The 72,089-nt window shown below is 43.5% G+C and overlaps 1 protein-coding gene across 2 annotated transcripts; it reads right to left on the bottom strand.

Annotated features, from left to right (window-relative positions):
• Window positions 1-34,664: 34,664 nt before the first annotated feature.
• Window positions 34,665-56,537, bottom strand: RNF152 (ring finger protein 152). Of its 2 annotated transcripts, none has more exons than XM_040432778.1 (2): window positions 56,358-56,537; window positions 34,665-37,392 (listed from the first exon to the last, which is right to left on the bottom strand). In XM_040432778.1, exon 2 carries the CDS (start codon window positions 37,296-37,298, stop codon window positions 36,687-36,689), a length of 612 nt encoding a protein of 203 aa, XP_040288712.1. In that variant the 5' UTR covers window positions 37,299-37,392; window positions 56,358-56,537; the 3' UTR covers window positions 34,665-36,686. The 2 variants fall into 2 exon arrangements, with proteins under 2 accessions (XP_040288712.1, XP_040288713.1); XM_040432779.1 differs by lacking the exon at window positions 56,358-56,537 and adding an exon at window positions 55,836-55,955.
• Between the last annotated feature and the right edge of the window lie 15,552 nt (window positions 56,538-72,089).

Raw genomic sequence — 72,089 nt, 5'->3', positions numbered from 1 at the left:
AAAAACCCTCATAATACTGACCCTTCTACTACATATACTGTATTGGTATCTCATTGCTATCCATATGAATCAGATTATTGTTATATGTATTTATGTTTAGTGGGACTTTATTTTAGTAATATCTGATTAAAAGTTATGTTTTAAGTAGGTTCATTACAGTGAATCTTTACAAAGAAAAAATTTAAATGTTTGCTTTATATAGCCAACTATATCCACACATTTGGCTCCCCTTTGTAGGATGTTTCTGTGGTACATGTGGTCCATTGCGGGCATCCTCCATTGTATGCATTATTGCTGGGGATTGCTGTTAGCAACGGATCACATGTGCAGGATTTGCTCCCCCGATTATATATGAGCAACAGCATTTGGGGGTTTTGAGCATCTTTGTGCCTTTTATGGCCACGTTATTGTGTTATTTTTGTCATTACAGTGAATCCCCAAATAATCTACCTACAATAGTAATTGATCAGTTTTCAGTGATTTCTCAACTTTGTACCATGCCCTTTTCATTTACTGGTTTGTGTGGGAATTTATGATCCCACTTTCTTATATAGCAAATCATGCTATTGTTGAGTGCACATCCACATAAGCTTTAAAGGATATGGACACCTTTGTAAAAAAAATAAAAAAATTTTTTACACTAATTAATTTATTTTGTGAAGAAAATCATTTCTCCAATTGGTTCTATTTATCTATCTTCTTTCGTTTTTGTTCTACAGCCTGCTGTGCTTCCTATGCACAGTAGGCTGCTCTGAGTGAGTCATCCGACTGATTCTCTGTAACTCCTCCTGTGTGCACACCGGAGCGCGCACTCTCCCTCTTCCCCCCAGGATGCCAGAGCAGTGCAGACTGTCAGCCAGAGGTCGCAATAACGCCTGTACAAGCGTCATAGACGCCTGTTCAGGCCATTTTACTCCCTGGAAAAAGACTGAGCGTATTTTTAAGCATGGTCTTTTTCTAGTCAGGAGCGCTGTATCAGAAGCTGCCAGGTCCAGCACACATGAAGCCCCACCCCTCTCCCAAGAAGCACCGCCCCTCATGAACATCTCTCTCACCAGGAACAGCTCCAGAGTCTGGACTAAACACTACATTGTGGTTACAGGACCTGTGGTGATGTCTCAGTCATGTGATCAGCTATGTGTGTGGGAGAAGTTAGGGGAACACAAGCTCCCTGTAGGACTCTGCTGGTGGAGAATGCAGAGGTACTTTATGTATGGAAGGTGTGTATAAAGCAGGGCTATGTCAGTCTAACCAGTCTATTGTACAGTTTTCTGTGTGTAATGTGCACACAGTAGTTCTATCTGTGTAATGGACATGTAGCAGAGCTGTGTGTGCAATGTGTATATAGCAAACTATCTGTGTAATGGGCATGTGGTAGAGCTGTGTATGTAATATGTATATAGTAGCGTCAGGTGGGCACTCTGTATGGTAGCGTCAGGTGGGCCCTGTGTATGGCAGTGTCAGGTGGGCCCTGTGTGTGGCAGCGTCAGGTGGGCGCAGCGTGTGGCAGCATTAGGTGGGCGCAGCGTGCGGCAGAGTCAGGTGGGTGCAGTGTGCGTCAGCGTCAGGTGGGCGCCGTGCGTGGCAGCGTCAGGTGGGCGCCGTGCGTGGCAGCGTCAGGTAGATGCTGTGTGTGGCAGGAGTGGTCTTATGTTTAGTGTATGATGTTGAATAAATATAAAATTGTCTACATTTATTTCTGCATGGGAGACTAGCAATGGTTTCCCTGCAGAAATATCAGCCTCATAACGTTATGTGGGCCTATGCATTATATACAGTCAAGTCCATAAATATTGGGACACAATTTTAACATTTTTGGCTCTATACACCACCACAATGGATTTGAAATGAAACAAACAAGATGTGCTTTAACTGCACACTGTCAGCTTTAATTTGAGGTTATTTACATCCAAATCAGGTGAACGGTGTAGGAATTACAACAGTTTGCATATGTGCTTCCCACTTGTTAAGGAACCAAAAGTAATAGGACAGAATAATAATCATAAATCAAACTTTCACTTTTTAATACTTGGTTACAAATCCTTTGCAGTCAATTACAGCCTGAAGTCTGGAACGCATATACATCACCAGACGCTGGGTTTCATCCCTGGTGATGCTCTGCCAGGCCTCTACTGCAACTGTCTTCAGTTCCTGTTTGTTCTTGGGGCATTTTCCCTTCAGTTTTGTCTCCAGCAAGTGAAATGAATGCTCAATCGGATTCAGGTCAGGTGATTGACATGGCCATTGCATAACATTCCACTTCTTTCCCTTAAAAAAACTCTTTGGTTGCTTTTTCAGTATGCTTTGGGTCATTGTCCATCTGCACTGTGAAGCGCCGTCCAATGAGTTCTGAAGCATTTGGCTGAATATGAGCAGATAATATTGTCTGAAACACTTCAGAATTCATCCTGCTGCTTTTGTCAGCAGTCACATCATCAATAAATGCAAGAGAACCAGTTCCATTGGCAGCCATACATGCCCACGCCATGACACTACCACCACCATGCTTCACTGATGAGGTGGTATACTTAGGATCATGAGCAGTTCCTTTCCTTCTCCATACTCTTCACTTCCCATCACTCTGGTACAAGTTGATCTTGGTCTCATCTGTCCATAGGATGATGTTCCAGAACTGTGAATGCTTTTTTAGATGTCGTTTGGCAAACTCTAATCTGGCCTTCCTGTTTTTGAGGCTCACCAATGGTTTACATCTTGTGGTGAACCCTCTGTATTCACTCTGGTGAAGTCTTCTTTTGATTGTTGACTTTGACACACATACGCCTACCTCCTGGAGAGTGTTCTTGATCTGGCCAACTGTTGTGAAGGGTGTTTTCTTCACCAGGGAAAGAATTCTTCGGTCATCCACCACAGTTGTTTTCCGTGGTCTTCCGGGTCTTTTGGTGTTGCTGAGCTCACCGGTGTGTTCCTTCTTTTTAAGAATGTTCCAAACAGTTGTTTTCGCCATGCCTAATGTTTTTGCTATCTCTCTGATGGGTTTGTTTTGTTTTTCCAGCCCAATGATGGCTTGCTTCACTGATAGTGACAGCTCTTTGGATCTCATCTTGAGAGTTGACAGCAACAGATTCCAAATGCAAGTAGCACACTTTAAATTAACTCTGGACCTTTTATCTGCTCATGGTAATTGGGATAATGAGGGAATAAAATTATCTGCCTGAATAGACGTATGAGGGAAAAATAATAGTTTATTAAATATTAAACGGGAAACTGAATATCACGTCTGTGACTGTCAGGCTTCCAGACTTGAATACAGTGATGTAGGAGAGGGATTAGATCCTCACCACTGTAAGGGAGTCCGGACTAAAACCCCATCCAGCTAGCACATCGGTGCTAATATAAGCTGGCAAGGGATCAAGACACGGCTCAAGGGGTTGAACCAGGTTCAGGTGTATCTGGTATGGATCTACCTGGCTAGGTGATATGGGATAGCTAGCGAGTGACTAAAACCCCTGCAGGGTAAAACATCCACCAGATGTATGTGGATGCTCACTCAGCTATCTCAATCAACCTAATAAGCCTGGGGAATAGTATAGATCACAGACCCTATATACTCGAGTCAGCAGTGGCGCTGCTCAATCAAAGTAACACCCTGCCTGGAGAGCCGTGTAACAAACACAGGATCACCGGCTCAACACGTATTTTTTTTTTTGCAACACTCGTGAACACACAACCCTACACCAACAGGGAGGGAATAAAGAGATGCTGTAGTGGGGTCAGGAAAATCCGATTACCGGTAAGTGTAATCATAATTTTTCCCCTCCCTCACGACAGCACCTTAGAGAGATTTCAGAGATCATCCTCAGGGTGGGAGACAGTGCTCAAGACTTTTGTACCAAAGAGAAGGTCAGAAATAGAGTCAAACTGAAGCCTATAGTGTTTATAGAAGGTGGACGGAGAAGACCAGATGGCAGCCCGACAGATCTGTTCAATAGACACGCTGGCCCTCTCAGCCCAAGAAGTGGACACCGCCCTTGTGGAGTGAGCCCTCACAGAGACAGGGGGAGACGCCCCAGATACTGAATACGCCAAGGATATAGCTTCTCTGATCCAGCGGGCAATAGATGCCTTAGAGGCTGTATTACCTTTTCTAGCCCCACCGAACAGGACAAATAAGACGGAAGACTTTCTCCAGTCTTTAGTCACATCCAGGTACTGCAAAATACACCTCCCAACATCAAGGGAATGCAGCTCCTTCTCTCTGTCATCTTTTGGTTCTGAAAAGAAAGCTGGAAGAACTACCTCCTGAGCCCTATTTGTCCTAGAAGGGACCTTCGGCATAAAACCAGGATCTGGTCTGAGGACTACCCTGCCCTCTCTAATGGACATAAAAAGGGGGATTAATGGAGAGGGCCTGAATCTCCCCAACCCTCCTGGCTGACGTTAAGGCCACTAGCAAAACTAGCTTAAGGGAAAGAATTTTAACCGAGCAAGAGACTAGAGGTTCAAAAGGATGTCTAGTAAGGGCATTCAATACTAGGTTAAGGTCCCAGGGAGGAAATCTAGGACCTGCTACCGGGGTAATCCTATCCACTGCCTTAAAAAACCTAATGACCCAAGGGTCCATGGCTAAACTCCTTCTCCCTAAGACCGACAAAGCTGACACCTGCACTTTGTGTACTTTTTGCCAATCCGAGCGACAATCCCTTTTGTAAAAAATCCAACACCTGAACCACTGAAAATTCTAACGGCCAGGAAACCCTTACAGCGCCTATAAAGGACAGGAACTTTCTCCAGACCCGCGCGTAGATAATATTAGTCACCTCCTTCCTACTTTTCATTAGAGTGGAAATGACCTCCTTAGAAAATCCCTGACTAGCTAGAAATGACCTCTCAAATTCCATGCCGAAAGATGCAGAGACTCTACTTCCGGGTAGAACACTGGGCCCTGTGACAATAGGTCCGGAATTCCTGGCAGGATCCATGGATCCGAAATCGACATGGCTCTCAACAGGGAAAACCACGCCCTCTTGAGCCAGAAGGGAGCTATCAGAACTACTCTTGCCCCTTTGTATCTGATCTTCCTTATCACTAGAGGAATCAATTGTAGCGGGGGAAAGGCATAACCTAGAGGAAAGTCCCATCTCTGGAGGAAGGCGTCCACCCCAGATGGGCACTCCTCCGGACTGAGGGAGAAGAATTTCTGTACCTTTCTGTTCTTCCTTGTGGCGAACATGTCTACTGAAGGCAGACCCCATAAATCTACTATCTGGGAAAAAAAATTCTGATTCAGAGACCACTCCCCCTGACGTAACCTGTGGCGACTCAGGAAGTCCGCTCGATAATTCTCAACCCCTCTGATATGAATGGCCGAGAGATGAAGCACTCTCCCCTCTATCTCTTCGAAAATCCAATTTGTCTCCTTTTGTAAGGAGTCTGACCTGGTTCCTCCCTGATGATTGAGATATGCGACCACCGTCCGATTGTCGGACATCACTCTCACATGTCTGTTCTGGATCAAAGGAAGAACCGCTCTCAAGGCCAGCAAAACCGCCCTCAGTTCCTTTCGATTTGACGAGAACCGTCTCTGACCCTGGGACCACTTTCCCTGAAAATTCTGATCTTCCACGTGAGCCCCCCATCCCCAGGGGCTGGCGTCCGTAGTCACAACTACTGGTTCTTGAAATGACCAGGGAAGTCCCTGAGTCAGATTCTCTACTTCCTTCCACCAATTTAGGGGTGAAAGCGTTCTGACCGATAACTCTATACCTGACTCCAGGGACGTCCCTGCCCGTCTCGAGGCGGCCAAGATCTCTCCCTGCAACTGTCGCTGCGCCCACTGGACCGCTGGCATGCAGGATGTTAGAACTCCTAACAGGGACATAGCTTTCCTTACGGATAGGGCCTCTCCTGACTGAACCCTGTGAATTCTTCTCTGAACCCCAGCTACCTTCTCCTTTGTGAGGAAAGTTTTTTCCAGTCTGGAATTTAACACCAGACCCCAAAAAATCTGGTTTGTTGATGGCTCCATCCTGAACTTCTGAACATTTAACAGCCACCCCAGGGACTGAAGTACCTCCATCACCCGATTCAGAGCCCTGACACAATCCGCTTGAGATTGGGCCACCACCAGAAAGTCGTCCAGGTAAGGCAAAAACATGATGTTCTTCCTTCTGATGAAGGAGGCCATCTCCGCCACTACCTTGGTAAAGATCCGAGGTGCCATGGAAAGGCCAAAGGGAAGTGCCTGGAACTGATAGTGTAGAAGACCCGCCTCGGTTCTTACAGCTACCCGGAGAAATCTCTGGTGATCTGGGTGAATCGGAATATGATGGTAGGCATCTTTTAAATCCAGAACCGCCATGTGACAGCCTGGAGATAAAAGATATATCGCTGACCTGATAGTTTCCATCTTGAATTTTCTGGGTTTCAGGAACTTGTTCAGGTATCTGAGATTTATTATAGTCCGGTATGACCCATCTTGTCAAGTTACCTTCTGCCACCAAGTATTGCTCTCACCTGAGAGATACACAGCTTCCTGCAGACCCACCACTCCACAGATAGCACTGGAACAGAATCTGGTCCACTTTCTGGCACTCTGAATCCAGACACCGGCGTCCAAATAACCCAGGCACACTCCTACCTGAATAGCTTGTTTTAAAACTGCCGGGCTGCCGAACTTCCGGTCACCTGACCGGAAGCGCTCGGCCGTGGAACGCATGGCACTTCCTGCCGGGACGTCACTTCCGGTGGCGTCCTGGCTGATCTGCAGCAACTTGGGGCCTTCTGGCCATACTCAATCCGTTGGTGCGGTCTTCCTCGCCTGAGGGACCGGCACCTTCTGCCTCCCGGAATCTCCGTCCCCGGCATCCTGCCCCCCGACGCCTGTGGGTGAGGAATAATCGGCAGGTACAACACGTCGCCGCTAACCCTCCAGCATCTACCGGGACTTCCAGGTTAGGACGACAACTGCAGGCTCCCGTACCAGGACAGGAAACCTCACTGAGGTGGGAGAGCGGCTCCACCTTTTTATGCTGCAGGTTTCCTGTCCTGGGGCGGAGCTATCTCTCTAAGGTGCTGTCGTGGGGGAGGGGAAAAATAAAAAAAAGATATTGCTTTCAGAAACTGGAGACACTAAAACATGATTTTTTTTTGTTTCAAAAAATGCTCTTATTGTGTAAAACCAAAATATATAAAAAAAATAGACATATTATGCATCACGAAAGAACCTGCTCTATAAAAATATTACATGCGCTAACCCGTCTGGTGAACGCCGTAAAAAATCAAATAAAAACCGTGCCAAAAAAACAATTTTTTTATCACCTTACAACACAAAAAGTGTAATCCCAAGCGATCAAAAAGTCATCATATGTGCCCCAAAATGGTACCAATTGAACCGTCAGCTCATCCCGCAAAAAATGAGCCCCTACATAAGACAATTGTCCAAAAAAGGAAAAAAATATGGCTTTCAGAAAATCAAGACACTAAAGCAGGGCTGGCCAACCTGCAGCTCTCCAGCTGTTGTAAAACTACAACTCCCACCATGCCCTGCTGTAGGCTGATAGCTGTAGGCAGACTGGGCATGCTGGGAGTTGTAGTTTTGCAACAGCTGGATAGCCGCAGGTTGGCCATACCTGCACTAAAGCATGATTTCTTTTGTTTCAAAAATATTTTTATGTAAAATAAAAAAAATTAAATGCACATATTAGGCATCACTGTGTCTATAACAACCTGCTCTATAAAAATAGCATGTGATCCAACCCGTCTGGTGAACACCGTAAAAAAAAAAAAAAAAAAAGTGCCCAAAAAGTCATTTTTTATCAATTTACATCACAAAAACTGTAATACCAAGCAATCAAAAAGTCATATGTGCCCCAAAATTGTACCAATCAAACCATCATCTCATCCCCCAAAAAATGAGACTACCTAAGACAATCGCCCAAAAGATAAAAAAAATATGGCTTTTAGAAAATTGAATTTTATTATTGTGTAAAATAAAATTAAAATAAAACATATTAGGCACTGTGTCCATTTCAACCTGCTCTATAAAAATAGCATGTGATTCAACCCGTCTGGTGAATGCCGTAAAAAATAAAAATAAAAAATGTGCCAAAAAAGCTATTTTTTTAATCACCTTACATCACAAAAAGTGTAGTACCAAGCAATCAAAAATTCATATGTGCCCCAAAATGGTACCAATCAAACCATCATCTCTTCCAGCACAAACTGAGACCCTACCTAAGACAAATCGCCCTAAAAAAATATATATGGCTTTCAGAAAATGGAAATACAAAAACCATGATTATTTTTCCCAAAAATTTTTATTGTGTAAATCCAAAATAAAATTTAAAAAAATGACATATTAGGTATTGCCGCATCGTTATGACCTGCTCAAAAAAATATCACATTATCTACTCTGGTGAACATTTTAAAAAGCAAAAAATAAAAACTGTGCCAGAACAATGCACAACTACCTCTAGCAATAGATTTCTATACTGCAGGAATAACACTAATATATATATATATATATATATATATTGGAGGGATTTCCTCTGGTAGGCAGGGTAAGCGGACGCAATACAGATGCAAGGCCACAGTTGAAAAGCAAAAGTTCAGTGTTTATTCACACAAAAAGGTAGAAAAGAAAAACAATACTTTGCAGGGTCCTGGTATTAATTCACACAGCAAGAGTCCTGGTGTTAATTTACAAAGCCCACAGAGTCCACAGAACAAAACATGTCACCTGACAGTCCACAGCAGAATTTTAGGGCGCCTGACTCCCAGCAGGCGGCTCTCATGCGGCTCTCAGCCTTGCAGTATGGTGGAACTCCTCAGCTCCCAAACACAGAGCTTCCACAGCTCGATTATCACCTGGATGATCATTCCACACTCAGCTGAGCTGCAGGCTGGGTTTTTAAATCCCAGCCCAAAACCTGGCCTGGAATGTGGGGAACAGCCACCCACCCTGTTCTTTGGCTATCCCAATAAGAACCGGCCCGGATCGGCTTTACAGCCACACTAAGTAAAAAACACTGTGTCAGCCAGCCTAGCTGCTGCTGACACACTAAACTACCCGTCCCTATCTCACTGAGGCCAGGAACCTCGGTGACACGTACCTTCCATCAATGACAGACCCCTGCGCTTTCCTACTATATATATATATATATATATATATATATATAAAACAATGGCAGCACATCAGGTCAAATATCAATATGGAGGTGCAGGCCGATGGATCCGACAACAAATCCAGGACTCTCACAAAAAATTGGTGAAAAGAAAAACACTTTATTCACCCCTGTGGTCGTAACTAGGGATGAGCGAACTTGTGTTCTAAGTTTGGCGTACATGGTTCAGGTTCGGGTTATTTAAGAATTCCGTTATGGATTCTGCTACCACGGACCATAACTAAGGGTCCATTTACACTTCTGTATAATGGGTCCGCCTCTGTTCCGCAATTTTGCGGAAGGGGTGCGGACCCATTCATTTTTAATGGGGCCGCAAAAGATGCGGACAGCATCACCACCAAAAGATGCGGCCCAGAAAAATAAATAGAGCATGTCCTATTCTTGTACGCAGCCACGGACAAGAATAGGCATTTTTATCATAGTGCCGGCCATGTGCAGTCCACAAAATGTGGAACGCACATGGCCGGTGTCCGTGTTTTGCGGATACACAATTTGCACACCGCAAAGCAGTTGCGGACGTGTGAATGGTAGCGAAATCCTTAACGGAATTCTTAGATAACCTGAAGCTTGTACGCCGAACTTGAAACACAAATTTACTCAACACTAGTCGCAACGTTTTAGCTCATAGCTTGAAAAGCTGAAAACAGTGTGACCACAGAGGTGAATAAAGTGTTTGATAGTGATGTCATTTTTATATATATACATACACTCACCTAAAGAATTATTAGGAACACCTGTTCTATTTCTCATTAATGCAATTATCTAGTCAACCAATCACATGGCAGTTGCTTCAATGCATTTAGGGGTGGTCCTGGTCAAGACAATCTCCTGAACTCCAAACTGAATGTCAGAATGGGAAAGAAATGTGATTTAAGCAATTTTGAGCGTGGCATGGTTGTTGGTGCCTGACGGGCCGGTCTGAGTATTTCACAATCTGCTCAGTTACTGGGATTTTCACGCACAACCATTTCTAGGGTTTACAAAGAATGGTGTGAAAAGGGAAAAACATCCAGTATGCGGCAGTCCTGTGGGCAAAAATGCCTTGTGGATGCTAGAGGTCAGAGGAGAATGGGCCGACTGATTTAAGCTGATAGAAGAGCAACGTTGACTGAAATAACCACTCGTTACAACCGAGGTATGCAGCAAAGCATTTGTGAAGCCACAACACGCACAACCTTGAGGCGGATGGGCTACAACAGCAGAAGACCCCACCGGGTACCACTCATCTCCACTACAAATAGGAAAAAGAGGCTACAATTTGCACGAGCTCACCAAAATTGGACTGTTGAAGACTGGAAAAATGTTTCCTGGTCTGATGAGTCTCGATTTCTGTTGAGACATTCAAATGGTAGAGTCCGAATTTGGCGTAAACAGAAAGAGAACATGTATCCATCCTCTGATGGCTACTTCCAGCAGGATAATGCACCATGTCACAAAGCTCGAATCATTTCAAATTGGTTTCTTGAACATGACAATGAGTTCACTGTACTAAAATGGCCCCCACAGTCACCAGATCTCAACCCAATAGAGCATCTTTGGGATGTGGTGGAACGGGAGCTTCATGCCCTGGATGTGCATCCCTCAAATCTCCATCAACTGCAAGATGCTATCCTATCAATATGGGCCAACATTTCTAAAGAATGCTATCAGCACCTTGTTGAATCAATGCCACGTAGAATTAAGGCAGTTCTGAAGGCAAAAGGGGATCCAACACCGTATTAGTATGGTGTTCCTAATAATTCTTTAGGTGAGTGTATATTTATATATATTTTTATATATATATAAAGAAAAAAATATACAGCAGCACTCCTGTGATGCCGGGTGCAATTCCCAATAGTTCCTAGGACGTGGAACGATGATTATAGAGCAGAAGAATAAGGCAGCACTACGGTCTTCCAGTAAATAGGTGGATACTTTATTACTCCCAACAGCAATGCAGCATTTCAGCCCTCTCAATGGAGCCTTCGTCAAGCTAGTAATAGTAGTGCTCAAAGACATATAAATATAGCTTAATATATAAGTGTTTCATAATTGGTAATAAACATACAGAGTGTATACATGATTATAGATCAAACTTTATAGTTAGAAACATCTAAAAACATCAGATGCTTACAGTGATGCCAGTGGCAAATTGGTACAGTGAGGAACAGAAGTATTTGAACACCCTGCGATTTTGCAAGTTCTCCCACTTAGAAATCATGGAGGGGTCTGAAATTCATATTGTAGGTGCATTCCCACTCTGAGAGACAGAATAAATAAATAAATCAGGTAATCACATTGTATGACTTTAAAGAATGTATTTGTCTTGCACTGCTGAACATAAGTATTTGAACACCTGAGAAAATTAGTGTTAATATTTGGTACAGAAGATTTTGTTTGCAATTACAGAGGTCAAACATTTCCTGTTGTTCTTGACCAGGTTTGCACACACACTGCAACAGTGATTTTGGCCCACTCCTCCACACAGATCTCCTCTAGATCTGCCAGGTTTCGGGGCTGTCGCTGAGCAACACAGAGTTTCAGCTCCCTCCAAAGATGTTCTATTGGATTTAGGTCTGGAGACTGGCTAGGCCACTCCAGAACCTTGATACGCTTCTTACGGAGCCACTCCTTGGTTATCCTGGCTGTGTGCTTTGGGTCGTTGTCATGTTGGAAGACCCAGCCACAACCCATCTTCAATGCTCTGACTGAGGGAAGGAGATTGTTGCTCAAAATCTCACAATAAATGGCCCCATTCATCCTCTCCTTAATACAGTGCAGTCGTCCTGTCCCCTTCACATGAAAAGCACCCCCAAAGCATGATGTTACCACCCCCATGCTTCACAGTAGTGATAGTGTTCTTGGGATGCAACTCATCGTTCTTTATCCTCCAAACACGAGTGAAGTTTAGACCAAAAAGTTCTACTTTTGTCTCATCTGACCACATGACTTCCTCCCATGCCTCCTCTGGATCATCCAGATGGTCATTTGCAAACTTAAGACGGGCCTGGACATGTGATGTGCAATGCATCATTTGAAACCATGACGGCGTAGTGTTCTACCGACAGTAACCTTTGAAACTGTGGTCCCAGCTCTCTTCATGTCATTGACCAGCTCCTCCCTTGTAGTTCTGGGCTGATTCCTCACCGTTCTTATCATCAGCGATACCCCACGAGGTGAGATCTTGCATGAAGCCCCAGTCCGAGGGAGACTGACGTCGTCTTTAGCCTCTTCCATTTTCTAACAATTGCTCCAACAGTTGATTTATTTTTACCAAGCTGCTTGGCAATTGCCCCATAGCCCTTTCCAGCCTTGTGGAGGTCCACAATTTTGTCTCTGGGGTCTTTTGACAGCTCTTTGGTCTTGCCCATGGTAGTAGTTGGCGTCTGACTGACTGTGGGGTGGACAGGTGTCTTTAAAGAGCTTAGACAGGTGCTACTAAGTTACATTAATAAGTAGAGTAGAGGTGGACTTTTTAAAGGCACAGTAACAGGTCTTTGAGAGCCAGAATTCTTTCTGTTTCTCAGGTGTTCAAATACTTATGTTCAGCAGTGCAAGACAAATAAATTCTTTAAAAATCATACAATGTGATTTCCTGAATTTTTAAAAAAAATTCTGTCTCTCCGAGTGGGAATGCAGCTGTGCTATGTAACAGGATATGGGGCGGAGCAGCAGAGCTTGTGCTGGTGCATGCGAAATCAACAGGAATGCACACAGAGCCTCACAGGAGATCACAGCAGTGAGCAAAACTCATATCAGAGCATTTCTAAGGGCATGTGAAGCAAAGCTTATACCAGTAAACAAACAAGTACAATTTTATTATGTGCTGCATTACAGTAAGGTATGTGTTTATTGATTTTTAGTGCACAAAGGTGTCCATAGCCTTTAATAGTAAGGTGTTTTTTTTTTCATTGTACACACAGTCCCCTGCTCTAGGGCAAATTTGTAAAAAAATAAAAATTTACTTTAAAACAGTTGTCAGTGTAAAAAAAAAAAAAGTTGAAAGACAAAAAAGTGTAAAATATATGCTACCCAGATCAAATCACCTGCTCCTTCGCACTGCTGCTCAAGTCTTCTTAGCCAGGCTTTGTTTATTAGTGATGAGCGGCATAGGCAATATTCGTTTTCACAATGTTTTGCAAATTTTTCGCATAATATTCGCAATAAATTTGTGAATTCTAGAATTCGTGATCTCCAGTCATTATTTTCACGATTGCGCAAATCGGCACTAATGAAGCGCATATTTTTTGCGCAATATATGCAACTTCACATTTTATCAGGTCTGAGTAGATATTACTGATTGGTGCACTAAGTATTGTTGTGACATCACAGCACTATGTCTGTAGCATGTATGTATGGACAGCAGAGAAACAGTAATTCCTATCACACTACCTAACACCCGGCACTGGAACCTATCAGCTACACTATATCAATATCTCCCACGAACTATCTGTATTGTATATACAGTTGCAAGAAAAAGTATGTGAACCCTTTGGAATGATATGGATTTCGGCACAAATTGGTTATAAAATGTGATCTGATCTTCATCTAAGTCACAACAATAGACAATCACAGTCTGCTTAAACTAATAACACACAAAGAATTAAATGTCACCATGTTTTTATTGAACACACCATGTAAACATTCACAGTGCCGGTGGAAAAAGTATGTGAACCCTTGGATTTAATAACTGGTTGAACCTCCTTTGGCAGCAATAACTTCAACCAAACGTTTCCTGTAGTTGCAGATCAGACGTGCACAATGGTCAGGAGTAATTCTTGACCATTCCTCTTTACAGAACTGTTTCAGTTCAGCAATATTCTTGGGATGTCTGGTGTGAATCGCTTTCTTGAGGTCATGCCACAGCATCTCATTTGGGTTGAGGTCAGGACTCTGACTGGGCCACTCCAGAAGGCGTATTTTCTTCTGTTTAAGCCATTCTGTTGTTGATTTACTTCTATGCTTTGGGTCGTTGTCCTGTTGCAACACCCATCTTCTGTTGAGCTTCAGCTGGTGGACAGATGGCCTTAAGTTCTCCTACAAAATGTCTTGATAAACTTGGGAATTCATTTTTCCTTCGATGATAGCAATCCGTCCAGGCCCTGACACAGCAAAGCAGCCCCAAACCATGATGCCCCCACCACCATACTTCACAGTTGGGATGAGGTTTTGATGTTGGTGTGCTGTGCCTCTTTTTCTCCACACATAGTGTTGTGTGTTTCTTCCAAACAACTCAACTTTGGTTTCATCTGTCCACAGAATATTTTGCCAGTACTGCTGTGGAACATCCAGGTGCTCTTGTGCAAACTGTGAACGTGCAGCAATGTTTTTTTTGGACAGCAGTGGCTTCCTCTGTGGTATCCTCCCATGAAATCCATTCTTGTTTAGTGTTTTACATATCGTAGATTTGCTAACAGGGATGCTAGCATATACCAGAGACATTTGTAAGTCTTTAGCTGACACTCTAGGATTCTTCTTCACCTCATTCAGCAGTCTGCGATGTGCTCTTGCAGTCATCTTTACAGGACGGCCACTCCTAGGGAGAGTAGCAGCAGTGCTGAACTTTCTCCATTTATAGACAATTTATCTTACCGTGGCCTGATGAACAGCAAGGCTTTTGGAAATACTTTTATAACCCTTTCCAGCTTTATGCAAGTCAAAAATTCTTAATCGTAGGTCTTCTGAGAGCTCTTTTGTGTGAGGCATCATTCACATCAGGCAATGCTTCTTGTGAAAAGCAAACCCAGAACTGGTGTGTGTTTTCTATAGGGCAGGGCAGCTGTAACCAGCACCTCCAATCTCGTCTCATTGATTGGACTCCAGTTGGCTGACATCTCACTCCAATTATCTCTTGGAGATGTCATTAGTCTAGGGGTTCACATATATTTTCCACCTGCACTGTGAATTTTTACATGGTGTGTTCAATAAAAACATGGTAACATTTAGTTCTTTGTGTGTTATTAGTTTATTCAGACTGTGATTGTCTATTGTTGTGACTTAGATGAAGATCAGATGACATTTTATGACCAATTTGTGCAGAAATCCATATCATTCCAAAGGGTTCACATACTTTTTCTTGCAACTGTATGAGCTAACTAACTATCTAATGTAATTGGATAAGGAATAGGATCCAGATGAAAGCACAGAGCACAGCAATGTCACTGCTTTCTCTCTCAGAACTGGAAAAAAAAACTGTAGAAAATGGCTGCTGGGGAGGTTCTTATATAGTAAGGGGTAGGCAACTTTCCTATTGGTTGCTGGGGATGTTGCTAAGCTCAGACAAAGACATTGGAGCCTTCTCATTGGCCCACGGGAGGTTACTGATGAAAGAAAATCTAGAATATTTGCGATTATGTATATATAGCACAAAATTTTACATCTTTGCAAATTCTCGAAGTGCCGATATTCGTGATAAAAAATTGCGATCAACACTATTTTTTATATGTGCAGTGATTGGGTTTGAGATGGCCCCAACACTACACTGGATACACCGTTAAGGTGTTACCACATGTTACTGCTCTCTGGAGGGGGTGGTAAGGAATGGTGCCTCCTAATGGGAAATAAGTCCAGAAAGTCAGGGTTCGCAGTAAACCAATGTGCTTCTTTACTTGAGGAACCCCAGGACAAAACAATATAGGAAACACACTCAGCTGGCTTCTCCATTCTCCTCTCTGATATCAGAAGGTTCTGTGCTGAGGAAAGGCCTGACCTGTCTGTGCCACAGTTCCCCCCACCCCGCTCTCTCTCTCTCTCTCTCTCTTTCAGAAGGCTGATACCCTGGCCAAAGGGTCTGTGACCCAGTCGTAGAGCAGAATATCCTTGTCTCAGTGTCTTCTTCTGGCCATTCGTGCAATGTGACAGAGTCTCTCCTAATAAACATTGGTCCCTATCTAAAGACAGCTAGGGGCTCTAACTAGTGTGAAGGGTGAAGTTGGAGAAGCACAGCCTAATAGAAACAATGTTGCAGTTCACAGCTGCCATAACCTTGTATTGTTCCTCAATACAAATCAATGGAAGTGACTAAGCAGTTTCCAGACATAAGCAACTGTATGACAAGGCTAAGGCTAGTTTCACACTTGCGGCAGGACGGATCCGACATGCTGTTTAGCATGTCGGATCCGTCCTGTGGCTGTTCGCCGTGCCCCCGCTCCGTCCCCATTGACTATAATGGGGATGGGGGCGGAGCTCCGGCGCAGCACGGCGGTGCACGGAGAAAGCCGCCGGACTAAAAAACCTGACATGCAGTAATTTTAGTCCGGCGGCCTTAAGCCGTGCACCGCCGTGCTGCGCCGGAGCTCCGCCCCCATCCCCATTATAGTCAATGGGGACGGAGCGGCGGCCCGGGGGCACGGCGAAACAGCCGCAGGACGGATCCGACATGGTGAACAGCCTGTCGGATCCGTCCTGCCGCAAGTGTGAAAATACCCTAAACCAGATAATCAAACGTTCACTGTGTCTGTTTTTTCCCTCCAAAACGTAGCTCTACATAATCTCTTATGGTAACTGGAAAATTACTAGCTTATCAGTGTATAGGCTGGAAAGCTGAAAATTCCCTTAGCATGAGCTGATTGTAAATTAATCCTTTCCACAATTTATTGCAAACAATGGCATAAAATACAGTGCAAGTTAACACGTCAAAGTGAAATAAATGATAGAGTTGATGGCTTTGCATAGCAGCAATATGGGCAAATGTCCACAAATGTCCAGCATCTAAAGTACTCTTGCTCCAGGGCACTGCATAAGGCTGCAGTGGAGATGTGCTGATATACCGCATGTGACTTTTGCATCCATTCACTGACCTCAAAGGTCTACTTCCACATACAGCTGGGGCCAGGGATTGGCTGTAGTTGTATATGGGCATATCATCGCTGTTGCCAAGAAGATGACATCATGGCTACAGTGGCAGAGAACATCACAGTATTAAATTATTACTATCATCTGGTTCATTGTGGCTGTAATGGAGACATGGTGGCTGACTTTGAGAGCATATGGTCTTTAGCAGGGGGCATTGTGGCGGGAAAAGGGTGCAATGTTGCAGACATAAGAAAGTGGGCATTTTGACTGGCATATTGAATATTTGGATGGTATAGTGAGGACTGGGGTTGTCAAGAGGACGTGAACAATAGAAGTATTGTCTTGGGGGCATTATGTTTGGCATAAAGAAACTTTTAGCCTTCTTAGATCAATCCATAGGCACAGTTCCTGATGCTGACCAGTATCAGGATATAAAATACATTGGCATAATGTCCTGATGATGCCATTAGTCAGCAGCCAATATATCAGCAGCACTCAGAGTCAAAGATGACCGAGTTGCAGTATGTAAGACGAGTTGCAGTATGGCATAGGCTTGTTTGAGTCTCAATTAGAAAGACTGGGAATTTGCTGTGTGTTGGAAGAAAACAGCAACAATCAACTACCAAACCTCTCAAAGACCCCCCAACCATGATGTACAATGTAAGCAGAGCACACAGTTGCTATGGAGCCCTCTGGGTAGGGAGAGCATGGGGGGCAGACCTCATTCCCTTTATGATGCTTTAAGAAGTCCTTGCCCCTCCTCTTTTGTAATCTTTTGCCAGCTGTGCTCTAAAAAGTGCTATTTTTAAGTAAAAGACTTTCAAGATACTCTGGCATGGAGGAGGAGTGGGCCTTCAGCATTGTCAGGCTTCATGCACACGACCGTATATAATATGCGGTCCACAAAAAACGGATCCGCTAAAAATACGGATGATGTCCATGTGCATTACGTATTTTGTGGAACGGAACAGCTGCCCCCTAATAGAACAGTCCTATCCTTGTGCGGACAATAATAGGACATGTTCATTTTTTGCGGACCGCAAAATACATACGGTCGTGTGCATGAGGCCTTAAAGGGGTTTTTCAGGCTCCTGATATTAATGAGCCCTACACTAATCAGCTGTTCCCTGCAGCCTCGAGCTCCAGAACTAGCTGTCATGGTTCCCCGGCTGTTGGTGCCTTTCGGAACCTGAAATGCAGCCCGACCATCTCTGACATCGGAGCCCTGGGCCAATGAGGATGTGCATTCTGGTGTGAGCTACCTCTTCTCTGGCAGTATGCAGGTGTCAGTGAATTTTTCGTCCTCTGGCCCCCCCAACTGATCATTGTTATTATTGTAGGCTCTTCTGGCTTTGATTTCTGGATTAGGTTACATTCACACTTGCGGCAGAGTGATCCGGCATGCAGTTCTGTCGCCGGAACTGCCTGCCTGATCCGGCAAAACGTATGCCAACTGAAAAGAACTGATCAGTTTTATTCCCATGCATTCTGAATGGAGAGTAATCCAGTTCAGTCATTTTGACTAATCCAGGATTTTTTCCATAGGAATGTATTAGTGCCGGATCCGGCATTCAAAATACCGTAATGCCGGATCCGTCCTTCCGGTCTGACCCTTTGGCATGTTTTGGTTTTCTCGTTTGCCTCTGGCGTACTTGTACTGTGTTGACCATCTTCCTTTTGACCCTTCTTCCATGCAACTACTCTTATTGTGTTTGTACATCTGCTTGTGTGTCCCCCTTCACATATCGCAGTACAGGGACTGTCGTCCAGTTGTGGTTCACTGCCTAAGGTAATCGAGCAAGTAGGTAGGGATAGTGGGTCTGGGCAGTTTAGGGCTGCACTATCCCTCTTTGTGTGTGACGGTAGTCGTTATCCTGACACTAGCATTGTGAATGGAACAGGAAGAACAGTTCAGACTGAAGTGTAGTGGCCTTGCCAGGTTAGTGCAGCTCAGCCCCCATGTAGGAAATGCGCTGCAGTAAACCAGCACACCCATTAAACTTAGAACGGAGCTGTGCTTCCTGCTCTATTCACATTGCTAGTTCCAGCACCAGAGGCTGTAGGGAACAGAAGATAGTTCGGGGAGCAGCATGTCAGACCCTCACTGATCTGATATTAATGACCTCTCCTGAGGATAGGTCATCAATATCAGGAGTCTGAAAATTTGCTTTAATTGTAGATAATGGAAGGATTTTTTTTCTCAATAAAAACCTCATTAGTATTCTTCCCATGCATAATGTAATGGTTTCTACAGATACATTTCTCTCTCTCTCTATATATATATATATATATATATATATATATATATATATATATATATATATACAGTGGATATAAAAAGTCTACACACCCCTGTTAAAATGTCATGTTTCTGTGATGTAAATAAATGATAAAAGATAAATCATTTCAGAACTTTTTCCACCTTTAATGTGACCTATAAACTGTACAACTCAATTGAAAAACAAACTGAAATCTTTAAAGGGATTCTGTCACCAGGTTTCACCCCTGTCAGCTAAACATATGCTGATGTTCAGGGCCTCATCAGGATTCCTAATGTGGGCTTCTAAATGTGATCCGTAGCCTTATTTTGCTAAAAAACAGGTTTTACTAACCTGTCACTCAAAGAAATAAGGTGCCCAAGGGGATGTCAAGGGATGCAAGGTGCCGGCCGCACCCACCGCCGTTCGTGCCCAGCGCCGCCTTTCCAGACTTCTGCACCGCCTCCTGATCCTCTGTGCCGCCTCTCGCTCTCTCTCCCTCCCTCCCCCCTCCTGCTGTAAGATATCGCATGTGCGCACAGGGCTCTGAGAGGCTGGCGCCAGAGTGCAGGTCATACCTGGGTTGAGCGAAGTGCTGGCGCATGCGCACTTCCCTTTAAGAAGCCAAATCGAGAAGTCCGCATGGGCGCATCAGGCAGAGCCCTGTGCGCACGCGCGAGATCTTACAGCAGGAGGAGGGGGAGGGGGGATGGAGGGAGAGCGAGAGGCAGCACAGAGGATTAGGAGGCGGTGCAGAAGTCTGGAAAGGCGGCGCTGGGATGAACGGCGGTGGGTGCGGCCGGCACCTTGCATCCCTTGACATCCCCTTGAGCACCTTATTTCTTTGAGTGACAGGTTAGTAAAACCTGTTTTTTAGCAAAATAAGGCTACGGATCACATTTAGAAGCCCACATTAGGAATCCTGATGAGGCCCTGAACATCAGCATATGTTTAGCTGACAGGGGTAAAACCTGGTGACAGAATCCCTTTAAGGTAGATGGAAGAAAAAATGTAAAAATAAAATAATATGGTTGCATAATTGTGCACACCTTTAAACAAATACTTTGTTGAAGCACCTTTTGATTTTATTGCAGTACTCAGTCTTTTTGGGTATGAGTCTATCAGCATGGCACATTTTGACTTGGCAAGATTTGCCCATTCTTCTTTGCAAAAACACTCCAAATCTGTCAGATTGTGAGGGCATCTCCTGTGCACAGCCCTCTTCAGATAACCCCACAGATTTTCAATCGGATTCAGGTCTGGGCTCTGGCTGGGCCATTCCAAAACTTTAATCTTCTTCTGGTGAATCCATTCCTTTGTTGATTTGGATGTATGCTTTGGGTCATTGTCATGCTGAAAGATGAAGTTCCTCTTCATGTTCAGCTTTCTAGCAGAAGCCTGAAGGTTTTGTGCCAATATTGACAGATTTGGAACTGTTCATAATTCCCTCTAGCTTAACTAAGGCCCCAGTTCCAGCTAAAGAAAAACAGCCCCAAAGCATGATGCTGCCACCACCATGCTTCACTGTGGGTATGGTGTTCTTTTGGTGATGTGCAGTGTTGTTTTTGCGCCAAACATATCTTTTGGAATTATGGCCAAAAAGTTCAACCTTGGTTTCATCAGACCATAACACCTTTTCCCACATGCTTTTGGGAGACTTCAGATGTGTTTTTGCAAAATGTAGCCTGGCTTGGATGTTTTTCTTCGTAAGAAAAGGCTTTCGTCGTGACACTCTACCCCATAGCCCAGACATATGAAAAATACGGGAGATTGTTGTCACATGTACCACACAGCCAGTACTTTCCAGATATTCCTGCAGCTCATTTAATGTTGCTGTAGGCCTCTTGGTAGCCTCCAGACCAGTTTTCTTCTCGTCTTTTCATCAATTTTGGAGGGACGTCACGTCCAGTTCTTGGTAATGTCACTGTTGTGCCATATTTTCTCCACTTGATGATGTCTTCACTGTGTTCCATGGTATATCTAATGCCTTGAAAATTCTTTTGTACCCTTCTCCTGACTGACACCTTTTAACAATGAGATCCCTCTGATGCTTTGGAAGCTCTCTGTGGACCATGACTTTTGCTGTGAAAAGACCAACTAGAGCAGCTGAACTTTATTTGGGGTTAATCAGAGGCACTTTAAATGATTGCAGGTGTATGCTGACTCCTATTTAACATGATTTTGAATATGATTGCTTAATTCTGAACACAGATACTTTCCCAGTTATAAGAGGGTGTGCACACTTATGCAACCACCTTGTTTTATTTTTTTTTGTTTCTTCCCTCCACCTAAAAGATTTCAGTTTGTTTTTCAATTGAGTGGTACAGTTTATAGGTCACATTAAAGGTGGAAAAAGTTCTGAAATGATTTATCTTTGTCTCATTTTTTTACAGCACAGAAACCTGACATTTTAACAGGGGTGTGTAGACTTTTTATATCCACTGTATATATACGGTGTGTATATATCTCAATAAATACAGTACCCTGCCCCTTTAACAGTGACCTCCACAGCAGCCACCCCTTTATTAGTGACCTCCACAGTACCCCGTCTCGTTAACATTGATTTTCATAATAACCCGCCCCTTAAAGGGATTCTGTCATCAGAAATGAGCCCTATAAGCTAAACATATGGTGATGTCCCTTGTAAAACACTGAATCCTAAAGTGAGTTTATCAAATGCCCCTGTGGCTCTATATTCACAAAAAAACTGTTTATATCACCTGTCAATCACTTCAAAATGTGTCCAAGGGGACGTCTCATGGTGAAAGGTGCCCGGCTGCAGCGCCGCCTTCTGAGCTGAAATCGCCGCCCTCCCTTTCATTCAATCCGCCTACCTCAGGTGACTAACCTTCCTTGTGCCCAGCCGTGCCCAGCCACGCCCACCTGTGAAGGAGCCCAGCACCACCTATGCCTCCTCCTTTCATCAACGATAGATAGCCGTGAGCTTGCGCATGCTCAGTTCTTTCCCTGAGGCTGATGCCAGCACAGGGAAGGAACACTATACCGGCACTGCGCATGCGCGAGCTCGCGCATCGCGAGATTACGGCTATCTATCGTTGATGAAAGGAGGAAACATAGGCGGTGCTGGGCTCCTTCACAGGCGGGCGTGGCTGGGCACAAGGAAGGTTAGTCACCTGAGGTAGGCGGATCGAATGAAAGGGAGGGCGGCGATTTCAGCTGAGAAGGCGGCGCTGGGCACCTAAACGAGATGGCTGCAGCCGGACACCTTTCACCATAAGACGTCCCCTTGGACACATTTTGAAGTGATTGACAGGTTATATAAACCGCTTTTTTATGAATATAGAGCCACAGGGGCATTTGATAAACTCACTTTAGGATTCAGTGTTTTACAAGGGACATCGCCATATGTTTAGCTTATAGGGCTCATTTCTGATGACAGAATCCCTTTAACAGTGACCTCCACATAGCTCCGTTCCCTTAAAATGTGACCTCCACAACACCCCGCCCTCTTAACAGTGACCTCTACAGCACCCCACACCTTAACACTGACCTTCACAGCAGGCCGTCCCCTTAACTCTGACCTCCACAGTTCCCTGCCCCCTTAACAGAGACCTCCACAGCGCCCTCCCCTTTAACAGTAACCTCCATAGCATCTTGCCCCCTTAACAGTGACCTCCACAGCAGCCTGACCCTTTAACAGTGACCTCCACAGCATCCCGCCCCCTTAACAGTGACCTCCACAGCAGCCATCCCTTTATTAGTGACCTCCACAGTACCCCATCTCCTTAACAGTGATTTTCACAACACCCCGTCCCCTTAACACTGACCTCCATAGCGGACCGTCCCCTTAACTGTGACCTCCACAGCAGCCTGCCCCTAGGGGGGCCAGAGGTCCGGTTTTAGGCCGGACAGTACGGCTTTCAGACTTTCTGTCCTCCGTATATATATATAGGGGAGCTCAATTCTGAACATGATTTACCTTCCTACCAATTAAATTTATGGATCTGTTAAAAGAGTTGTGTGATATAAAAATATGTAGCCTGGGCAGCATACTGCAGTGTTATGTCATAGTTGGAATAAGTCTTCATGCCAGTCAGCTCCAGATAGACATGACAAACAAGTTAAATTTATTCTCTGTCTGCACCTGTATAGTAAGTATTTACCTGTCCCAATGACCAAAGGTGTTTCAAAGAATGTGACATTATCTAGGAATATATACTGTACAGTAGCAACCTTATGCATTGGTTTGGTAGTATATGCAGAAAACAATTGGTACCACCATTAACCAGAACTATTTTGCATTTTGTACATATGCAAGCACATTACTGTGACTAGCTCACAGTTGTCAAATATCATGACTTTCATGCAATTTCTGCTTAGTTTCACTCTACATATTAAGTGATTATTTATTGTGCTTGTGTGCCGCTGATGCACATAATGTGACTGCACCCTTATAGTTTGTTGCATTCAATATGAATTCATAGACCATATTAATAAACACATTTTCAAACTAGCAAAGTGGGAGCCCTTAGATATGTAGAAACTAATCTTCCCATATTCAGTGATAAAAGCAAAGTGTCTCATACGGAAAAAAATATTCATGTAAAAGAACCCTAAGGCTCAATGTCATCCAACTCCATCGCAAAACATCACGTATCCATATTTTCCCATAACTAAATATTTCTCTAATTTTTTATGGTTTCGGCTCATTCAGCTAAAACATTCATTGCTTTTTATTTATACACATAACCTAATGGAATCTTGACACATATCTGGATTTCACATTAACTTTAAGTTTAGTTTTAGCACTGGAAAACCCACTGGGAATCAGTTGGAACACAGCTGAAGCCCAGAGGCCCCACTTCTTTATTCTGACTACATTTGAGATATGCAGCAGATGGTGAATGCATGACCTAAATTATGAGCAGTTTTACTTGTTTTTATTAAAACCAAAACAAAAAATTCAAGCAAATAAGAAATATTTCTACCTAATAACAGTAAGATAAAACATAAAAACAGTTATTCATGGCAATAAAAACACACTGCACTGTGTAGTAGAAAGACGTGTATTGCTAGATGGAAAACATGGGAATTGCGGTACCTAAAAAAAACTATATGCAGAGAATATGCATTAAAAAAATATATATGTTTCTTATGTAGGATGGATTACCGGTCAGAAAAGTTTCACTAGACCAGTGATGCACAACCTGTGGCCCTCCAGCTGTTGCAAAACTACAATTATCAACATGCCCCGATAGCTGTAGGCTGTCCGGGCATCCTTGGAATTATAGTTTTTTTAACAGCTGGAGAACCACAAGTTGGGAATCCCTGGACTAGACCTATACAAACTCCAGGGAAGTAGCAAAAGAGCTGCATACAGAGGATAGAATTGCGTGTATTGTGTAAGGTTTTTATGCCTTATCTAGAGCTTTAATCAGCCCTTTATGGACATAAGAATGACCCTATTGACATTGCAGAAAGCAATAGCTATAAAGCAGGAGGAACACATTTCCACAAAGAGTGTAAAATTATTTTACTTGTCTATGCAAAAAATACAAAAGATCATCCTCTGTTTTTTTGACCTAGTGTATATGTATTTAATTTTGTTCTAAAAATCAATGCTGGCATTTATAAAGTGAACTGAAAGGTCACAGGTATGATAAAACACTAGATGCTGTTTTAGGGTGGATTCTAAGGTACAGGAATAAATAGGCTTAAACATTAGCTAAGTGAATACACTAAGCAGTGATCGAGACATATACAGAAAAGGCATATGCAGATTACATAATGTATAAGATCCGAGAAATAATAACTTAACCTGCACTCAATTCTCAGGAAGCTCCTTGCCAGCCAGTGCCCAAGAGAGTGAAATACAAAGAGATAGGTAGTGCTCTGACAGAATTCTTCCTTGAAGCTTAATTCTCTATTACATGCATAAAACTTTATACCGTCTAGCCCAGTGGCCACTCCTAAAAGGTCTCCAGTGTGCAGTATGCATGTTCAGTGACCTCAACCCTTAGGAATTTGGCCTAGTACCAGATAACCATCCTTGTAACTGTAGAACAATAGGGTGCTATATCTGCTCACTACACTAACAAGTAATAATTAAAGGTAAAGAACCACTGAAATAAAACCTTAAAACACATTCCACCCTTGGTTATATCAGTTTAATTTATTTCAAGCCATCTTAAAATATCCAAAGTAAAAAGAAATATACTATTAAATCATACCTATTCTACCTGAAAACGTAATGTAATATCAAACCCAATTGTTTAACATAAAACCACTTTGGTACCATTCGGCATCTTAACCACTTCACATCCGAGCCATTTGCCCCCTTCCTAACTAGGCCTAATTTAGCAAATCTGACATATGTCACTTTATGTGGTAATAGCTTTGGAACACTTTTACTTATCCAAGCCATTCAGAGATTGTTTTCTCATGACACATTGTACTTCATGATGGTCATAAATTTGAGTCAATATAGTTTACCTTTATTTATTTTTTTATTCCAAATTTACCAAAAATTTGGAAAACGTAGCAATTTTCAAAATCTCGATTTCTCTGCTTTTAAAACAGAAAGTGATACCTCATAAAATATGTATTACTTAACATTCCCCATATGTCTACTTTATGTTGGCGTCATTTTGTAAATGTATTTTAATTTTTTAGGAGGTTAGAAGGATTAGAATTTTAGAAGCAATTCTTAAAAATTTTAAGAAAATTGCCAAAACCCACTTTTTAAGGACCAGTTCAGGTCTGAAGTCACTTTGTGGGGCTTACCCCCATAAATGACCCCATTGTAGAAACTACACACCTCAAGTTACTTAAAACTGGTTTTACAAACTTTGTTAACCCTTTATGTGTTCCACAATAATTAAAGGAAAATGGAGATCAAATTTAAAGATTTCACTTTTTTGGCAGATTTTCCATTTTAATCCATTTTTTTCTTTAACACATTGAGAGTTGACAGCCAAACAAAACTCTATATTTATTACCCTTAGGCTACATTCACACGACCGTATGTGTTTTGCGGTCCGCAAATTGCGGGTCCGCAACACACCAGCCCGGCACCCCCATTGAAATGCCTATTCTTGTCCGCAAGCTGCGGACAAGAATAGGACATGCTCTATCTTTTTGCGGAGCTGCGGACCCAAAATCGCGGACGCACACCGCAAATGCGGATGCGGACAGCACACTGTGTGCTGTCCGCATCCATTCCGTCCCCATAGAGAATGAATGGGTCCGCACCCGTTACGCAAAATTGCGGAACGGATGCGGACCCATTTTGCGGTCGTGTGAATGGAGCCTGATTCTGCGGTTTACAGAAACACCCAACATGTGGTCGTAAACTGATGTAAGGGCACACGGTAGGGCGCAGAAGAAAAGGAGCGCCATATGGTTTTTGGAAGGCAGATTTTGCTGAACTGGTTTTTAGATGCCATGTCCCATTTGAAGCCCCCCTGATGCACCCTTACAGTAGAAAATCCTAAAAAGTGACCCCATTTTGGAAACTACGGGATAAGGTGGCAGTTTTATTGGTACCATTTTGGGGTACATATGATTTTTAATTGCTCGATATTAAGTTTTTTGTGAGGCAAGGTAACCAAAAAATGGCTGTTTTGGCACTGTTTTTATTTTTGACAACTTTCATCTGACATGGTAGATCATGTGCTATTTTTATAGAGCAAGTTGTTACAGACGCAATGATATCAAATATGTCTACTTTCTTTGTTTGTTTGTTTCAGTTTTACATAATAAAGCATTTTTGAAAACAAATTATGCTTTTGTGTCTCAATTTTCTGAACGCCATATTTTTATATTTTTCTGCCGATCGTCGTGTGCAGGGGCTAGATTTTTGCAGGAAGAGTTGACGTTTTTATTGGTACTATTTTTGGGTACATATGATTTTTTGATCATTCATTATAACATTTTATGGGGCAAGGCGACCAAAAAATTGGTTGTTTTAGCACAGTTTATAGAGCAGATAGTTACAGACGTGGCGATACCTAATATGTACAGTCAGGTCCATAAATATTGTGACAACACAATTCTAACATTTTTGGCTCTATACACCACTACAATGGATTTGAAATGAAACGAAGATGTGCTTTAACTGCAGACTGTCAGCTTTAATTTGAGGGTGTTTACATCCAAATCAGGTGAACGGTGTAGGAATTACAACAGTTTGCATATGTGCCTCCCACTTGTTAAGGAACCAAAAGTAATGGGACAATTGGCTTCTCAGCTGTTCCATGGCCAGGTGTGTGTTATTCCCTCATTATCCCAATTACAATGAGCAGATAAAAAGTCCAGAGTTAATTTAAAGTGTGCTATTTGCATTTGGAATCTGTTGCTGTCAACTCTCAAGATGAGATCCAAAGAGCTGTCACTATCAGGGAAGCAAGCCATCATTAGGCTGAAATAACACAACAAACCCATCAGAGAGATAGCAAAAACATTAGACATGGCCAAAACAACTGTTTGGAACGCACCGGTTAGCTCAGCAACACCAAAAGACCTGAAAGACCACGGAAAACAACTGTGGTGGATGACCGAAGAATTCTTTCCCTGGTGAAGAAAACACCCTTCACAACAGTTGGCCAGATCAAGAACACTCTCCAGGAGGTAGGTGTATGTGTGTCAAAGTCAACAATCAAGAGAAGACTTCACTAGAGTGAATACAGAGGATTCACCACAAGATGTAAACCATTGGTGAGCCTCAAAAACAGGAAGGCCAGATTAGAGTTTGCCAAACGACATCTAAAAAAGCCTTCACAGTTCTGGAACAACATCCTATGGACAGATGAGACCAAGATCAACTTGTACCAGAGTGATGGGAAGAGAAGAGTATGGAGAAGGAAAGGAACTGCTCATGATTCTAAGCATACCACCTCATCAGTGAAGCATGGGGGTGGTAGTGTCATGGCGTGGGCATGTATGGCTGCCAATTGAACTGGTTATCTTGTATTTCTTGATGATGTGACTGCTGACAAAAGCAGCAGGATGAATTCTGAAGTGTTTCAGGCAATATTATCTGCTCATATTCAGCCAAATGCTTCAGGACTCATTGCACGGCGCTTCACAGTGCAGATAGACAATGACCCAAAGCATACTGAAAAAGCAACCAAAGAGTTTTTTAAGGGAAAGAAGTGGAATGTTATGCAATGGCCAAGTCAATCACTTGACCTGAATCCGATTGAGCATGCATTTCACTTGCTGAAGACAAAACTGAAGGGAAAATGCCCCAAGCACAAGCAGGAACTGAAGACAGTTGCAGTAGAGGCCTGGCAGAGCATCACCAGGGATGAAACCCAGCATCTGGTGATGTCTATGCGTTCCAGACTTCAGGCTGTAATTGACTGCAAAGGATTTGCAACCAAGTATTAAAAAGTGAAAGTTTGATTTATGATTATTATGTCCCATTACTTTTGGTTCCATAACAAGTGGGAGGCACATATTCCTACACCGTTCACCTGATTTGGATGTAAATACCCTCAAATTAAAGCTGACAGTCTGCAGTTAAAGCACATCTTGTTCGTTTCATTTCATATCCATTGTGGTGGTGTATAGAGCCAAAAATGTTAAAATTGTGTCGATATCCAAATATTTATGGACCTGACTGTATACTTTTTCTTATTTATTTAAGTTTTACACAATAATAGCATTTTTGAAACCAAAAAAATGATGTTTTAGTGTTTCCATAGTCTAAGAGCCATAGCTTCTTTATTTTTTGACCGATTGTCTAGGGTCTCATTTTTTGCGGGATGAGGTGACAGTTTGATTGGTACTATTTTGGGGGACATACACCTTTTTGATCGCTTGGTGTTGCACTTTATGTGACAAAAATTGCTTTTTTGGCACAGTTTTTATTTTTTTATTTTTATGGTGTTCACCTGATGGATTAGGCCATGTGATATTTTTATAGAGCTGGTTGTTACGGACACGGCGATACCTAATATGTATACTTTTTTTATTTTATTTCACCTTAACACAATAATAGCTTTTTTAAACAAAAAAAAGGGTGTTTTAATGTGTCCATGTTCTGAGAGCTATAGTTTTTTGAGTGATTTTCTTATGTAGGGGCTCATTTTTTGCGGGATGAGCTGACGGTTTTATTGGTACTTTTTTGTGGGACATTCGCCTTTTTGATTACTTGGTGTTGCACTTTTTGTGATGTAAGGTGACAAAAATGGCTTTTTTTTAAAACATTATTTTTTTATGGTGTTTATCAGACTGGGTGGATCATGTGATATGTTTATAGAGCTGACCATCACGGAAAGCGGCAATACCAAATTTGTCTATTTTATCCTTACTTGGGGAATTTTTTTTTTTTTACATGTGAAACCTTTTTTTTTATTTTTTTATTTTAACACTTTTTTTTTTTTTACACTTTTCGTTCCCCATATGGTCATACAAGACTTTTGGGGGACATTTAACTTCACTTTTTTTTTTTACCCACTATTGATTTCTCCTGTAACTGGGGCTGACATAGTAGCCCCAGTTACAGGGGAAATACACCCCCCAGAGAGGCTGTACAGCACTATACAACGCTGTACAGCCTCAGTGCAGGGCTGATCGAGGCCGGGCCAGGAAGCGCATAGCGTTCGTTGAGCGCTGTGTATACAGCGATTTAGAAGGCAGGGACACCTGGGAACTGTCCCTGCCTTTTCTCTGGGTTGCCCTTCTGTCACCGACAGCAGGCAACCCGCTCTGCAGCTGCATGATTAGCGTGCAGCTGCCATCTCTAAATGGACGTTCAGAAACGTCAATTCAGAGATAGAGATCCACCTCCCAGACGTTTATAGTCCAAGGGCAAGCGGGAGGTGGTTAAAAACAGATCATAAAGAAACTGTGTGTCAGCCTAACAATATGCAGAAATATACAAGGTCCTTTTCTAGAGATCTTTTTTTCTTCTTATCTTGCATCCTAAAATTACACAGTCTCTGGTGCTGTAAAACATAGGGATCTGTGTGACCTACTTGAGGGGATTACAGGTGTATTCAATATCCAAAGTGCAGGTTTCAGAGTCTCTTTTCTGTGGTGGCTATGATTTTAAGACCGTCCATAACCTTGTCTGAGGGACTTTGACACTCAGTGATTTCAAGGATTTAAACATATTGATGGTCTGTTCTCAAGATAGGCCATCAACATTAGGATTGGAGATAGGTCAGACTACCAGCAGCCCAATTGATCAGCTGATTTGGGCAAGCTAGATAATTGCTTAGACACTGTTGTCTAGTGTAATATACTGAATGAAGAGGTGGCAGGTGCGCGGTTCTCTCCATTCTGCTCTGTAGGAGTTTAGGAAACTTTAGAGCATATGTACCAACTTACCATTCATTTTCATTAAATATCTGATGGGAATACTTCTTTAAGGTAACAAGCAAACCATTGAATGTCAATAGTTGTATGTGTTTGGAATCCATTTTGATCCAGTATTGGCCCATCCTTTCTATTCAATGCCACATATATAATACATTGGTTCATTCATCAGCGGTCTCCGATACTCAACTCTAGTGGTAAGATTCAGATGGAACCAAACTTCAAGACACATGTAAGACATTCTCTAGCTGTCGTCAACATAGACAATGGGTTATCTGCCACTGCATTACTTTCATAATGATGTTGAAACTGGCTAAAGAGTATCTGCAGCTATTTCACATTAGCCTGAATAGTCAGAATGGTAAAAGCGTTCTTTAACTGTGACAGAAAGCAGTACGCATGAATGTGTGAACTAGCATCCATGTAAATCTAGGCATCGTTTCAAAGCAGGAAATTGTACTGCAATGTAATTTCGTTCTTTTAAAGTTCTTTTTGCAGAAATATTACAACGCAATAAATAAAGGGTCAAGAAATAGAATCACTACCATTATTCTATTTTTATGTATTTTATTTTTTTAATGTAATGGAAATTGGGCAGTATAAATTGTTACAAACACCCCCAGAAATGAGAACTGTATAGCAGAAATCAATGTCAACATTACAAAGCATCAAACAGGCATATGTTGTGTACAAAAAAATCCTGAAAAAAAGAAAATTTATCAGGTATGGTGGCAGGCCCGGAATGCTAAATAACAAGGGTACACTCTCAAATAAACATTATGGAACCTTAATACCATGGGAAAATGTTCGCATAGACAACAGGAAAAACAACATATGCTGAGCACCAAGGAGTAGAAGATCAATGTCAGGGACAGACACAGACAGCATAAAATCCCTGTGCAAGAGCAATGTATGGACCCTTTGCAATTAAAGAGGACATCACCACACAATACAGTGTAATCTGCAGGCAGCATGTTATAGAGCAGGAGGAGCTGAGCAGATTGAGATATCGTATTTGTGGGATAAGATTTAGCATCACTTGTAATTTATTAAAATCTCTGCTTTCTGCGCTCAGTAGACATGTGGGTGGTCTTATCAGAGATTAATAACTGTCTCTGTTATACATTTATACAGGGAAGGCTGCCAATTACTGATAAGACCACCCACGTGTCTATTGAGCTCAGAAATGGCAGAGATTTGAATGCTTAAATTACAAGTTTTATTAAAGGGGTCATTCAGGCAAAGATAATGATAGGTCATCATTATGACATTGGTGGGGGTCCCAGTCCCAGCTCCCCCTGGTGATCAGCTGTTTCAGAGAGCCAATGCGCTCACCAGAGCTCTGGTGAGCAATACAGGCTCCCGGCAGATTTTCAAGCACAGCATCGTACATCGTAAAGTGGCAGTGCTTGGTATTGCAGCTAAGCCGCATTGACTTGAAAGTGGCTGAGCTGCACCTAGGCCAAGCAACCGATGCACAATGATGTCACATGGCCTAGGAAGAGACTGCGGCACTCACAGAAAGCCAGATCTCTTCTAACAGCTGATCGTGGCTGATCAGGGGTCATGGGTGTCGGTCCCCCACCAATCTCATATTGATGACCTTTCCACTCCTTTAAATCGTTTCCCACAAAATTATATATCAATCTGCTCAGCTCCTTCTACTCTATAATATGATACCTGCAGATTTCGGATTTGGTTCGCTTTATAGGGAATTTGTCTCCACGCTCTTAGACTGTTATCTGCAGTAATAAGTGTGTAGTACTGCGGATAAGGAGCCCAGAATTGTGGTGACAGACTCTAAAATGTCTCTAATAATCCACCTGAAATAGTGAGCTGTGAACTTAATCAGCTCATACAAGCAATCTAAGAGGTGAAATGTGCTTCCTTACCTGCTGGGCCCCTATACAACTCCACAGGTTTCACATATGGTAAGTCTGTCCCTGGAAGATGTACAAGTCTGCTACTGTTGGAAATGTTGATGAATATTGCTAGATGTTGTAGGATATATGGTTGGATATAGTCTACAAAAAAAAAATACAAGTAACCTGATGGTGGATGCATAAAGTAAAATTAGCCAATCATAACCAACAAGTCATGATCCAAAGAGAAAGGATTCTATTCACAAATAGGGATAGCTCCTATGACCCAGCGAGTGCCCTGGTTTAAAGGATTTCAAATGACTGAGACTGGCATACAAAGTGACTAAATCCATCCTTTAAGTTTGGAGAACCAAAGCTGCAGCTGTGTAATGGAAGAGAGGGAATCAACATCCTGCACCCACCAGCACTGGTTCTTTATTTGCAAAGGGCGCAGTGAAATGTAGATAAGAGGACAGAAAATGGCTGGCTCTTCCAAATTCCATCAGCAGGTGAAACATGATGCGGAAATGGGAACATTGGTAAGAGTAGTGAATAAAAGATCTCAGCGGCACTCCATTCACGGTCTATGGAGCTGACAGAAACAGCCAAGCTCTAGTATTTTCATACTTAAGGCTTTGTTTTCACCAGCACAATGTGGTTTCCATCTGCACCACCTGAAGTGCTAGAGCTTTATATGTACATGCGATCCCTCAGGATTTGTGGGATCTCTTTAACAATGGATCATTCCTAACTATCATGGATTATTAGGATTAAAGGCCATATAGGCAGCGTGAACAGAAGTTGGGAGACACTCCAGACTGGACGCTCTGGTTCAGAATATGACTCTTGAGCGATGAACTTAATGTTGCAGTCACCTTTTATCAATGAAAAGAAATATAAAAAAAGGAAATGTCCAGTAATTGGTCATTCCTTTGAAGCATTACATAAAATCAAAAACTTTGGACATACTCATCGAGAACATTTTTAAAGCAGTTCTGCACACTGGCTAATAGAGTGTCAAGACCCCCCCATCTAGTCTCGGGCACATGGAAAGGGGGTTTCTACTTTAAATGGTCCTATCAAATACCAGTCCAAAAATGTTCATTATACAGATTTCAAACAATGCTAGAAAACTTGAAAACATACGTTTCATATAAATCGTAACTTTTTACTTTTCCAAGTATCTGCAGCTTAAACTAAGAGAGAGCTACAATTTCCCAGTAATGTGATGTTCTGCAACACTGCAATATCGCCCCATCACCCCTTGGGAATTAAGAATTTTTAGAATTCTGTTTACAGTGTTTACAAGTACTGAAAAGATTCCTCTTGGTACTGCCTTAGGAAATGCTTAACATATTTCAAGAACCACATTTTGCTAAAAATATAGCACTCATAAATGAGCTTGGTTTACTATTCAAACACAAATTTATGCTAAAATGTGCATTTTTAAACAAGATATTTTCTATCAAGTAAGAAATGAAGTATTGTGTTTAAACTGCCCATATAACATCTATCAACAGAGGATTAAATGGAATGTGTAGAAACAGGCTTGATGTTTATATCAAGTTTTTTTTATGTTAAACAGAGTTTTTTGGTGGATTTTTTTCCCATATGTCACCATCTAGATTTAAAAAATAAAATAAAATACAATCCAGCAGTTTTCATACCGGCCACTACGACTGATAATATGCAGACACTTCCTCTTCTATAGAGGTCTCTACTCAGCAGTCACCTCATTATCCTCACAGGCAGGAGTACAATGATAAATAAAACGTCTATATTATACACAGGAACATTCACAATAGATCACAACAGATTATCTACTCCCCCTCCCTGCACATCAATGAACTTCTCCTGTCTTTTGTGTTTATAGTTCATGTGGCTACTGTAAATCAGTGCTGTTAGTAGCTCAGATAGCTTATAATACTCCCCTTCCCTCCACAGTGACCTCTGCACAGGTGACAAAACATGCCTAGAAAACTCTCTCAAACATGCCAATGAACATTTCCGGTCTACTGCGTCAATGGTCCTTTGTGGCTGCTGTAAAGCATATCCATAAATGCTGTTCGCAGCCCACCATCATTATAACTGAGAGCAGTGCTACAGTAACCAGCTGTGGTGCTCCAGTGCCTGGTTCCAGCCACAGTAGCTCCTTAAAACAACTAATCCTTATAGCTGCCGGGAGCTGGACCCAGACAATCTGACATTGATGACCTATCCTATGGATAGGTCAATAATCGTACCCTCCCAGAAAACCCCTCCCAGGAATTGATTCAAGACAGCTCCATTTTCAGATGAAATGTGTGATGATCAGTTTCTGAACTCCACAAAAAAACATCTCTATTGGAAATCTTGAACAATCAACACATTTCTCCATCAGTGACTGATGCAGGCATTGCAGAGCAAATACCCTCTTCTTGAGCAGCTCTTCAGAATGGCTAATAGTGGGGGTCCTACCCAGGAGACATGCCTCTATGACACCCATATGACCTAGCAAGACATATTTAAAGAGGTTATCATTTTGGGGCAACCCCTTTTATTATAAACAGTTCTTCGTCTTCCGTAAATCATTGTGCCTGTACATACGTAGTAAGACTGTGTACCATTCATTTTTTACTTTATATCTAATGCAACAAAAAGAAATAAATGTAGATAATACGAAAGTAAATCCACTCAGAGAAGGTTTCATGTATTTGGGTTTAATGTATACTTGGAAAATAAGAATTAGAATAATAGAAAAAAATCTCACCTTTATGATGTCTATGGGACCATTAGCAACTTTTATTGTAACAAATGGTTAACTGTATCTCTTATAACATTATCCATACATAGCAATTGTATATGCAAACCCACATATCACTGACCAAGCAACAGAACATGTTGGATATCATAAGCTTCATTAAATATAAAAAGATAGTCTATGTGAAAAAATGTAAAATATAGAAAAACAAATCCTTTTAAAACTGTATTGATTTCATTGCTATATATAGATATATATGAACCGCAATATAAAAATTAAACATAAAACATCACAATAAAATGTTAAACTTAAAAAGTCAAAGAAATAACCTATCATCCACAATGGCAATGTATACCCTGAACATGACTCGCAATCAGAAGAGAGGTGAATTTAAAAAAAAAGTTTAATTTGAAATAATTTTATTTTGGGGCGGATCATCATTTTATATGCTCACGGTTATCCATAAAAAAAAAAAATGTATGTCCATCGTGCTCATGTAATAATATAGAACTTCTGATAATCTAAATTTATGGGATGTCAGATTGAATATCTACCTAAAAATCTGGAATTTGTGATTAAAGGAACCTATGTGGTCACATAATATTTTTTCTAACGCAGACTATTCTATTGCACCCTCAAACAATTTACATGACTTGGAACCTATCAAAGTTCTTCTCAAATTTTCAATAGTGTACACAATGTTAAAATACGGAAACCATGGCACCTGTAGTTTTGGCACATAAATATTGCTGGTCTAAGGATGTGACATGACATACCTAGAAAATAAATATTGCAGTTGGTGCATTTAGGAAGAGGAATGTAGAAACTGGAAGAAGGAAACTAGAAGTAGCAATTACAGTCAACCCCTAATTCCATGTAAAATGTTGTCTATTTTAGTACAGTGACGCACCAATAATGGTAACAGGGCTTTTTTATTGCAAGGTGGTGGGTATTTTTGCATCCATGTTTTTTACGTGCATCACCATGATACAATTCTGTGACATACATCTGCAAAAGTCAACATTGATAAATAACATTCAGTCTCACCTGCATTGTAGGCACCTAAAATATACAAGATATTGATGGACATAATATGAGACAATCAGTTTAAAGAGCAAATGAGAAAAAAGCTATCTTCATACAAGAGCCATGTCATTCTAAGACCTGAGATGTATGTAGATACATGTTGGTGAAGTTCTAAAGATGCAACATAGAATGTCCTACCTGTCTGATAGCAAAACAAAAAAATACTGTTCTGCCTAAAAACCAGCTTCTTTCATCTCATAGTCATTCTAAATGTGTTTCCTAAGGAAAGTACCACTTGGTCACAGTCTGGTGAATATGGCCATAGCACAATGAGCTAGAATTAAGTCATCTTACTATCCTATAGTCAAATGTACCACATAAGTCCCGTGAAGGAATGATGACCGCATGCAATCTTCATTAGTTCTAACCGCACTGTAGAAGGGTGTTCAAACAACACTTTCACAGGTCTTCCAAAATGAAGGACACTGTCAAGTTCCCACCCCTTGGCAGATGATATTTCTTATGTTTACAAGGCTGCTGTGTACATCTGCTTCTATATTTTGCCAAACATGTACATAGAAAATCCCCAGGATTAATTTCAGCCACATGAGATCACAGTGAATCGCTTTGAAATGCAAGACATGTTATGAAGGACAATTCCAAGTAGGAAGACCAAAACACATGCAACTAATATGACAGTGCAAACTCCAGACCAGGTAGAACTTTTAACAACTCCTCTTCTCTCATGTTCCTCCTCTCCAATATCTGGTGTCATTGCACCTTGCAGTGGTTGTTGTTCCATAGGCATAGTCACTACCGTGACTGGTTTTTGCTGGTTTCCTGGTAGTAATCTGCAGCCTATATCACCAGGCAACAAAGCTCTTTCTTTGGTGACAGGAAGAGGCCACATGTAACATCCGTTGCTTGGCAATTTAATAAAGACAGGGGTGTTTTCTGAAGTGTGAGGGATTGTGATAACTGCAACAACATCTGGATCATCAGGCAATTGTGAAACAGAATATCCAGGGGGTAGCCTTGTCACACCTCGGCACCAGGGGCATCTAAGGTCTTTCTGACTAGCCCTCATTTGCTGTAGACATACTGAACAGCAAGTATGTTTGCAATCAAGCAGTTTGGGTCTTCTTCGAGGACTATAGTAATTAAAACAGATTTGACATTCTAAGAGAGAATCCTGGGACAGAGTTTCCATGATGAAACTGGCCTAATTATTCGGGCAAATGGTTATTAGCCTTATTTTCTGTACGAAGATACGTTTCAGGTAATATGCAAGACGTCAAAAATATCTGTAAGAGGGTAAAAAAAGAACAATTAGAAACTGAGGCTCAGTTATTTGCAGAGAACGTATGACAGGTTAAACTGCCCCATACACATTAAGGCCTCCTGCACACGACCGTTTTTTCCCCCCGTTTACTGGCCGTTTTTTGCGGTCCGTATACGGAACCATTCATTTCAATGGTTCCTCAAAAAAAACGGAATGTACTCCGTATGCATTCCGTTTCCGTATTTCTGTTCCGTTTAAAGATAGAACCTGTCCTATTATTGCCCGCAAATCACGTTCCGTGGCTTCATTCAAGGCAATGGGTCCGCAAAAAAACGGAACACATACAGAAATGCATCCGTATGTCTTCCGTTTCCGTTCCGTTTTTTGCAGAACCATCTATTGAAAATGTTATGCCCAGCCCAATTTTATCTATGTAATTACTGTATACTGTATATGCCATACGGAAAAACAACGGAAACAAAAAACGGGACAACGGATCCGTGAAAAACGGACCGCAAAACACTGAAAAAGCCATATGGTCGTGTGCAATAGGCCTAAAGAGGACCTTTCATCCGTTTTGACATAGGCTAATTATGGTATTACCTTGTAGGGCAACCCCCATTGATGCAATGGGTGTTTTTTATTTCTTCAAACCCCCCCCCCCTCCCCCTGTTCGTCCGCTGTGGCTCCCCAATGATTTGGCGCGCTGTATTATAATGAGCATTAAACTCGCAGCGGGGAGGAGAAGCAGTCTTCTGCTGTGGGCATCTCGTTCTCCCTGGCTGTGAGCGCGATCCAATCAGAGCGGACCGCTCACAGTCAGGGAGAAGGAATCTCGCTCCTTCTCCCTGGCTGTGTGCGGTCCGCTCTGATTGGATCGCGCTCACAGCCAGGGAGAAGGAGACGCCCACAGCAGAAGACCGCTTCTCCTCCCCGCTGCGAGTTTAATGCTCATTGCGAGTTTAATGCTCATCATAATACAGCACGCCAAATCATTGGGGGGCCACAGCGGATGAATGGAGGGGGGGTTAAAAAAATAAAATAAAATACACCCATAGCATCAGTGGGGGCCGCTCTACAAGGTAAACAAATGAAAGGTCCTCTTTAACAAGGGGTTTTAACATTTTAGCAATCATCAACATGAGGCAAAAAAGGTTGCACATAACTGCTTATACTTTGACTTATGATCAAACAGCCACCATAAAGCATCTATTATCTGACAGTGGTGTATATTTTAGGAAATCTATAAAACACCCTTGGAAAGGGTAGCGAAGGGTTGGGTCAGGGAACTGCACGCAGATTCATGTGCATGGAGCATGTACTGTACCTGTGTACAGCTCCTTAGTCCACAGTGCACTGCTATGGAGGCTCCATTGCGCTCCTTATATACAGAGGTATTCTCCCCCAGGAAAAATGCCTTAGGTGAATATACAGTACATGTGCCATCTAAAATGGGTGCACCATTATATTTCTTACAGAATTAGACAGAAAACAATAGCCCTGTGTACCTCTATATTGTCCAAAAGTTAAAGGGGTATTCCAGTTGTTAAAAGTTAACTATTAGATTGGTGGGGCTCCTTTCATCTGTCATGTTAGTTAGGGAATAGTGCCGTCCTTCTTCTTTCACCTACGCCACTATCCCTACCTACTTGGACAATCCTTCCTAAATGATGGCCCCGAATTGGTCGATGGTCCCTAACTTAACTGAGCGAAGGGGTATAAACAAAAAGAGTTACAAATAATGGCTGGCAAAGACAGAAACTAAAGGTAAAATGTCAAAGTCAAAACAGGATATATATCACAGAGTCAAATAACAGGCAGGGTCAATACCAGGAGGTAATGTCATAAATATAATCGGCAGTCAGAGACAAGGTCAAAGTCAAGATCCAGGAGTTCCAAAATGTTCAAAGGCTAGTGTGGCAATGAAGACAAAAGGTATCGTCAGGATAGGTCATCAATATCTGATTGTTGGGGGTTTGACTCCCAGAACCTTGACAATCAGCTAGAATCAGTTAGAAGGAGCCATGGTGGTCGGTCAATCACTGCAAATCAGTCTCATATGGTGTACACAGAGATGGGGCCACTTACCTGAATGATACAGCTGCTTCAAATAGCTGATCAGTGTGGATACTGGGAGTCTGATACTGACAACTTATCTTGAGGACTATACTTCAACTTGTGTGGTCTAACTAGTCATGGGTTGAACAATCCAACTGTGTAATGAAGTGTAATACTTGAAAGTTTTCCAAACGTTATAGAAACACAGTTCAACTGAAAGCACAGGGCTTCCCATGTAAGGATAAACTAAATCCCACATTTGTCTTTTTTAACATACATTTTGAATCCAGTGCCTTTTCAATCTCTCTCTATTGAATGCAAGCGACGGCAAATATGTATTTGTTTAGATCTGCTTTCCTCAGATCTAGCAGGAAGTTTTCTACGGGATCACAAAAATCGGAGCATTACTGTGAACCAAAATAATTTATAATAACCCACATTTTCAAGCTTTTTACATCCAAAGATCATGCATGAAAACACAAATGAATACATATTAATGGTCTGGAGGCCTGCAGCCCTAAAAATATACCCACTAAATATGCTTGGAATGTTACAGGAAATTCTTAAACGTAGAGATATTTGAAGACATGCTAATTTGTCCAGCAGTACTAGGGTTTCTAGAAGACTTCAAAGGGAATGTGTCATTGAACTATACAGATTATTTAAATGTGGGTTTATGGTAAGTTTTTAAGAATGTTTGTGGATGTTATTTATAATTTTGCATGTTGATTTATTTATACTTTTTACAAAAATCCTGCATTTTTTAGACTGGCCGCTAAGTCTAATAATAGCTCACAATCCCTTTTCTGTACATACCACTCTTCAGCATTCATCCTACCATTTCTAATATATAACACAGGATGGGCCATTTACAATAGGTGAGGTCACCGCTTATCCACCCCCTGCCTGCACAACAAACTCTACACAGCTCCCAGAGCATGTCAGGAAAACTCTCCAATAGACATTAATGAGTGCCGTCCAGTCTATTGGGCCATGTGGCTGCTATAAAGCATTTCTCTAAATGCTGTTGACAACAGCCAAGTTGGTTGCCCCCATAATCAGGTTCAGAAAATAGGCGATACATTCCCTTTAAGCAGTATTTCTAAATACCACAGCTAAATGGATAGCAGTTGTATAAATTCCCCTGGGCCCTATGTCTTGACTGATAGCTATTCCTCCCAACTCCCCCATACACAGGCATGCTTGATTCAGTGGAGGAGAAAGTCGTTGATCTCCTGCCAAAATAAAAGGATTGGGAATTAAAATTTCAACTTGTTCAATCCTTCTTTCCCTCAAAAGTCAGGTGTTTGTCTCTGGTTAGTACTGGGAAGACAGTGAGAGAACTGGGGCTGCTGCTTAGGCCTCATGCACACAATAGTTATGCGTTTTGAGGTCCGCAAAACACGGATGGCGTCCGTGTGCATTCCACAATTTGCAAAACGTCACGGACAGCCATTAATATAACTGCCTATTCTTGTCCGCAAAACGGACAAGAATGGGACAGGTTATATTTTGTTTGCGGACCGCCGAACGGAGCAAAGGATGCGGACAGCACACGGAGTGCTGTCCCCATCTTTTGCAGCCATATTGAAGTGAATTGGTCCGCACCCGAGCCACAAAAACTGCGGCTCAGATGCGGACCAAAACAATGGCCCCACACCACTCTATCTACCCACTGTGTCTCTTTAGCTCTGTGAAGATAGAGGGATGAGGCTGACGCCCTAGGCAAAGATCCATTTTGCCGCCCCCTCATGTCACTCACTCACTCACTGACAGACACACATGCACTCAGACACTCACTGAATGATGTACACAGAAACTCACTGACAGACACACACTCACTCACTGACAGACATACACCTACCCACACACAGAAACTCAACCGCGCTGGGGGCGGCTCAAGAGCCGCTCGCCCAGGGCTGCAGCCCCAGTCAGGGGGAGCGCACCAGGGCGCCCCTAGCAGGCCGGCGCCCTAGGCGAACGCCTAGTTCGCCTATATGGTTGCACCGGCCCTGGGCTGACTGTATATATGCAGGAACATGGTACACTTACTGGGAGAGCTAAACACTGGAACCCCACCCTTTTCACTATCTTCCCAGAGTTAAAGAGACTCAATGAGAACACAGAGGGGGGTGGGGCTGCAGTGTTAAATGCTGATATTAAAGTAGAAGGGAGAGCAGGCAGCAGATTATCTGCAGGGTCACATCAATTTTAGTAAACTCTATTAGACATTTAGGGAGGAAAGGCTTGAGTTAGGATACTTTCACACCTGCGTTAGGTGCAGATCAGTCTGGTATCTGCACAGACGGATCCGCACCTATAAAGCAAACGCTTGTATCCGTTCAGAACGGATCCGTTTGCATTATTTTTTTTTTTTTAAAGTCTAAGTCAAACCGGATCCGTCCTGACATACATTGAAAGTCAATGGGGGACGGATCAGTTTTTAACTGCACCATATTGTGTCAGTGAAAACTGATCAGTCCCCATTGACTTACATTGTAAGTCAGGACGGATCCGTATGGCTCCACATCGCCAGGCGGACACCAAAACGCTGTCCGCATCCAGAGCGAAATATAGGCGGAACGGAGCCAAACTGATGCATTCTGAACGGATCCTTATCCATTCAGAATCCCTGAAACGGATCTCACAAACGGAATTCAAAACGCCAGTGTGAAAGTAGCCTAAAAAGGCAGAGGCTAGGGCAGGGAGACCAGAGGCAGGCTGAGAAGCCTCTGCATTATACAGTTATCCAGTCTCTTCAGCCTTCAGGAGCCTTCTGAAGATGGATTCTCCTTAGCAACCAGACAGGGGGAGACTTTACATACAGTTTTCTAATGAACATTAACATAGTTCCCTAATCAAGTCTAATACACTAACACACTCACTGGCCATGTACATTAAAAAAACAAAGCAGTTACACTGTAAAACAGTGGAGAGATGAATACTAAACATAAAGTACAACTTTCTCTTTGTAGGTGGAGTGACAGAACACGCTCTAATCTCCCTCTGCACCAGCTCTGCATACTTCCTTCGCTTCTCTATTCATCATCCACACACCATAGAGACGTACTGTAAAGCCAAACCTAAGCGCTGACAAGGCAAAAATTGATTTGGCTTCCCTTGCAGAATCATCAGATCACTCCAGATTATAAAGGGAGCTCCAGATATAGAGAATTTCTATTTAAACAATGTCCTAAAATATACTGTACGTAGATTCACCACTCAAGAGGGCTGTAGCCTCTTCCAACAGCTTAGGGCCGGGGGTGCCAAAAGTCAGACCCCCACCGATCAGATACTGATCACCTATCCTGAGGATACAACAATCAATATTCTAGTCCTTTTTACCTCTCATATGATATTAGCTAGTTTCTGCAGAATGTGAGGAACAGGGATACCGTCAGGGTCTTGTAGCTGGAAATCACTGGTATAGTTAGTTATTGTCCAGGAGCTGGAACAGGCGCGGACCCATTCATTTTCAATAGGGCCAGAATGTTCTGTCCGCATTTGCGGATCCGCACTACCAGATCCGCCAAAAAATAGAACATGTCCTATTCTCGTCTGCAATTGCGGACAAGAAAAGGCATTTTCTATGAGGGTGTCGGCGATGTGCGGTCCACAAAATGCGGAACGCACATTGCTGGTGTCCGTGTTTTGCAGATCCGCAAAACACATACGGACGTGTGAATGGACCCTTAGAATGAGCATCTTCAAGGTGAATAGACCAATCAAAGTCCCAATCTCTTTTAGGCCCCTTTCACACGGGCGAGTATTCCGCGCGGATGTGATGCGTGAGGTGAACGCATTGCACCCGCACTGAATACCGACCCATTCATTTCTATGGGGCTGTTCAGATGAGCGGTGATTTTCACGCATCACTTATGCGTTGCGTGAAAATCGCAGCATGCTCTATATTCTGCGTTTTTCACGCAACGCAGGCCCCATAGAAGAGAATGGGGTTGCGTGAAAATCGCAAGCATCCGCAAGCAGGTGCGGATGCGGTGCGATTTTCACGCACCGTTGCTAGGAGACGATCGGGATGGAGACCCGATCATTATTATTTTCCCTTATAACATGGTTATAAGGGAAAATAATAGCATTCTGAATACAGAATGCATAGTAAAATAGCGCTGGATGGGTTAAAAAAAATAAAAAATAATTTAACTCACCTTAATCCACTTGCTCGCGTAGCCCGGCATCTCCTTCTGTCTCCTTTGTTGAAGGACCTATGGTGAGCATTAAATACAGTTACAGGACCTTTGATGACGTCACTCCGGTCATCACATGGTACGTCACATGATCTTTTACCATGGTAATCCCAGGTGGTAGAGATGGGGACTTTGCAATCTATTGGCCCAAGGGTGAAGGGAATTTGTAATTGCCTGGTCGTCAAGTTGGGTAAAGAGAGATTAATATATTATTCCCTGTTTGTCCAATGGAAATAACTGTAATCTTCTGTAAACAGATAAAAGCTCAAGGAAAACAGTGGTATGTGAAGAAGCTAAAGATTGCTTTATGCTGCAGCAGCAATAACATATGCTATTTTTGGATTTTTTTAATGAAAACATGACAGTTACACTTTAAATGTGAAAATGCATATGTCCAGTATAAACAGAGGACGGGCCCAGTGAATCATTTCCTCTGGTTTGCCCAAGGAAATTTACACCAACGGCAAATAAGACTTCCTGGTCTGATTCTCTACATGATTTCCACTGCTTGTTTGTATTAGTTTCCATGGTAGGTTCCATGGTAGGTAAACCATTAGAACCCTGGAATTAAATCCTTCTGGATTATCTGTTTACAGAAGATTACAGTTATTTCCATTGGACAAACAGGGAATAATATATTAATCTCTCTTTACCCAACTTGACGACCAGGCAAGTACAAATTTCTTCACATACCACTGTTTTCCTTGAGCTTTTCCCCTTAGTTACGGCTGTTTTGAACCCTACAATATGAGGATCTTCTCAAGATGGCTCCTCTGCCAGTTCTCTGAGGCCAAAACAGCCTTCCCTCACTTCACATACAAACTTGCATTAACCAGCAGCTCTCTGCCAGCCAATCAGATTGGATTACTGAGAGACACGCCTCCTCACTCTGAAGCCTAATGCAGGCATGCAGTGTGGAGGACCGCCCCCTGTCTTCTGTTTACACTAAAGCCCTAGCAATGGTCTTTTAGGGACCAGTGGAAAGGGACAAGGGACTTGGGTTGCACTGGGTATCGAATTATCAATACCCAATCGATACTTTTGTACCGGTATCAATTTGATACTGGGATTTGCCTTTTACCGATACTAGACTGCACTACTGCGCAGCCAAGTATCACAGAACATGGCACGCGCTGCTCTTAGTGTGCGCGCCATGTTCCCTCAGCAGCACAGGGGAGAAGGAAGCAGTTTCTGCCACTAATGAGAGGGGATGGACTGTGGCCACTGCGCCACCAATGAAGAAAATTTAAGTTTAATACAGATACAGTAGGCGGGTGCTGTCGACAGAATTACATAGCAGGCACCTGACCTCTATGACAGGTATCTGCAATCAGCGGCAATTAACCCCTCTAACTTCAGCTCCCTGTCAGAGTTCGGTTGCCGACTATGTGATTCTCTCGCCAGCACAGCACAGATACAGGAGGCGGGTGCCAGCGGCAGAATCACATAGCCGGCACCCGCTTCCTGTATCTGTATTAGACGTTAATTATATTCATTGGTGGAGCAGTGTGTCCCCCCCCCCCAGTATTAAAAACATTGGTGGTGCAGTGCGCCCTCCCCCCACCATTAAAAAAACATTGGTGGCGCAGTGCGCCCCCCCTCCCAGTATTATAATCATTGGTGGCAGTGGCCACAGAGTCCCCTCCGCCCTCTTCATTGGTGGTGCAGTGACAGTTCTGATTGGAGCCCCGGCAGTGAAGTTATGGGTGAATAGGACAAGGTATTAAAAGATCCCAGGTTCTAGCCCCTAATGGGGGAAATATTTATTTAATAAAAAGTAAAAAAAAAAAAAAAACAAACACCAAAATATTAAACGTATAAATCACCCATTTCCCAATTTTACATATGAAATATATAAACAATAAATAAATAAACATATCACATATCGCCATGTCCGAAAAGTCCAAACTATTGAAATATTTGAAAAAAAATCTCCTATGCGGTGAACGCCATAACAGAAAATAAATAAATAAAAACTGCGAGATTCGCCATTTTTTTTGTCACCTTGTAGGACTTGTTCGATTATGGGTCGGACCCTCCATAAAATGCGGAATGCACGGGGCTTTTTTGGTGTTTTATTTTTTTTCGCGTGGTATTGAGTATCGCAATACTTTTTTATGGTATCGAAATCTAATCTAAATTTTGCTATCGTGACAACACTACAAGGGACATTAATGAAAGCTGTTATATGGTACTGTAATTACAGATCTTTTGCCAATCATTGACAGAGTAACTCAGGTATACATGCATAGCTCTAATAATCTAGCATTGCACAGTTAGGACATATTATCAATACAGTTTAATAGGATACCTGGTAGTTATAGGTTCCAATGTTAGCTCCAAATATCCCCTGCTAGACCTCAGGGGCCCTATTTTATAATGGGCCTGTGATTGTGTCAGAGCTTGGGCCTACCAGAGGATCCTATGGTACTCTGGTGGGCTACTCCAGCCCTGTTGGCAGTTCACTTAAGGATGACTGGTCACCTCTTTTAACTAGCTTGTTTTAGTAACCACTAACCATGTAATAATAATTCTGGAGCATCTATTCTCATGACTCTATGCTGCGAACTTCCTCTTTTATTCCTGCTAGAAGTTTATGAATGGAATTCCATCAGTCATCAATAAAGGTTCACCTGAATGTTACCCGTTGGGAGTGTGTCCATGCACAGTCTGACAGTGGCAGCACTGATTGGGTAGTGGCAGATTGTGCAGGGACACACCCCCAAGTGGTAACGCTCAGTTGCACCTTTATTTAATACTGCACTGGCAGTCAATTCATAAAATTGTAGAAGGAATGGCATAACAGAGTCATAAGAATTGATGCTCAATAATTGTTATTACATGGGGAATGCAAGTAGTTACTAAACACACATCAGGAGAGGCGACAGGTCCTCTTTAACCTGTTCCGGACTTACAGGTACGCCCTGATGTCCCGGTACTTAAGGAAACAGGGCGTACCGGTACGTCCTATGTATTTCCGATCACCGCCGCTCGGGCGGTGATTGGAACCCGATGCCTGCAGGCACCTGGGGACAATGCGCTGGGGCAATGCACTGGGGCAATGCGCTGACACCCCCCCCCCCTTGTGTAGGCGATCGCAGCAAACCGCAGGTCAATTCAGACCTGCGGTTTGCTGAGTTTCGGGGTTATTCGGGTCTCTGGTTTTGAGCCTGTGATTCCTGATTTTGTAGGCCAACCAGGAATCCAGATTTCCGCAGTGGGCTTCACTGAATAGGACTACTTTAGTCTTTTTTTCAGTGACCACTTTGTAAATCTAATGGTGGAGCAAACAAACTTGTACGCCCAACAGTTTGTTGCTTAACACTCGGGCTTCTTTTTGGCTAGGCCCGGTGGCTGGACTCCGGTCAGTGCAGCCGAGATGAGGACATTTTGATGCCTCGTGCTGCACATGGGCCTAGTCAAGAAACCTAGTGTCAGGCATTACTGGAGTGGGGACGTCCTCTACCAGACCCCACTTTACAGTACGGCCATGACACACTTCCGGTTTGAGGCCATCCGGAAATGCCTGCATTATTCAGATAATGCAGCATGTCCCCCCCAAGGTGATCCTGCCTATGACAGCCTGTACAAAATCAGGCCGGTCATCGATCACTTTGGGGCCAAATTTGTACAGGCCTATGTACCTGGAAGGGAGGTCGCGGTTGATGAGTTTCTCATTGCTTTAAAGGGGAGACTCCTTTTCCGCCAGTATGTTCCCTCTAAGCAGGCGAGGTATGGCGTGAAGCTGTACAAACTTTGTGAGAGTGTACGAGGGGCAAGATTCCCATATTCAACCCCCAGAATGTCCCCCCACTCTGGGTGTTAGCGGGAAACTTGTGTGGAACCTTATGCACCCACTGCTAGATAAGGGTTACCACCTGTACGTGGATAACTTTTATACTAGTATCCCCTTGTTCCAGTCCCTCGCCGCCAGATCGACGTCCGCTTGTGGGACCGTGTGGAAAAATCAACGCGGCCTCCCTACCCACCCCCTCCAGGTACCTATCCCCAGGGGTGCGACCCGTGCCCTTACCAGTGGAAACCTGTTGCTGGTCAGATATAAGGACAAGAGGGATGTCCTTGTACTGTCCACAATTTATGGTAACGACATCACCGCTGTCCCTGTGCGAGGTACTGCGGCAACGGTCCTCAAGCCCGATTGTATCGTCAACTACAATCGGTATATAGGAGGAGCTGATCTCTCTGATCAAGTCCTCAAGCCATATAATGCCATGCGCAAAACCCGGGCATGGTACAAAAAAGTTGCGGTCTACTTGGTACAGGTTGCCTTGTACAACTCTTTTGTGCTGTCCCGGAGCGCTGGCAACACAGGGACATTCCTTGAGTTCTATGAGGCAGTCCTCAAGGCCCTGATCTTTTCTGACCGGGAAAGAGCAGGCCGGAGTACCTCAGGAACTGGAGGCGCCCGGATCGTCCCTGGCCAACACTTTCCAGGTGTGGTCCCCCATACTGGAAGGAAGGGACGGACCCAAAAAAGTGCAGAGTGTGTCACAGGAGGGGGATACGGAAGGACACCACTACTCAGTGTGACACGTGCCCCGATCATCCGGGCCTCTGCATTGACGGTTGCTTCAGGGAGTATCACACTTCCATGGAGTACTAACTTTATATCCCAATTTAGCCACTGACAATCGGATAAAAAACTATGGTTCTCAGACTTGAGACACTAAAATGAAAAAAATAAAAAATTCTAAAATATTATTTAGTAAAACTTAAATAAATAAAAAAGTTGACATATTAGGTATCGCAGGCGTACGTAAGAATATGCTCTATAAAAATACCCCATGACCTAACCCCTCAGATGAACACGGTCAAAAAAATAAAATAAAAACGGTGCAAAAAAAATGGTATTTTTTTGTCACCTTACATCACAAAAATTGTAATAGCAAGCGATCAAAAAGTCATATGCCCCCCAAAATAGTGCCAATAAAACCGTCCTCTCATCCCTCAAAAAATGAACTCCTACCTAAGATAATCAGCTAAAAAATAAAATAAAAATGACTCTTAGACTATGGAGATACTAAAAAAAAAATTTGTTTATAAAAAGATAATATAGTGTAAAACATAAATAAATTAAAAAAAGACATATTAGGTATCGCCACGTCCATAAGAATCTTCTCTAAAAAAATACAGCATGACCTAACCGCTCAGATGAATACGGTCAAAAAAATTAAATAAAAAAACTCTGCCAAAACAGCAATTTTTTGGCAAATTTTCTATTTTAATCCGTTTTTTTCCCAGTAACAAAGCAAGGGTTAACAGCCAAACAAAACGTAATATTTATTACCCTGATTCTGCAGTTTACAGAAACACCCCATATGTGGTCGTAAACTGCTGTATGACCAAGGGCGGGCGCAGAAGGAAAGGAACGCCGTATCGTTTCTGGAAGGCAGATTTTAATGGCCTTTTTCTTTAGGTACCATGTCCCATTTGAAGCCCCCCTAATGCACCCCTAGAGTAGAAACTCCATAAAAGCGACCACATCTAAGAAACTACAACCCTCAAGGTATTCAAAACTGATTTTACAAACTTTATTAACCCTTTAGGTGTTCCTCAACAGTTTATGGCAAATGGAGATGAAATTTCAGAATTTCTATTTTTGGTAACCTTGCCTCACAAAAATGTAATATAGAGCAACCAAAAATCATATGTACCCTAAAAATAGTCCCAACAAAACTGCCACCTTATCTCGTAGTTTCCAAAATGGGGTCACTTTTATGGAGTTTCTACTCTAGGGGTGCAACAGGGGGGCTTCAAATGGGACATGGTGTAAATAAACCAGTCCAGCAAAATCTGCCTTCCAAAAACCAGTAGTTTACGGCCACATATGGGGTGTTTCTGCAAACTACAGAATCGGGGCAATATAGCATTTTGTTTGGCTGTTAACCCTTGCTTTGTTACTGGAAAAAATGGATTAAAATGGAAAATTTGCAAAAAAATTAAAATTCTCAAATGTAATCTCCATTTGCAAATAACTCTTGTGCAACACCTAAAGGGTTAACAAAGTTTGAAAATCTGTTTTGAATACCTTGAGGGGTGTAGTTTCTTAGATGGGGTCACTTTTATGGAGTTTCTACTCTAGGGGTGCATCAGGGGGGCTTCAAATGGGACATGGTGTAAATAAACCAGTCTAGCAAAATCTGCCTTCCAAAAACCATACGGCGCACCTTTCCCTCTACGCCCTACTGTGTGCTCGAACAGTAGTTTACGGCGTTTCTGCAAACTACAGAATCGGGGCAATAAATATAGCATTTTGTTTGGCTGTAAACCCTTGCTTTGTTACTGGAAAAAATTAAAATGGAAAATTTGCCCAAAAAAATCTAAATTCTGAAATTTTATCTCCATTTGCCATTAACTCTTGTGGAACACCTAAAGGGTTAATGACGTTTGTAAAATCAGTTTTGAATATCTTGAGGGGTGTAGTTTCTAGAATAGGGTCATTTTTGGGTGGTTTCTATTATGTAAGCCGCACAAAGTGAATTCAGACCTAAACTGGTCCCTAAAAATTGGGTTTTTGAAAATTTCTGAAAAATTTCAAGATTTGCTTCTAAACTTCTAAGCCTTGTAACGTCCCCAAAAACTAAAATGTCATTTCCCAAATGATCCAAACATGAAGTAGACACATGGGGAATGTAAAGTTATAACTATTTTTGGAGGTATTACTATGTATTATAGAAGTAGATAAATTGAAACTTGGAAATTTTATATTTTTTCCAAAATTCTGGTAAATTTGGTATTTTTTTTTTATAAATAAAAAAGATTATTTTTTTTTACTTCATTTTACCAGTGTCATGAAGTACAATATGTGATGAAAAAACAATCTCAGAATGGCCTGGATAAGTCAAAGCGTTTTAAAGTTATCACCACTTAAAGAGGACCTTTCACTAAAATAAAAAATGTAAACTAAGTATACAGACATGGAGAGCGGCGCCCAGGGATCTCCCTGCACTTACTATTATCTCTGGGTGCCGCTCCGTTCTCCCGGTATAGGCTCCGGTATCTTCATATGTTTGGCTCAACTGGGTGGAGCCTGCCGGCGTCTCCTTCTCCCAGGCTGTAGCGCTGGCCAATCGCAGCGCTCAGCTCATAGCCTGAGAGAAAAAAAACAAAACTCTCAGGCTATGAGCTGAGCGCTACGATTGGCCAGCGCTACAGCCTGGGAGAAGGAGACGCCGGCAGGCTCCACCCAAACATATGAAGATACCAGAGCCTATACCGGGAGAACGGAGCGGCGCCCAGGGATAATAGTAAGTGCAGGGAGATCCCTGGGCGCCGCTCTCCATGTCTGTATACTTAGTTTAGATTTTTTATTGTAGTGAAAGGTCCTCTTTAAAGTGATACTGGTCAGATTTGGCCTGGTCCTTAAGGTGAAATATGGCTGTGTCCTTAAGGAGTTAAGACTAGACAGAAAATTATCTACCGTATTTTCCCGTGTATAAGACGACTGGGCGCATAAGAAGACTCCCAACTTTTCCATTAAAAATATAGGCTTTGGGCTATACTCACCGTATAAGACTACCCCTGCCTGCCCAGCCCTCCCTGTCTCCAAGACTATCTTCTTCAGTCTTAGGAACTGACCATGGCAGCCAGGGCTTCAATAGCGTCCTGGCTGCCATGGTAACCTATCTTTTTCTTTTCACATCCCCAGTTTCCCACATAGGAACTACTAGGGGCTGGGAAAAGATGGTAGGTCCATTGCCATGGGGGATCGGTGGATGGCACTGTTATGGAGGGGATCTGTGGATGGCACTGTTATGGAAGGGATCTGTGGATGGCACTGTTATTGGGGGGGGGAATCTGTGGATGGCACTGTTATGGGGAGGGGGATCAGTGGATGGCACTGTCATGGGGAGGGGGATCAGTGGATGGCACTGTCATGGGGAGGGGGATCAGTGGTTGGCACTGTCATGGGGAGGGGGATCAGTGGATGGCACTGTCATGGGGAGGGGGATCAGTGGATGGCACTGTCATGGGGAGGGGGATCAGTGGATGGCACTGTCATGGGGAGGGGGATCAGTGGATGGCACTGTCATGGGGAGGGGGATCAGTGGATGGCACTGTCATGGGGAGGGGGATCAGTGGATGGCACTGTCATGGGGAGGGGGATCAGTGGATGGCACTGTCATGGGAGGGGGATCAGTGGATGGCACTGTCATGGGGAGGGGGATCAGTGGATGGCACTGTCATGGGGAGGGGGATCAGTGGATGGCACTGTCATGGGGAGGGGGATCAGTGGATGGCACTGTCATGGGGAGGGGGATCAGTGGATGGCACTGTCATGGGGAGGGGGATCAGTGGATGGCACTGTCATGGGGAGGGGGATCAGTGGATGGCACTGTTATGGGGAGGGGGATCAGTGGATGGCACTGTTATGGGGAGGGGGATCAGTGGATGGCAATGTTATGGGGAGGGGGATCAGTGGATGGCACTGTTATGGGAGGGGGATCAGTGGATGGCACTGTCATGGGGAGGGGGATCAGTGGATGGCACTGTCATGGGGAGGGGGATCAGTGGATGGCACTGTCATGGGGAGGGGGATCAGTGGATGGCACTGTCATGGGGAGGGGGATCAGTGGATGGCACTGTCATGGGGAGGGGGATCAGTGGTTGGCACTGTCATGGGGAGGGGGATCAGTGGATGGCACTGTCATGGGGAGGGGGATCAGTGGATGGCACTGTCATGGGGAGGGGGATCAGTGGATGGCACTGTCATGGGGAGGGGGATCAGTGGATGGCACTGTCATGGGGAGGGGGATCAGTGGATGGCACTGTCATGGGGAGGGGGATCAGTGGATGGCACTGTCATGGGGAGGGGGATCAGTGGATGGCACTGTCATGGGAGGGGGATCAGTGGATGGCACTGTCATGGGGAGGGGGATCAGTGGATGGCACTGTCATGGGGAGGGGGATCAGTGGATGGCACTGTCATGGGGAGGGGGATCAGTGGATGGCACTGTCATGGGGAGGGGGATCAGTGGATGGCACTGTCATGGGGAGGGGGATCAGTGGATGGCACTGTCATGGGGAGGGGGATCAGTGGATGGCACTGTTATGGGGAGGGGGATCAGTGGATGGCACTGTTATGGGGAGGGGGATCAGTGGATGGCAATGTTATGGGGAGGGGGATCAGTGGATGGCACTGTTATGGGAGGGGGATCAGTGGATGGCACTGTCATGGGGAGGGGGATCTGTGGATGACACTATATAGCATCTTCTGCTATATGTGTCATTCACAGATCCACCCCATGACAGTGTCATTCATAGATCCCCCTCCCTTTAACAGTGCCATCCACAGATCCCCCTCCCTATAACAGTGCCATCCACAGATCCCCCTCCCTGCTGCTCACAGGAGTATACATTTATAAACTGTAATCTGTATCCTGCAGTAACTTTAAGTTTAAATCAGCGCTCATCTCTTTACTACCTTACACTCAGCTCCGATAACAGGCAGTGCGGGCGGCAGTGCTCACTCACTGCCGTCACCCGCCTGCGCCGCCTAGTGGGAGGAGCAGGCGCGTGACGTCAGTGAGTTAGCGCCGCCTGCACTGCGGGGCCCTGTATATTCTAACCCCCATGCAAACTTCCCCGTCACCATGGGAACGCCTGGGGGCTAGACTATACCCGGCGTATAAGACGAGCCCCGACTTTTGAAAATAATTTCTAGTGTTAGAAAGTCGTCTTATACGCCGGAAAATACGGTACTCAGAGGTCATCTCAGATAGAGGAATCTACAGTTGTGCCTTAGGGCCCATTTACACGGGCAGATTATAGGACCAATTATCAGCAACAATTGTAATTTGCCCTTGTAAAAGTGCCACCAATCACCCAACAAACAAGTAAAACATTCATTTGGCAGGTAACACAATGATAGTGTATGGGGATGAATAACCGCAGTAACAATCATACATCCCAATGAGGAGAGATGACTTCTGTATGTAAATGCAGGTCACAGAAGTGAGCAACGGTCAAGGAATGAATGGTTCATTCCCAATCATCGCCTTTTGTATTGGCCCCTGTAAATGGGCCCCTAGTCACTGTCTTCACTGGCCCACATTGGCAGTTTCCTGGGAACCCTAATGGTATAGGCCCTTCACCCCTACCTCCGTACACAAATAGTAAAAGGGTTGTGAGGCCTTGCAGCCAACACCTCTTTCCATAGTCAGGGGCAGTGCCAAGTTAATAAGCCTGTGGGGTAATAGGAACCAAAAGTAGGACACACATTATTAAGGGTCATTATGCCACCTGATGACTACTAAAACATCTTATATGTCCATACCTTGTCTTTTCTGACATTTAAGGGTGGTTCAAAGGTTAAATCAAAACACTGGTGGTCTTGGATGGCCCCTGGAGGGTAAGGCTACTTTCACACTGCCGTTTTTGGCATTCCGTTTGTGAGATCCGTTCAGGGCTCTCACAAGCGGTCCAAAACGGATCAGTTTTGCCCTAATGCATTCTGAATGGAAAAGGATCCGCTCAGAATCCATCAGTTTGCCTCCGTTCCGTCTCCATTCCGCTTTGGAGGCGGACACCAAAATGCTGCCTGCAGCGTTTTGGTGTCCGTCTGACGAAACTAAGCCAAACGCATCCGTTCTGACACACACACAATGTAAGTCAATGGGGACGGATCCGTTTTCTAGGACACAATACAAAACGGATCCGTCCTCCATTGACTTTCGACTTCCGTTTTGGCAATGTTAAAGATAATACAAACGTTGTGAACGGATGCAGAGGGTTGTATCATCTGAACGGATCCGTCTGTGCAGATCCATGACGGATCCGCACCAAACGCGAGTGTGAAAGTAGCCTTAAAGGTTCACTGTCAATATTCTCATGGTCCTAGAAAGTGCAGGAGATAATTTCTACCTAGTTCCCGGTGGGTTACTTCTCTCTAGGTTCCTGTGTTATCCACCTATGACAGAAAGCTGAATGTGACCTGCTGACCATGTTCAGCTTCCTCTTCCTCCACTGTACTGGATTATTGAGACAGTAGGGTGATTAGATCAGGAAATGATCTCTATGATCAGGTAAATCAGTTCATGGCCGCTCTGTCTGATCACTAACTGGTCTGGGGTCTCTTGCACATACATGCCCTTTAATGTTGACCTCCTGCCCTAGACATGGATTCTGCTCAAGTACCACCAGGGCAATACTGAAATGCCAACAGACCAATGCCCACAGCACCAAATATCCATCTGACACAAAAACTAAACCTGTACAGATACACCTCTGTGCTTCCTTTTAGACATATTTTAATAATCAGTATTGGCATATGGTCATTCTCCCCAGCTTTGCAGTCTGAAAAAAAAAAGTCAGTATGAAAAACATATCAAATATGGAGTAGCCGGGTGAAAAACTACCTGTGAACAATTCTCAAAAAAAAATAAAAAATAAAAAGAACCATGTGAATGTGTAAAATACATTACATAGCTGTATGGCGACATAGGAAAGACTAAATGTTACTGTCTGTCCTGTAACTGGGTTCATCTCGTAGCTCCTTACTATCTTATATATGTTCTCACAATGGCCTGCTGTAGGGGTTTACGCTGCATTTGAATGCCAATGCAGCTGATTTAGCAAATTATTTGCACATTTGCCATCCTTTCTGACAAGCCAACCATGAAAAAGTAAATCTATTTAATCAATCAAGCAACTGGGCTTAATGAGCCACCAGAACTATCCGTAGATGTGAACTCAACTCTGCAGAATCAAAGGAGAAAAAGGGTTAAGTATTGAGATGTTTATCCTGGTCTACATCACCGTCTACACAGGTTTTAAGAAACATCTGTATTGTATGTATGGCATCTCGGCTAAGCTGTTACATTGTCACTGCCACCCACAGGCATTACTGGAAACAATAGGATAGCATTATAAAGCAGACTCTATAGTCCACCTGAAAGTAGTCCACCCTGAGCTGACATCATAGGCAGCCTACAGTATAACGACGCGTGTAATAGCCAACAACACGTATGGGGATTGAGATGCCTACGGGTTTGCAATGTTACATGCACCAAGGAATATGTGCAGAAAATCTCAATGCTAGCAACAAATATAACTAAAATACATAACAAATGTGCACAGCGCTGGATTCAATAGTCCACATTCCCTGCCAAAATCCTCCAGCATGACATCAGGCAAGACTCTGTGCCTTGAGCTATACCTCCAGCCCCATGTGTACACCTACCTGCTACAGACATGCAGGGGCAAGTCCTGGTTTCTAGCTCCAGATAGAAGCCTCTGGGTGTCCCACAGGGAGTCTAGCTGTCCATGCCAGGCTCCCCAGTGACCATTACCTGGATCTTCTCCTGCAGAATGCTCTCAGCTGCTGGTGCTCAGTGTTATGCAGGCAGGAGGGGACAAGCTCAGGGCTTTGTTCTGCCAGACAGGCAGCCAACCCAATCCCAACATCCCTCTCGCAAACTCAATGCATTGCTTCGAAGATACCAACCAGGGTGGCATTCGGTCGCCCCAGCTCTGCTATGTCCTAAGGACAACAGGCTACAGCGGATCCCTGCTGCAACACAACAGCTGGGCACGTCCAGCAACATTGTGCCCATACGTGACAATGCAGCAGTGGCATCCTCAATCACAGGGCATGCCCTAAAGACATGCACTCACTATAGAGACAAACTCACAGAGACGTGGGCACACAGGGGTCCATAGTGGCAGTGCCAGCACAGCACCCTGCAGAGGATGAGCCACTCACCTGGTGATGAACACACTGCCCCGGAATCCCAGCGCTGACAGCTCCAGCACTGCGTTATGTTGTGTCTGGGCTGCTCCCTCCTCGTCACGCTGCTGAGCTGGGAAAGGAAGGGGAGTTCCTTGTGTCTCTGCCTGTTACAGAAGACTCATAGAAAGTAGTGGCTCCAAGCTTCCCCTCACCCACACAGCCCCTAATATCCAGTGTGCCCAGTCCAGGCAGTACTGGCAAGATCACTGTGTTCATAGCCCAGTAACAAACAAGTGGAATTAGTCTGGAGTGAAGCACCACCCCACCAGTGCCATATGGTCCTGGTTAAAGGGACCAGCAAGAATTGTGGTAATTGTCTGGACAGCTCTCCTAATGTCAGTCACAATTTAGGGTGGAGCGAATCCAGCTTCTGATCATAGATCCAAAGTCGATTTGTCAAAAAACTTCTGGCGTCATTTATCAAACCGGTGTAAAGTAGAACTGGCTTAGTTGCCCATAGCAACCTATCAGATTCCAACTTTCATTTTTCACAGCTCCTTTGGAAAATGAAAGGTGGAATCTGATTGGTTACTATAGGCAACTAAGCCAGTTCTACTTTACACCAGTTTGATAAATGACCCTATTCGTTTGTAATGCTGTTTCCGTCCAGCATTTACAATGTATTAGCTCCGTGTAGGAAAACTTCTTCTCGTCCGAAGTTGTGTGATACCTTGGTAAATGACTTCAGTATTCCTATCTGTGGATTTCAAAACATTTTAAAATAGGAATCCAAAGTCAGCTTTGGTACAAAGGTACCCGCCAGCAGTGATGGCCAGTTTGCGTGTTCGCCCGCGAACACATGCGAGCTGCCATCTTAATTCACAAGTCCGGCGATGCACAGGTAAGTCCTTACTTGTGCCTGTACGCGAGCCGGTCTGAAATGCGGTCTCCGGGTGCAGGCAGTTCCGAGAACAGCCCGATGAAGGCCCCCGGAGGCTGTTCTCGGTACTGCCTGCTCCCGGTGACCGCATTTCATTTTAGATCGGCTCGCGCACAGGCACAGGTAAGGACTTACCTGTGCATCGCCAGACTTGTGAGTTAAGATGGCAGCTCGCATGTGTTCGCGGGCGAACACGGCGAACTGGCCATCACTGCCCGCCAGTATCGAAGCTGACTTTGGATTCTTATTTTAAAATGTTTTGAAATCCGCAGATAGGAATACTGAAGTCATTCACCGAAGTCTCGCACAACTTCAGCGGAGGCGAAGTTTGGCTTCATGGAGCAGATACATTGTAAATGCTGGACGGAAACAGCATTACAAACGGGGTCATTTATCAAACCGGTGTAAAGTAGAACAGCATCACAAACAACGGGGCACATATATTCATACCAGTGTTTTAGTCACCGTTCTTAATAAAGCCCTAAACTGGCGAAGGATCCGCTGAAGCTATGAAGAGGTGCAGGCCTCTCCATAACTTCAGCATGTCCAGCGTCAGCTCTAAATGTAAGACAACTTCTAAGCGGTCTCATATTTAGATGTTTTTCTGCGCCTAAAACAGGCGTAGAAATTGGTGAATGAGACAGGCCTGCCATCCCGCCCCGTTCCCTGCCCATGCCACGCTCACAATTTAGCTCACAAAGTTAGTTGCGCCGCTATCTGACCCCCAAAGATTTTTAACAAATCAACATCGGATCTTTGATCAAAAGCTCGATTCGCTCAACTCTAACAATATGCCTAAAGGCCTTTTTCACACAGTCAGTATTTGGTCAGTATTTTTGCATCAGTATTTGTAAGCCAAAACCAGGAGTGGGTCCAAAACACAAAAGAGGGCCAACTTTACGGTAAGAGCAGTGAGACTATGGAACTCTCTGCCTGTGGAGGTGGTGAAGGTGAGTACAATAAAGGAATTCAAGAAGGGCCTGGATGTATTTCTGGAGTGTAATAATATTACAGGCTATAGCTACTAGAGAGGGGTCGTTGATCCAGGGAGATATTCTAAATTGCCTGATTGGAGTCGGGAAGGAATTTTTTATTCCCCTAAAGTGAGGAAAATTGGCTTCTACCTCACAGGGTTTTTTTTTTTGCCTTCCTCTGGATCAACTTGCAGGATGACAGGCCGAACTGGATGGACAAATGTCTTTTTTCGGCCTTATGTACTATGTTACTATGTAAAAAAACTATTTCTATGGCTACTTTAACATCTGCGCTTTGGTTTCCGCTCTTGAGATCCAGCAGAAGATCTCAAAACCGGACCAAAATGGTTCTGTTTGGCTTAACACATCAGGATGCTTCCGCTCCATTAGGATGAGGTTGTATTAAATCGAGATGAAGTTGTATTAAACCATGTAAGTCAATTGGTGACAAATCCGTTTTTTTTAGGATCCGAAAAAAAACTGATCCAGCACCATTGGCTTACATATTTTATTTTTGTAATGGATCCACAGCTTGCAGCAGTTTTGTGTCCGGTCACAAAATGGAATGCTACCGGAACGGAAGACATCCTGATGTATCTTGAACAGAGCATACCCCATTTACAATACAATGGTCCTAAACTGAACCATTTTGGCCCGGTTTTGAGATCTTCTGCCAGATCTCAAAACCCAGAATGCCAAAAAGTTGATGTAAAAGTAGCCTATTATAGCTTTTCTCTGTAGGTCACACTCCTGGCTTTGGCCTCATGCACACGACCGTTGTGTGCACCCGTGGCCGTTGTGCCGTTTTCCGTTTTTTTTTCGCGGACCCATTGACTTTCAATGGGTCCGTGGAAAAATCGGAAAATGCACCGTTTTGCAGCCGCATCCGTGATCCGTGTTTCCTGGCCGTGAAAAAAATAGGACCTGTCCTATTTTTTTCACGGCCAACGGCTCACGGACCCATTCAAGTCAATGGGTCCATGAAAGAACACGGATGCACACAAGATTGGCATCCGTGTCCGTGATCCGTGGCCGTAGGTTAGTTTTTATACAGACGGATCAGTATATTCTAACACAGAAGCGTTCCCATGGTGATGGGGACGCTTCTAGTTAGAATACACTACAAACTGTGTACAAGACTGCCCCCTGCTGCCTGGCAGCACCCGATCTCTTACAGGGGGCCGTGATCAGCACAATTAACCCCTTCAGGTGCGGCACCTAAAGGGGTTAATTGTGCTGATCACGGCCCCCTGTAAGAGATCAGGGCTGCCAGACAGCAGGGGGCAGACCCTCCCCCCCCTCCCCAGTTTGAATATCATTGGTGGCCAGTGCGGCCCCCCCCCCTCTATTGTAATAATAGGTTGGTGGCCAGTGCGGCCCCCCCCCCTCCCTCTATTGTAATAATTTGTTGGTGGCACAGTGTGCGCCCCCCCCCCCCCTCCCTCCCTCTATTGTAATAATTCGTTGGTGGCACAGTGTGCGCCCCCCCCTCCCTCTATAGCATTAACAACATTGGTGGCCAGTGTGCGGCCTCCCATCTCCGCTGGGGCTCCGATCGGTAACCATGGCAACCAGGACGCTACTACAGTCCTGGTTGCCATGGTTACTTAGCAATAGTACAATAGTAGAAGATTCATACTTACCAGCTGCTGCGATGTTCGTGTCCGGCCGGGAGCTCCACCTACTGGTGAGTGACAGGTCTGTGCGGCGCATTGCTAAATGAACTGTCACTTACCAGTAGGAGGAGCTCCCGGCCGGAAGCAGACATCGCAGCTCCCAGGTAAGTATGAATCTTTTACTATTGTACTATTGCTAGTAACCCGCTGCCACCAATGATCGGGGGGGGGGCGGAGATGGGAGGCCGCACATTGGCCACCAATGTTGTTAATGCTATAGAGGGAGGGGGGGCCGATGGGGGGCGCACACTGTGCCCCAAACGATTTATTACAATAGAGGGAGGAAAGGGGGGGGGGCGCACACTGTGCCACCAACGAATTATTACAATAGAGGGAGGAAGGGGGGGGGGCGGGGGGCGCACACTGTGCCACCAACGAATTATTACAATAGAGGGAGAAAGGGGGGGGGGGGGCGCACTGGCCACCAATGATATTCAAACTGGGGAGGGGGGGGGGGGTCTGCCCCCTGCTGCCTGGCAGCCCTGATCTCTTACAGGGGGATATGATAGTACAATTAACCCCTTCAGGTGCGGCACCTGAGGGGTTAATTGTGCTGATCACGGCCCCCTGTAAGAGATCGGATGCTGCTAGGCATAAGGGGGCAGTCATGTACACAGTTTGTAGTATATTCTAACTAGAAGCGTCCCCATCACCATGGGAACGCCTCTGTGTTAGAATATACTGTCGGAAATGAGGTTTCACTATCTAACTCATATCCGACAGTATATTCTAACATAGAGGCGTTCCCATGGTGATGGGGACGCTTCAAGTTAAAATATACCATCGGATTGGAGAAAACTCCGATCCGATGGTATAAAAGGGACTCCAGACTTTACATTGAAAGTCAATGGGGACGGATCCGTTTGAAATGGCACCATATTGTGTCAACGTCAAACGGATCTGTCCCCATTGACTTGCATTGTAATTCAGGACGGATCCGTTTGGCTCCGCACGGCCAGGCGGACACCAAAACGACTTTTTTTTCATGTCCGTGGATCCTCCAAAAATCAAGGAAGACCCACGGACGAAAAAAACGGTCACGGATCACGGGAAAACGGAACCCCGTTTTGCGGACCGCAAAAAAATACGGTCGTGTGCATGAGGCCTTTGGCTTACAAATACTAATGCAAAATACTGAGCAAATACTGACTGTGAAAGAGGCCTTTATGTGATTATCAATCTTTTCTAGCCCCTAAAAAAAACTTTGTTTTAACTATGCATATAAATTGAAAAGAGCTCAAGTGGCTGGACTTACCTGTGCTGGAGCCCAGCCGTGCCCATCAGAACGGAGCCGACCAGAGGGCCCCTTTCACACAGGTGAGAATTCCGTGCGGGTGCAATGCGTGAGGTGAACGCATTGCACCCACACTGAATCCGGACCTATTCACTTCAATGGGGCTGTTCAGATGATCGGTGATTTTCACTTGTGCGTTGCGTGAAAATCGCAGCATGTTCTATATTCTGTGTTTTTCACGCAACGCAGGGCCCATAGAAATTAATGGGTCTGTGTGAAAATCGCAAGTATCCGCAAGCAAGTGCGGATGCGGTGTGATTTTGCGCATGGTTGCTAGGAGATGATGTAAGTAAATTAACATGGTTATAAGGGAAAATAATAGCATTCTTAATACAGAATTCTTACTAAAATGGCTTTAGGGGTTAAAAAATAAAAGATAATTAACTCACCTCATCCTGTTGTTCGCGCAGCCGGCATCTTCTTCTTTTTTCAGGACCTGCCAAAGGACCTTTGATGACGTAATCGCACTCACACGTGGTGAGCGCGGTGACGTCAGCACAGGTCCTGCTGAATGAAGATAGGACCTTTGATGATTTAATTTCTATCTTCATTCAGCAGGACCTGCGCTGACGTCACCAAAGGTTCTTTGGCAGGTCCTGAAAAGAAGAAGAAGATGCCGACTGTGCAAACAACATGAGTTAATTTTATTTTTTTATTTTTTACCACCTAAAGCCACATTTTAGTAATCATTCTGTATTAGGAATGCTATTATTTTCCCTTATAACCATGTTATAAAAAAAAAAATGAACATCGGAACGCAATCACAGTCAAAACTGACTGCAATTGTGAACCTACTCGCACAATTTTCCCTGATCGCAGATGCAACTCATCCGGACCTAATCATGACACGCTCTTCTGCAAGGGACCTTATTCTTTCCACCTCCTTACCTTGGCAAGGTCATCATGGGGCCACTTGAAATCTCGGTAGGCGCTCATCTCCTTTTTGTGCGCGCCTGCAACATATTTTACCTGCTGCTAGGAGTGGCTTCAAAAACTGTGCATGTTCCTGCAACGTCCCACTAAGCCACGCCTGGGGTATCCCTTGCCCCTTGGGAGGTTTCTATGAAATATGTCCCTCTTATAGAACAAATAAACGTGACGCCACTTTGTAGATGGTAATGTTGGTACCCAGAGGTAGGATTGTCAGTGTGGTGCAGGGTGGCCTACAATCTCTGTAGATGTTATATACACGTGTCACGGTGTTCCTACCTGGATATCTGTGGATTCCAGACGTGATGTGGTCCGAAGCAGTGCAAAAAGGGGGTAGTTGAACTTGGATGGTGAATAAATAGAACAAAGTTTAGTCCAGACTTGGTAAACAGTTGAACAGTTGCTTTTACTTTGAATAAACGGTATTCCATACAGTTTCCAGATTTTATCTTGGTAATCAATAGGTTTCAGCAGACAAATGGCTGCAACAAACTCCTCTCTCCTGTATCCTCTCTGTAGCTCTCTCAGCTCAGCTATGTCAGTAGTCAGTTTCTTACTGTAGATAATCCTAGGAACTTCTTGTCCTGGCTTTGGAGTACCTCAAGCTCTAGCTTTAGCTTTAGCTTGGTGTTGCGCAACCTCCAGTGATAAGGCTGGCGTAGGACTAACAGAACCTGTCCAGGGAGGATCAGGCCTGCTGCCTTCCCCTAGAAGGGGTTAAGTCAGACAAGACTCCTCACCCACAACCTCTCCCCAGGAGGGGTAGGGTGGAACTGACCTAACTAGCTAATCTCCTCCTTTCTTCTTCTCCCTCTAGAGGGAGAGAGAGAATGGACAATCCAGTCCATACCCTGGAACTAGCACTGCCACATGTTGCTGCCACCTAGTGGTAGACCAGGCAATTACACGTGAACATAATAATTATTGGAAATACATTGCAAAACATATGCACATTATAGGAAATACATCAGGTGATATAAATTAGCACATGGAAAGTGGTAGCAAGGTGTAGAAGGAGTGGTAATGGCACTCCGGGACATTACATCCCCCCTTACTTAAAGGCAAGTCGCCTGCCAGAGATTTCAAGCTGCTTCATGACACCACGGAGAGAACAAGGGAGGAAGCCACAACTGCTACCCAATACTTCTCGATTTTCTGCAATTCGGGGGTTGTGCCACAACCAGTGGCATACCTCCTGTGAGGAATATGGATTATTATATACTGTCAGCCATGTCCCCACACCAGCCATCAGCTGAAAGGTAGCAGAGGTAGTGAGCTCCACAAGGGGGCCCTGCTTTAAAGCCAGTAGATGACAGAGGACCTCTAGCAGTCCACCAGTGTTTACAACTTTTCACACTTCCATTCAGTCAGCCAGGAACCCCAGCTAATAGAACAGGAAAGACCTCTCTGCAGGAGGTCTAGTCCATTCCCCAGTTCAATGGAAATTATCAGACTTTCTGGGGCCGGCAGTTCATAAGGAATTATGAATCGCCCGGCCATCACAGGCACAAACCGGATACATATTTGTGTCCCTGTGGCCACAATGAACAGGCCCGTGGTCATAGTCTGGCGGTGGGAGGCCAGGGAAGGGAGATATACATATTTCTTCACAGAAACAAAATAACGGTACCAGGCTTGGATTCTACTGGTAGCCAGAACACAGGTGGGTTTGTTGGTCACAGAACCATCTCCCTGTGAACTTCTGGTCTGGAGCTATGAACCCTAAAGCGTTTTGTGGGTCATTGAGCTGCAAGGATCAGCAGGGAGGGGGGGACCCTTCCCAGAGGCGGGAAGCGGAGAGGCTGGCTACAGTTTAAAAGGCTTGTGCCAGCAAGTGGGTGTGTCTTTTCTCTGAAAGGGGGTCACATTGTGTCATGTGTTTAGAGGGACCTGCAACCGGCTGACATCACTGCCTCCGATGTGAATACAGCTAAGAACTCATCACAACCCAAAGGACTCATATATCTGGTAAACTGACTTATTGTTCTGCTTAACCCTGTTGTACTCTATTACCTGTATTTGTAACCTCAGACCACTGTATATATTCTTAGTGTGTATAGTGTCATTTCTAGTGAGCCCTTAATATATTATTTAATCTTGTGCTGTCTTGTATCTCGATCACGAATCCCCACGTCCATGTTTCGGCCTAGTAAAACGTTACCGCGGGTTGGTTTCTTACCCGATATATTCCCGTTAGCGGACCCGGCTTATCTAAAACAAGAAACTGGTGGCAGTCTTCCCGGCCTGAGAACGCACTGTTTCACTGGGGCAGTGAAAAGGCTCTCTCAGCTTGTTGCCTCTTTGTGCCCGTGTGGACAGGAGTCTGTGAAAACTGTACCAAGACTGACCTTACCCACTCCTCCAGGAGGGCGTAACGTCACGCCTTGGTAACCAGTGACCATACCGTATCTCGTGAGCTTTACGTAGTTGACGTCTGACGTCAAGAGGGAACGAGGTGCGGTTTCGTCCTCCAATACAGGCAGACCATGCAGTTGCTACATGGCCCGTGGAGGACGGGGGCACATCCATGAATGGAAGGCCCTGCCCCATAATTACACTAACTAAAAATGGTTGCTCTGAACAGAATCCCTGTCTATGGTTCGGGGCATGTCTTCTTACTCCCTGCTTCCCCTGTGCTCGGGTTGGAGAGGGGGGGCAGGCCCCTTAAACAGTCCGAGGGGTAAATGCCCCACTGGAAGTCACGGTCCCTGCTCGCAGCCTTGAGCGCTCTGTCTGCTGGGTGCAGGTGGACTTGCCAATCGGCGATTTGCAGTGCTGTGCTAGGACTAGCAGAGCATGCTGCTGATTGGCTAGCCTACTGGCGCACCCAGCAGGGAAACTTAAGCTAGCCGTGCTGCGGGACTACTGTTGTTGGCTGGCCTTGCTGTGACCTGACCTGACTGCCGTGACCTGGGACCAGCATCACCCTCCAGATACCAGTCATCCTGCAGAGATAGTCTAAAATCTGTTGCACAAAAACAGTGGCAGATCAGTAGGGTGATGCACCTCTGTGAACAGCGTTTTTGACCATGGAAACCAGGCCAAAAAATATTAACCCTTCCCAATTGACTTCAATAGAAAACACAGCTAAAATCCACTTAAAAAAGCAGCATGCCTTTTCTGAAGCGAATTTGAAATAAGCAGCAGAAAGAACATTATGGTGGCGTTTTTCCCGTTGAAATCAATGGCCATTTTGCACAGTGGACTCCACAACAGATTCTGCCGGTGACCAGACACATTACTCAAACACACTGCACCTGCAGTAAAGTCTGACCAGGGTAGATGGCATGTCAGTCACATTACCCTCCACCACCAGCCATTCAATGGACAAGACCTCTGTGTCGCCAGCACAAAAAATTGGCCAACAAAGGGGGGCATACCTTATGAAATATAGGAAATGACGCTGAATAACAACAAATGCTATATTAGTGTTAAAATAGTTCATTATAGCCTTCACTTCAAGTTTCAAATTAAAGAAGATATACTGTATACCGGAGAGAATAAACAAATGCATTAATGAACTGATACTCCTCAAAGGCAGTCTTTATTCTAGAAAAGCATTTAAGCAATTAATGATACATGTGTTTTTAGTTGATACCGTTATATAAGGAGCCAGTTAGCCAATTATTGTACAGCATCATCAAAAGATAACATAACATCTGAATATGCTAGTTATAATTGTGTGTAACATTTGACATCAATTACTGCAAAGCAGAAGTTTAACGGAACGTTCCCTTAAAAGGGTTATCCAGGACTTAAAGGATCCAACCCCTAAAATGCCTACCCATACTCCCGGGCCCCTGACAGAGGTTATACTTACCGCTCCCCAACACCCGCATAGCTTATGACGCCCGCACGACCACCGTTGCATCTCCCTGTCACACAGATGAAAACATATGACGTAGTTGTGGGAAGGGGGGCAACCAATAGCAGGCCACGACGAGAACGAGCCTCCCTAGTGTCACCCGTGATGGTATTGCCTGCCAGCCTCCCCCTCACCCCAACGCCGGATGTTTTCATCTGCGCAACCGGGAGATGTCGCGGCGGACCAGGAGCAACGCGGGTGCTGGGGAGCCAGATAAGTATAACCTCTGTGAGTGAGCCTAATATCTATACTTTTTTTTATTTATTTAAGTTTTACACAATAACAGCATTTTTTAAACCAAAAAAATTATATTTTAGTGTCTCCATATTCTGAGATCCATATTATTATTTTTTTGGGCGATTGTCTTAGGTAGGATCTAATTTTTTACGGGATGAGGTGACTGTTAGATTGGTACTATTTTGGGGGGCATATGCCTTTTTGATCGCTTGGTGTTGCACTTTTAGTGATCTAAGGTGACAAAAAAGTGGGGTTTATTTTGCTTTTTTACAGTTTTCACCTGAGGGGTTAGTTCATGTGATATTTTTATAGAGCCGGTTGTTACGGACGTGGTAATACCTAATATGCTTACTTTCTTTTATTTATTTAAGTTTTACATAATAATATCATTTTTGAAACAAAAAAAAAATGTTTTAGTGTCTCCATAGTCTGAGAGTCATAGTCTTTTTTATTTTTTGGGCGATTTTCTTAGGTAGGAGCTCATTTTTTGTGGGATGAGATGACTGTTTAATTGGCACTATTTTGGGGACTTTTTGATTTTTTGCTATTACACTTTTTGTAATGTAAGGTAACAGAAAATGGCTTTTGACACCGTTTTTGTTTTATTTTTTTTGCGGTGTTCACCTGAGGGGTTAGGACATGTGGTATTTTTATAGTGCAAGTTGTTACGGACGCGGCGATGCCTAATATGTATACTTTTTTTTATTTATTTAAGTTTTATACAATAATATCATTTTTTAAACAAAACAAAAATCATGTTTTAGTGTCTCCAAAGTCTGAGAGTCATAGATTTTTTTATTTTTTTTCGGGTGATTGTCTTAGGTAGGGTCTCATTTTTTGCGGTTTGATTGCCACTATTTTGGGGTGCATATGACTTTTTGATCACTTGCTATTACACTTTTTGTGATGTAAGGTGACAAAAATGGCTTTCTTGTGGCACTGTTTCAATTTTTATTTATTTTTTTACGGCGTTCACCTGAGAGGTTGGGTCATGTCATATTTTTATAGAGCTGGTTGTTATGGACGCAGCGATACCTAATATGTCTACTTTTTTTTTTTTTCACTTTAACACAATAATAGCATTTTTGAAACAAAAAATTATGTTTTAATGTCTCCATGTTCTAAGAGCTATAGTTTTTTTACTTTTTGAGCGATTTTCTTATGTAGAGGCAAATTTTTTTGCGGAATGAAATGACTGTTTTATTGGTACCATTTTGTGGGAGATACATCTTTTTGATCACTTGGTGTTGCACTTTTTGTGATGTAAGGTGACAAAAATGGCTTTTATTACACATTTTTTATTTTTTATGGTGTTTATCGGGCAGAGTGGATCATGTGATATATTTATAGAGCCGGCCGTCACGGACGCGGCAATACCAAATATATCTATTTTATTAATTTTTTCCTATTTTTAATATACTTTTTTTAATTACTTAATTGGGGATTATTATTTTTTTACATGTGAAACCTTTTTTTTATTTTTTAATAAAACACTTTATTTTTTACTTTTTAAAAAAAATTATTTTACCTCTGGGGGACATTTAACTTCACATTTTTTTTTTCCACCTTTGATTTCTCCTGTAACTGGGGCTGACATAGTAGCCCCAGTTACAGGGGAAATACACCCCCCAGAATGGCTGTACAGCATTATACAACGCTGTACAGCCTCAGTGCAGGGCTGATCGAGGTCTGTGGAAGACTTGACAGCTCCTACACTCTCACGGCCCCAGTGATAACATGACCACCGGACCGCATAGCGCTTCCTGCTCTGTATGCTCTGTATGCACAGCGCTCAGTGAGCGCTGTGTATGCAGCAATTTAGAAGGCAGGGACACCTGGGAACTGTCCCTGCCTTCTCTCTGGGTTGCCCTGCTGTCACTGACGTCCATTCAGAGTTAAACATCCACACATAGGATGTTTATATCCTATTGGCGGATGTGAGGTGGCTAACTTTCTCTACATGATAAATGCCATTTGCTGAAGTGACAAAAACCTTGATGACCTATACTCAGTATACTCACCAATACCATACTGATGACCTATCCTGAGTATTTAAATCTCAGAAAACCCTCGTAAATTAACCTTCGTAATAGCGAGTGAAGGTGGCATAACTAGAAATGAGCAGGTCCCACAGCTAATTTCTTAACGCCCCCTTCCCCCCAGGAACTTCTTCATAACCCCCCTCCCACCGTTGAACCCCCATTCCTGCGTACAGTCAAACTCTTTCTCTCAGACATTGCCCAATAGCCACTGTCTATATAATGTCATTTTATAATACTGTTGAGGGGGCCCTGACAGTAAAATATTTTAGTCCTCCTTTAAGATGGGCCCCTTCTGAATTCGGGCCCCAAAGTAGCCGCTTCCTCAGCTTCCAATATAGCTATGCCCCTGGCAAGTGAGCGTGTTTTCATATCTGCTTTACAGTACAGTAAATATCATTGTGTTTAACGTCTGCATAGGAAATGGGTGTGGGCTGCTCTCTGCTACACGCAAAAGAGGTTGTCTGACATACATCACTGCTATCTGCTCTGAACATAGAAAACAAAGTATTTTCTATTAACCTGTTAGTTACTTCCATAATTAGTAAGTGCCATATAGTCAGGTTACATACACACTGGACAACAGTAACTAGAAAGTGTCCAACTCCTTTAACCAAAGAATATAGATATTAAAAATGTACAATAAATAAACTTTTTACATTTCTGCCGGTATGTCTCCTGTGCAGCATCTCGTGGACATGTCTCCTACTCCATCAACCTGCTTTGCTATGAACACACTTAACGGGCCTGAGCATCTGGGGACATTGTCTTGGTATCCGGGTTATATGAACTAAGTAGCAGGGTTTTCCTTAGTTCCTGGTACTGTGTTGCCATTGTGCACAGTGGTATGGGACGGTATCAGTCTTACGGCTCATTCATACTTCCATATTAGGGTACTTTATTGAGGCATTTTGAACGCACAGAGATACAGTGACGAGATCCTGAGGCCCATTGTTGTGCCATTCATTCACGACCATCACCTCATGTTGCTGAATTATAATGCAGGCCCCATATTGCAAGGATCTGTACCCAATTCCTGGAAGCTGAAAACATCCCAGTTCTTGTATGGCCAGCATATTCACCGGACATGTCACCCATTGAGCATGTTTGGGATGCTCTGGATTGGCGTATACGACAGCGTGTTCCAGTTCCTGCCAATATTCTGCTACTTCGCACAGTTATTGAAGAGGAGAGGACCAACATTCCACAGGCCACAATCAACAACCTGATTAACTCTATGCGACGGAGATGTGTTGCACTGCGTGAGACAAATGGTGGCCACACCAGATACTGACTGGATTTCTGACCCCCACCAGTAATGCAAAACTGTGCACATTTCAGAGTGGCCTTTTATTGAGGGCAGTTTAAGGCACTCCTGTGCAATATTCATGCTGTCTAGTCAGCACCTTGATATGCCACACCTGTGAGGTGAGATGGATTATCTCTGCAAAGGAGAAGTGCTCACTACCATAGATTTAGACAGATTTTGAACGATATATGTGAGTATTGGGTCTTTTGTGTATGTAGAAAATGTTTCAGATCTTTGAGTTCAGCTCATGCAAAATGGGAGCAAAACCGAAAGTGTTGCGTTTATATTTATGTTCAGTCTAAATTAAATAAAGTATGCAATGTATAATATTTTTTGATATGCTATATTTACGCACCAGAGGGTTACGCATTTTAGTTGGGGGAGCAAACTCATGGGTGGAAGATGTCTTCACAGTGGTCTGGGCCAGATGGAAAACATGGGAAAGATGAATGACTCCTGTCAGATAAGACATCATCTGTGAATCACTACATTTATCTGTACTGGATTCACTTATTTGGTCTGCAGAACACCTGTATAAAACTGGTTTCTACACTATATAGTCAATGTATGGTGGCAATTTTGGTTTTCGTACAGTGGCTTTTATTCGATAAGAGTATGTTGATATAATTTAGTCGCTATGTAATGTAGTTGTATAGTGGTATCATTGGAATTATTGTTTTTTGTAGTGAGGTTTGTTGAGTGTTAATGGTAGTGTTTATGGTGTGACTGTAGTATTTGGACCTTATGTATTGATATTATAGGTAATTTTCGAGCTAATATGTAATTACTGTGTGATGTTAGTATTTGTTCCTGGTATAGCAGCAACAATGTTTTATCATAATTACATGTATTTAGGGAATTTGTCAGAAGTTTTCACACTGGTGCCTAAGTTCTGATTAATCAAATATAATGATACCTATGGCGCAGATCATGCATCAAGCATAACAGAGAAAAGAAGTATTAAAACGTAGGTGCTGTATGCCAATGAGTGTCCCAGTGTCTGCTGGACATACCCCTACCAGCAAAAATGTCCTGACTTTCCCAGCCTAAACCATTCCAAATGTCTTATCCTTGTAGTTGATTAACTTTCAGTCTCCATCATCCTACATCTGCTGCAAAACTCACACATGCGCCACATAGCACAGGTCCAGCTCATGCGAAGTGCCTTGTCCTGCTGTGGGTTTAGACTTCATTACCGTAATAAGAATGTGTCAGGGTCTGTTGAGGTGCATCAAGGCAAATACCACTAAAACCGCTCTATGCAGGGAAAGAGTCCTATCCATTGGATAGGTCATCATTGTCAGATTAGCGAGGTCTGACACCTGGCTCCCCGCCAATCAGTTGTTATTGATATCTGCCGCTTCAGAGGCAGGCAATGGAACCACACAGCTCCACACTATGTAGCGGTTGTTCTTTTATTCATTTGTTCATATGCTTGTTCTCAGCCGTATATATTGTACATTGGAAATATAAAAAACAGTAAAACAGTTTTAAGCGCCGTAGTTCCTAAATTAATCAGCAGTCTAGCAGTTCTAACCTTTCATCTCTCCACTCTACAAAGTGCCTGGGGTGTAAGTGGTGTTACAGAACAGAAATAAAAGAAGGATCTTCATGCAGTTAAACATAACTATCAATTAAAAGGTTTTTCCGAGATTTTAATATTAATAACCCATCCTCTGGATAGGATGTCATGTACAAGTGTACGGATTCTAAACCACTATAGACACCTGAACACATCTTTTTATACCTTCAACACGCTGACCACTATATAAACCCTATACCCGTGGTGGCGAACCTATGGCTTGGGTGCCAAAGGCGGCACTCAGACCCCTCTCTGTGGGCACTAGTACCCTGAAAAAAAGTTTGTGATGAACCAATATACCTTAGACTTTTCCCACCATTCATCAGCGCAGGGCACCCTATGAACAGCACAAGCAGCACATTGAATATAGGCAGGATATTATACAAACCGGATTCCAAAAAAGTTGGGACACTAAACAAATTGTGAATAAAAACTGAATGCAATGATGTGGAGATGGCAAATGTCAATATTTTATTTGTAATAGAACGTAGATGACAGATCAAACGTTTAATCCGAGTAAATGTATCATTTTAAAGGAAAAATATGTTGATTCAAAATATCACGGTGTCAACAAATCCCAAAAAAGTTGGGACAAGTAGCAATAAGAGGCTGGAAAAAGTAAATTTGAGCATAACGAAGAGCTGGAGGACCAATTAACACTAATTAAGTCAATTGGCAACATGATTGGGTATAAAAAGAGCTTCTCAGAGTGGCAGTGTCTCTCAGAAGCCAAGATGGGTAGAGGATCACCAATTCCCACAATGTTGCGCAGAAAGATAGTGGAGCAATATCAGAAAGGTGTTACCCAGTGAAAAATTGCAAAGACTTTGCATTTATCATCATCAACTGTGCATAACATAATCCGAAGATTCAGAGAATCTGGAACAATCTCTGTGCGTAAGGGTCAAGGCCGTAAAAC

This window comes from Bufo bufo, chromosome 5, assembly GCF_905171765.1.
Source record: "Bufo bufo chromosome 5, aBufBuf1.1, whole genome shotgun sequence".
In the NCBI taxonomy this organism is placed as follows: Eukaryota; Metazoa; Chordata; class Amphibia; order Anura; family Bufonidae; genus Bufo; species Bufo bufo.
This window is presented reverse-complemented; position numbering and strand designations above follow the sequence as displayed.

What these genes read in the sequence shown, in the direction of transcription:
- RNF152 (XM_040432778.1), bottom strand. Translation starts at nt 37,298, where the DNA reads ATGGAAACTCTGTCCCAGGATTCTCTCTTAGAATGTCAAATCTGTTTT.